Source organism: Hevea brasiliensis, chromosome 5 (assembly GCF_030052815.1).
Source record: "Hevea brasiliensis isolate MT/VB/25A 57/8 chromosome 5, ASM3005281v1, whole genome shotgun sequence".
Classification (NCBI taxonomy): domain Eukaryota; kingdom Viridiplantae; phylum Streptophyta; class Magnoliopsida; order Malpighiales; family Euphorbiaceae; genus Hevea; species Hevea brasiliensis.
Window position 1 is genome coordinate 80,028,579 of NC_079497.1, and position 72,089 is coordinate 80,100,667.

Sequence of the window (72,089 nt, forward strand, 5' to 3'; positions counted from 1 at the left end):
TCATTTTCTATTCTTTTCTTCTCTACTTATTTTTAATTTAATTTTTAGAAATATTTATTCACATTTTATGTCATAATAATTATTTACTCAACTGGACAAGTTGGCCAAAAATCATCTCTGAAGGCGAAATGACCAAAATGCCCTCCGTTCGGCTTAACGGGTCAAAATTGTTTGTACCGATTGAAAAATTTTTCTAAATATTTTCTTGGCATTCTAATGCCATAGGAACCTCAATGACCCTTCTCTGAAGTCCCAAAAATTATTTTATGAATTTTTCCCTGGGTCTAGAGCCCCTAGTTGTGAGAACCGCAACTTCCCTCTGGGTTACCCATCGCTTGGGCACCAGCTCATTTGACTTAGTTGTATTTTATTTCTAAAATTTTTACTAAATTTTTCTTATTAATATTTGAGTTAATTATGGTTCCTGACTTTAGTTTAAATATTTTTCCGGACGTTCTAGCTGTCCGGACCGACACCGGTCACCAGAATAAGAGAATGTACGGAGTTGCTACCGAGAGGGTGTTACAACTCTTCCCCTCTAATTTAAATTTCGTCCTCGAAATTTACCTGATGCAAACAATTGAGGGAACTGTTGCCTCATCGTCTCTTCACTTTCCCAAGTTGCCTCCCCGGTGTTGTGGTGCCTCCAAAGCACTTTCACCAGTGGAATCTGCTTGTTTCTCAACTCTTTTACTTCCCGAGCCAGGATCCGTAGAGATTCTTCTTCATATGTCAAATCCGGTTGTATTTCAATTTCTTCCCTGGAGATGACATGTGAAGGATCTGAGCGGTATCTTCTGAGCATGGACACGTGGAACACATTGTGGATCTTGTCCAGCTCTGTTGGTAAAGCTAGCCTATAGGCTTCTGGACCCACACGTTCAATGACTTCATATGGGCCAATGAACCTAGGGCTTAACTTACCTTTTCTTCCAAACCTCAATACCTTCTTCCACGGTGACACCTTAAGGAACACTTTGTCGCCAACCGCATATTCTATTTCTTTTCTCTTCAGGTCAGCATAAGATTTCTGTCTGTCTGAGGCAACCTTCAGATTGGCTTTGATTAGTTTTACTTTCTCCTCAGTATGTTTCACTAAGTCTGGCCCTACCGGTTTGTCTTCGCCCAATTCATGAAGGAACGAAAGCATGAAAAACACAAGTTTATACCATTGAATTCAAAAATTTTCATCTAGGGTCACATGCATCATGCAAAATTTATTTTTATCTATTTGATTTCAATGATAAACAACATATTAAAACTCTTTTAATATGTTTTTGGATCTGTATTTGCCATTTAAGATTTTAAAATTAATCAGATTAATTTTAAAATCCTAGATTAAATCAAGAACGATTACACTAACCTCTTGATGCACTGCAGCGTGTCTGCGCCTTTGAGATTCGTCTTCAGGACACCAAATGTTGTCCCTCTAGCTTGTCCACACCAAGAACACCTATGGCAGCCCTTAAACAGCCTCTAAAGCTTTTTCTATTAATTAGAAATTCAAGTTATGCCTTTTAAGAGATTAGAGATGTAAACAGGACACTTTAATTTCAATATAAATTTAACTATAAATTTAACTTATATTATACATCGAATAATCTAGATTTGGTTTCAAGTCATGCTAGGGACTTTGCAATCTAATTGCAAACTAAACCTATTTAATTAATCAATTAAACTCTTTAATTAATTAATTAAATCATATTTAAATAGGTGATAACTTGTGTATGTGTGTGACTTACTAGGCTCATCACTAATTGGCAATGAGACATGATATCAACTCTTAATATCATTAGAACTCTTTCTTACCATAAATGATTTCTCTAAATCATTTTATGAATCTCATAGACCATGGTTAACACCCAGCATAGCATGCCATGGCCACCCAATTAGTAATAAGGTTTACCTTAAATGAACCTATAATCATATGTTACCATGCACTAGAATCTCTCTGTTACAAAATCCCAACTCAAGCTGGAGTCATGGTTTATGTCAAACTCCATTTGCTATGAATATTATGTTCTCTTTTAATTCCAGTTCTTGATTAAAAGATTTTCTCATCGAAACTCTTTTATGAATAAATCTATCTGTCCTGGCCAAGAACTTGAAACATCAAGAACAATTAAATGAACATAGGATTTTATCTCTATTTACTTAGAGGAACAGATTCCATCTTGATCAACACCTACCTCCATATATAACTAGCAGGAGCCAACACATGCCCATATACCCATACACAGTACAAGTATGAAAGCGAGATCAAACTCAAACTACCTATATACAAGATAATCTGTGCTATCTCGTGTCTAAAGATTATATGCATCGATATGATTTATGACAAAACATTGACAAGAGTAAACTCCATGTGCTTGTCATAAGTGTCACCGGTTGACCTACTTATCATTTATAAGTGCCTATCATGTTTGTTATATGGCATGAGACTCACCATTCCATCTTATTTATATCTCATATAAATAACTTGGGAACAAACATGAATACAATCTTTCTGGATAAGTCATGTCCTTATTATGAAGTATCCTCGATTGTGAACCTATTTATGATACTTTGTGCTAGAAATATTGTCACTCATATTCTTAACAACTTAAGAATAATATTTCTAACAAAATATCAATGGACCTTTTCTATTACACATAAATATATTATATAAACAGAAAAGTGGAAATGCCATTTATTAATAAAATATGTACAAGATACATACTAAATGATATGCTCTAGGGCATACTACTAACAATCTCCCACTAGCACTAGAGCCATTCATTACAATATCTTAGACCTATCTTCTCAAGATGTCGGTCTAACTGAGTCTGTTACATAGGCTTAGTGAATGGATCAGCTGGATTTTCAGCTGATGCTATTTTCTGCATGGCTAAATCGCCTTGCCCAACTATATCTCTGATAATGTGGTAGTGCCTTTCTATGTGTTTGGATTTTGGGTGAGACCTTAGTTCCTTAGCCTGTATGACTACTCCATTGTTGTCACAGTGTAATGGAACTGCTGACTCAATGGAAGGAACTCTTGTAAGTTACATCACGAACTTTTTAATCCAAAGCGACTTCTTTTGCGAGATCGATGCAAGAATATACTCAGCCTCAGTAGTGGAATCTGCAGTCGTGCTCTGTTTGGAACTCTTCCAACTGATTGCACCTCCATTACAAATGAACACATATCCAGAGGTAGACTTTCTATCATCGATATCAGATTGGAAATCAGAATCAGTATAACCATCCAATTGCAAGTCTCCACCTCCATAAATCAAGAATAAATCCTTAGTTCTTCTCAAGTATTTAAGGATATTCTTGACAGCTATCCAGTGTTCTAAACCTGGATTGGATTGATACCTGCTAGTCAAACTAACAGCATATGCGATATTCGGCCTAGTACACAACATTGCATACATTAAACTTCCAATAGCCGAAGCACATGGAATCCTGGCCATCTTATCTCTTTCTTTAGGTGTCTTTGGAGACATCTCTTTAGAAAGATGGATACCATGTCTTACTGGTAACAATCCTCTCTTGGAATCAAGCATGTTAAACCTCTTTAACACCTTTTCCAAGTATAGACTTTGGGATAAACCAATTATTCGTTTTGCTCTATCTCTATAGATGCGAATCCCAAGAATATAGGTTGCCTCCCCTAAGTCTTTCATGGAGAATGTATTTGACAACCATACCTTTATAGTCGTCAACATACCTGTGTCATTACCCATCAACAGTATGTCATCCACATATAAGACAGGGAAAGTGATAGCACTGTCACTAACCTTCTTATATACACATGGCTCATCCTCATTTTTGATAAAACCAAAGGATTTAATGGTTTCATCAAAACGGATGTTCCAACTCCTCGAAGCTTGTTTCAACCCATAAATGGATCGCTTTAGCTTGCATACCTTGGAACCATCTTGGGATTCAAATCCCCTAGGTTGTTCCATGAAAATGTTTTCTTCAATGTATCCATTGAGAAAAGTCGTTTGACATCCATCTGCCAAATCTCATAATCATAGTACGCAGCTATTGCTAATAAAATCCTAATTGATTTAAGCATGGCAACAGGCGAGAAAGTCTCCTCATAGTCTATTCCTTGCCTTTGGCAAAACCCTTTCGCTACTAGCCTTGCCTTATAGGTCTCTACCTTTCCATCAGAACCAATTTTCTTCTTGAAAACCCATTTGTTCCCTATAGGTATAATACCTTCAGGTGGGTCAACAAGATCCTAAACTTGATTCTTATACATGGAATCAATCTCGGATTTCATAGCATTAATCCATTTTGAAGAGTCTATATCTGATATAGCTTCTTCATAGGTAAGTGGATCATCTCCATGATCTACTTCTTCATGAGTAGACAACTCTTGTTCTTCTTTATGAAGAAAACCATATCTCACCGTGGGTGAGATACCTCAGTTGTTCTACGAGGAACAACTGTAGATGTTTCATCAATGGGTATAGGTTGACTAGATGGATTTATATCCATCTGATCTGTTGGTTGGTCAGAATTCTCCAATTCTAACTCTATTTGCCTTCCTTTGCCTCCTTCTTGAACAAACTGTTGTTCAAGAAATGCGGCATCTCTACTTATCACAACCTTTTGTGAAGAAGGAAAAAAAAATAATATCCAAAACTATCTTTTGGATATCCAACAAATCGACCTTTTTCTGATCTGGTCTCCAATTTATCAGTGTTCAGCTTTTTGATATAAGCTGGACAACCCCAAATCTTAACATGCTTTAGACTTGGTTTTCTTCCATGCCATATCTCATAAGGTGTGGAAGAAACTGATTTTGATGGAATCCTATTCAGAATATACAAAGCTGATTCTAATGCAAATCCCCAAAAGGAGATTGGCATATCAGTATAGCTCATCATACTACGTACCATATCCAATAGGGTACGATTTCTCCTTTCAGATACATCATTCAGCTGTGGCGTTCCTGGAGGAGTCAGCTGAGAAACAATGCCATGCTCTCTCAAGTATTCATCAAATTTAGTACTCAAATATTCACCTCCACGATCTGATCGAAGAGCTTTAATACTCTTTCCTGTTTGATTTTCTACTTCAAATTTAAATTCTTTGAACTTTTCAAAAGATTCATGTTTGTATTTCATCAAATACAAATACCCAAACCTTGATTTATCATCAGTAAAGGTAATAAAATAATGAAAGCCCCCTCTAGCCATTTCTTTAAATGGACCACATACATCACTATGTATTAGCTCCAAAATATTTTCAGCTCTTAGCCCCTGTCCAACAAAGGGTGATCTAGTTATTTTGCCCTGAAGGCAAGATTCACAAGTTGGAGTAGGCTCAGAGTCCAATAAGGATAGAATCCCCATTTTCTCTAATTTTGCAATCCTATCTTCTGCAACATGACATAACCTTAAGTGCCAAATATATTTTAAACTTGAGTTGGTTTTCACCATGGCATCGCATTCATTTAGATTGCTATACTCTGGCCAGTGGAAACACTTTCTTACTGGCAATGGAAACACTTTCCTGTTGGCAGTGGAAACACTTTCCTTTGCCTTTGTCAGCTTTAGTCTTCCTTTTCTGTTTAGCTATTTTCTTGGAAGGACTAGGAATCTGAGGTTTCTTTTTCTTATTGCCCTTCTTCTTGTTGGACTTTCCAGCAGAAGAAGATGCAACCAAAGCTACCTCTTTTCCTTTATTGCATGGCATATTCTTTTGGGCAATAACCAGCATGTTGAGTAAACTAGCTAAGGTGCATTCCTATTTAGTCATATGGAAATTTGTCACAAAATTCCCAAAAGACTCAGGAAGGGACTGAAGGATCAAATCCGTTTGTAGTTGGAAATCCATGTTGAAGTCAAGATGTTCCAACTGCTCAATCAGCCGAATCATCTTGTGGACATGATCCCCAACATTCTATCTCTCAGACATCCTCATACAGAATAGCTGTCTAGATATCTCATACCTAGCATTCCTGCTGTGCTCACCATACAACTCTTGTAGGTGAAGGAGGATCTCACTCGCACTCTGCATGTTCTCATGTTGCTTCTGTAACTCATTACTCATGGAAGCAAGCATGTAACACTTAGCTCTCATATCATGCTCCTTCCACTTGTCCAAAGTTTTATGTTCCTCTTGTGTGGCCTCTGGAGGTAAGGGACCAGGAACATTTGAATCTAGAACATATCCTATATGTTCAAGGTTCAGGACAAGTTTCAAATTTCTTAGCCAATCGATGATTAGGTCCTGTCAACCTATTGTGATCAAGTATGCTTGCAAGGATATTGGATGGTGGTGGTTGTTTTGTGCTCATTTTTATCGTAAAATTAATCGCAGAAAATAATCAGATTAATTAGTAAATGTATCATGTAATTAACCAAAATGATTATGGTCTTTTAATCAAATTGGTCCTCCCACTAACTTAGCGAATCCTACACTTCCAGAGTAGAAAACGGAAATCCTAGTTGGATGGATTTCTAGTGGGTGATCGAATTCTTATAATTCTATTGATCATCCTCAGGTACATCCATTATTGGAATTACAATAAACTATAAGTGAGCAACTCCTTGCCCATCACATCTCATGTGAGGTTCAATCCTTTACCTAGCCCTTAATGCTCAAAATCTCAGGTACATCCATTATTGACTTATCTTGCATTAGTTAAGTTGATCCCATTGAGTCAGTAATTATGCAAATAATTTTAATGTCCTCAGGTACATCCAATATTGGCCACCAAACCATTAACATATTTACAACATCTCATGCTTAACAATTATTCTTAAGAAAATCTCTTAAATTAATTACATCTCATGCAACTATTTAAAATTTCTTAAAATAATTGCCCCAATGGAGGGCTTATGTTATAATTACTTTAATTATAGCATTTCCAACTTAATCATTTGTTTGGAAGATTTTATAGCCATCCTTATTACTATTAAGGTCTCACTTTGCACATTATCCATTTAGCATGCATATATCATATAATTGCATACATTCCCATACATCTCATGCATTCATGGATAAGCAGTAAATATGGTATGATCATGGACTTTCTAAGGGATTCAATTATGAGACACCAAGAATATAATCATGGCATTCCTAGTTGCATTTCATTCATTCATTTTACAAGAGTTGCTGAAGGAGTACATAATCAACACTTGATATTGAATTCCTCCCACTGGTCCCACCAATGCTCTTGACCTCCTTGAACTTCTTGCAATCCAATATTACATAGTAATCCTTGGCATACCAAGGCGAATTTAAAAGAACTTAAATAAATGAAATTACAACCCAAAAATATTACAAACTTAATAAAAATGCCCAAAATAAACTAAAATAAATTAATTAATTTACAATCCCAAAGAAACATAAAAGAAATAAATCTAATCACATTGGTCTTTTATAGTCCATGATCATCCATCATGCATATCACTATTTAACAATTAAATAAAACATACATACTTAAATTAAATTGAATATCTCATATTCAACTTAAAAATCCAGATTTGAATATGATTCAAATAAATTTAAAAATTCAGATTTGAATCTCATTCAAACAAATTTAAAAATTCAGATTTGAATCACATTCAAACAACTTCAAAAATTCAGATTTGAATCACATTCAAACATTTTTTAAAAAATCATATTTGAATCACATTCAAATATTTAAAAAAAAAAAATCAGATCTGAATTTTATTGAATCAATTTTAAAAAATCAGATTTAAATATGATTCAAACAACTTTAAAAATTCAGATTTGAATCACATTCAAACAACTTTTAAAATTCAGATTTGAATCACATTCAAACAATTTTTAAAATTCTGATTTGAATCATAATTTAATTGTGTGATTAAAACTACTAATTAAACACTTTAATTAGTCAAAGAATAGGCCTTAGATCATACAACAATTGCAGAATTAAAAGCCAAACCTTGAACCACCCATGGAACCATTGTTGCCGCCACCAATGGTGGCTTCACCATGTGTGCCGCCACACCTCTTGATCCAACCAGCAATGAATCAATCATCTCATGATCAAATCACACAATTAAATCATATAATCAACAATCTAAATGGCAAATATAGTGGCTCTGATACCAATTGAAGGAATGGAAGCGTGAAAAACACAAGTTTATACCATTGAATTCAAAAATTTTCATGTAGGGTCACATGCATAATGCAAGATTTATTTTTATCTATTTGATTTCAATGATAAACAACATATTAAAACTCTTTTAATATGTTTTTGGATCTGTATTTGCCATTTAAGATTTTAAAATTAATAAGATTAATTTTAGAACCCTAGATTAAATCAAGAACGATTACACTAACCTCTTGATGCACTGCAGCGTGTCTGCGCCTTTGAGATTCGTCTTCAGGACACCAAATGTTGTCCCTCTAGCTTGTCCACACCAAGAACACCTATGGCAGCCCTTGAACAGCCTCTAAAGCTTTTTCTATTAATTAGAAATTCAAGTTATGCCTTTTAAGAGATTAGAGATGTAAACAGGACACTAGAAACAATTTCTAGTGTTCTTAATTCAAGAGATTGATGGCTAATCTCTTTGAATTGATGAGAGATGAAGAGAAATAGCTGGAGAGGCTCAAAGTGGCGTGACAAATGAGAGGAGAGGCTGCTGGTTATTTTTTCTTTTCATAACCACACATAAATAGCTAGGTTAACACATTAAACCCTAGCCACATGTCACCTTTTGATTAGCTCTAGGTTTAAGTGACCCATTCACATTATGCCAAGTGTCAAACCTATATTTAATCTTGATTTTAATCATCTTACATGATTAAAAAACATTTGGCAAGCTTATGTGTAATCCCATGTGTCACCATCTCATGGTGCCACGTGTCACACTATGAAATGACCAAAATGCCCCTGTGTCTTAATTTTGAGTTCTTAACCCAAAATAATTATTTTCTTCTTCTAATTAATTTATATCAAATATAAATTAATTAATTAATCTCTATTAATTAATTTCTCATCAATTAAATTCATATTTAAACACTTTAAATATAAATTTAACTTATATTATACATCCAATAATCTAGATTTGGTTTCAAGTCATGCTAGGGACTTTGCATTCTAATTGCAAACCAAACCTATTTAATTAATCAATTAAACTCTTTAATTAATTAATTAAATCATATTTAAATAGGTGATAACTTGTGTATGTGTGTGACTTACTAGGCTCATCACTAATTGGCAATGAGACATGATATCAACTCTTAATATCATTAGAACTCTTTCTTACCATAAATGATTTCTCTAAATCATTTTATGAACCTCATAGACCATGGTTAACACCCAGCATAGCATGCCATGGCCACCCAATTAGTAATAAGGTTTACCTTAAATGAACCTATAATCATATGTTACCATGCACTAGAATCTCTCTGTTATAAAATCCCAACTCAAGTTGGAGTCATGGTTTATGTCAAACTCCATTTGCTATGAATATTATGTTCTCTTTTAATTCCAGTTCTTGATTAAAAAGATTTTCTCATCAGAAACTCTTTTCTGAATAAATCTATCTGTCTCCTGCCAGAACTTGAAACATCAAGAACAATTAAATGAACATAGGATTTTATCTCTATTTACTTAGAGGAACAGATTCCATCTTGATCAACACCTACCTCCATATATAACTAGCAGGAGCCAACACATGCCCATATACCCATACACAGTACAAGTATGAAAGCAGTATCAAACTCAAACTACCTATATACAAGATAACTGTGCTATCTCAGGTCTAAAGATTATATGCACTGATATGATTTATGACAAAACATTGACAAGAGTAAACTCCATGTGCTTGTCATAAGTGTCACTGGTTCGGCCTACTTATCATTTATAAGTGCCTATCATATTTCTTATATGGCATGAGACTCACCATTCCATCTTATTTATATCTCATATAAATAACTTGGGAACAAACATGAATACAATCTTTCTGGATAAGTCATGTCCTTATTATGAAGTATCCTCGATTGTGAACCTCTTTATGATACTTTGTGCTATAAATATTGTCACTCATATTCTTAACAACTTAAGAATAATATTTCTAACAAAATATCAATGGACCTTTTCTATTACACATAAATATATTATATAAATAGAAAAGTGGAAATAAATAAAATATGTACAAGATACATACTAAATGATATGCTCTAGGGCATACTACTAACAATTCAGTCTAGCACACTGGAGTTCTACATTTCCTCCCATACAGTGCTTCATGCGGGGCCATTTGGATACTAGCTTGGTAGCTATTGTTGTATGCAAATTCTGCCAGTGGGAGGTATCTATCCCAACTTCCCTCAAACTCAATGACACAACTCCTCAGCATATCCTCAAGGACCTGACATATATTTCATGTTATTGTTATCATTTTAGTTCAATAGTTGTATTAATTAAATTGATTCAATTTTTTACCTGGATTACTCTTTCTGATTGCCCATCCATCTGAGGATGGAAAGCTGTGTTGAAGTGGAGTTGTGTACCCAAGGACTCATGCAACTTCTTCCAAAATCTCGATGTAAACCTTGGGTCTCAATCAGATATGATGGAAAGTGGAATTCAATGCAGTCTAACTATCTCACTGATATACAATTCTGCTAACTTCTCTAGTGAGTAGTCAGTCCTAACTGGCAGAAAGTGTGCTGAGTTTGTCAATCTATCAACTATCACCCATACTGCATCATGTTTCTTCTGGGTGAGAGGTAAACCACTTACAAAATCCATGGTGACCCAATCCCATTTCCATTCAGGTATGCGTATAGGCTGTAGCAATCCTGATGGAACTTGATGTTCTGCCTTGACTTGTTGACATGTCAAGCATTTAGTCACATAGTCAGCTATGTCCTTCTTCATACCAGGCCACCAATACTGAAGCTTCAGATCATGATACATCTTTGTACTTCCTGGATGCATAGCATATACACTGGTGTGTGCCTCTTTTAGAATACTGGCCTTCAATTCCCCATCATCTGGTACACATACTCTTCCTTTGTAGTACAGACACCCATCTGCTTTCACCCCATAGTCAGTTGCTTTTCACTCTGAGATTTTGCTCATAATAGCCATTAGCTTCTCATCTACCTTCTGCCCATCTAAAATCTGCTGTAACAGGTTTGGCCTCACTTGCAACTCAGCCAAAATAGCTCCATCTCGAACCAAAGATAGACGGGCATTCAATGATCTCAAAGCTGTCATGGATTTTCTGCTCAAAGCATCAGCAACTACATTTGCCTTCCCAGGATGGTAGTCAATTACACAATCATAGTCCTTTAGGAACTCAATCCATCGCCTGCTTCAAGGTTGAGCTCCTTCTGAGTTGGCAAATATTTTAGACTCTTGTGGTCTGTGTAAATGTAGCACTTTTCACCATACAAGTAATGCCTCCATATCTTCAGTGCGAAGATAATTGCTGCAAGCTCTAGATCATGGGTAGGGTAATTCTGTTCATGTGGTCTTAGCTGCCTGGAAGCATAAGCGATCACCTTCCCCTCTTGCATCAATACACACCCTAACCCATTATGAGAGGCATCACTGTAGACCACAAAGTCCTTTCCCGACACCGTGTTAGCACATCGTGCCTCTATCAACATAGCCTTCAACTTCTCAAAACTAGTCTGACACTTGTCATTCCAGTCAAATCTAACATTCTTATGTAACAACTTGGTCATTGGAGCAGCTATTAAGGAAAATCCCTTAACATATCTCCTGTAATACCCAGCTAGCCCCAAGAAACTTCTGACCTCAGTTGTATTCCTGGGAGGCTTCCATTCCATCACTGCTTCTATTTTCTTGGGATCCACCCTAATCCCATCAGGTGACACTATGTGTCCAAGGAATGCAATCTCATTCAACCAAAAGTCACACTTGGACAACTTAGCATACAACTTCTTTTCTCTCAGGGTTTGCAGAACAATCCTCAAATGCTCATCATGTTCTTCCCTGGTCTTGGAATACACCAAAATATCATCAATAAAGACCACTACGAACCAATCTAAGTGTGGATGGAAGATACGGTTCATAAGGTCCATGAATGCCGCTGGTGCATTTGTTAGGCCAAAGGGCATCACTAGAAACTCATAATGCCCATATCGGGTCCTGAATGCAGTCTTTGGCACATCTGCATCCTTCACCCTCAACTGATGATACCCTGATCTGAGATCAATCTTAGAAAGTACTCCTGCTCCCTTCAACTGATTAAACAGATCATCAATTCTAGGCAACGGATATTTGTTCTTCACAGTCACTTTATTCAACTGCCGGTAATCAATGCATAGCCTCAAAGTCCCATCCTTTTTCTTTACAAACAAGACTGAGCTCCCCATGGTGACACATGGGCGTATGAACCCCTTATCAAGCAACTCTTGCAACCGAAGTTTTCAACTCTCTCAATTCAAGGTGCCATCCTATAAGGAGCAATGGAAATGGGTGTTGTACCCGCAGTTGTCTCAATAGCAAATTCAACTTCCCTTTCTCGTGGCAAACTGTGCAACTCTTCAGGAAATACCTCTGGGAAGTCTCTTACTGTGGGTATATCACTCAGGTTTGGCTTAGCCTGCCTAGTATCCACCACATGTGCTAGGTAGGCTTCACAGCCTTTTCTCATCATTCTTCTTGAAATTGTGGCTGAGATGACATTGGACAAGAAATCTGTCCTTTCCCCCACAACAGTGATCTCATTACCTTCAGAAGTTTTCAAAGAAATTCTCTTCAATTTGCAATCAACTATTGCCTGATGACGTGACAACCAGTCCATTCCCAAAATCACGCCAAACTCGTGGAAGGGCAACTCAATCAGGTCTGCAAAGAATTCATACCCCTGAATCCTTAACGGGCAACCCTTGTACACTTTGTTCACTACTACACTGTGGCCCAATGGATTAGTGACCAGAATGTCTTGGTCACTCTCCCCTACTAGTATCCCCCTTTCTACGGGTAAGTTGATGCAGATGTATGAATGAGTGGATCCTGGATCCACTAATGCATGCACAGATGTATTGTAGAGGGAGAACGTACCCCTGATGACGTCCGGGGCATCTTGCTCCTCCTGAGCTCTAATGGCATAGGCTCTGGCAGGTGGTCTGTTATCAGGCCTCTCTGCTGGCTCAGATGCAGGCCTCTGTGATGATCCCACTGCCTCAGATTTGCCAGATTTCCTACCCCTTTGTGGTGCAGGAGTAGGTCTGTCTGCTTGCGTTGGAGCAGCTATAGTAGTTCTGCATGGACAATTCTTCAACTGATGCTCTGTTGACCCACACCTTAAGCAGGCACCAGTCACTCTCCAACACTCCCCCTTATGCCATTTCAAACAGTGTGGACATGCAGAAGATGCTGGGGCTGGTCCCCTGAACCCCATCCCTGGAGAGCTGCCCACTGATGGTGTGGACTGACCTCTCCTAGGGGTAAACTATGGCCTGGGCCCCTGAGACTGACCCTGACCTTGTGGCTGACCTGAACTCTGTGCAGGTGAACCCTTGAACTTCTTCCCAAATGCTGGAGATGAACTAGACTGACCCGGGCCCCTCTTCTGCTGTCTCTCCCTTCTAGTCTGTTCACTTATTCTTACTTTTTCAACCTTTATTGCAGCTTCCACTAACTTAGTGAAGTCGGTAATTCCCAAGGCGGTGATCATGATCTTTATATTGTCATTTAGTCCCTCTTCAAATCTCTTGCACCTTTCAGCTTCATTAGGGACTATCTCCCTTCCATAGCGGCTCAATCTAACGAATTCCTTCTCATACTCGGCCACTGACAGCTGCCTCTGCCTCAGGTTAATGAACTCTCTTCTTCTCTCTTCCAGGTATACACTACCCACATATTTCTTCTTAAATTCGGAGAGGAAGAAGTCCCAAGTTACTATTTCTGACTGTACTTCACTGGACACAGTATCCCACCATTCATATGCATCATCTTGCAACAGAGATATGGCAGCTTCTAAGTTTTGCTCTGGAGTGCAGTGGAGTTGTTTTAAAACTCTGCCTGTTCTATTCAACCAATTTTCGGCTGCAACAGAATCATCTTCTCTCTTGCCAAAGAAGTCCACTGCTCCAAACTTTCTCAATTTTTCCAGGTGCGATTTTGATTGTGGAGGTGGTGGTGGTGGTGGCATTACTCCAGCCATTTGTTTGAAGAATTCGGCCATTTGTTGAAACATGGCCTGTGGAGGCCGAAAGGTGCTCGCTTGAGTCAAGCGGAGCGTGTTCTCCCATACCCACAGTCTTAGCTGCTGCAGGTGGAGCATGACTCTCCACTTCCTCCTCAACTGCTCTCTGTGATGTAGGGTCCATATTCTATTCAAAATAAGAAAGACAAACAGATCTGCATTAGTGTCACCTCGACTCTTACAAATGCAATGCATGGTATTGACTCAATCTAGGCCCAGAAATGCCTAAACCGTGCTCTGATACCACTAAATGTGACACCCCATACCCGTGTACAGTATATCCGAGTAAGCAATGTCACACGGTGTACCGGCACACTCTATTTTACCTTAATTAATTTTTATCAAGGTTTTGAATATAACTTGTGAAATATTATTTATTTAAGTCATTTATTGAAATTATAATTTATTTTAGGTTCCGAAAATTTTATAGAAAATCCGGCGGAGTACCGGCTAAAAATGGAGAAAACAGTTCTTCGGAACCTGTGAAAAACACTTTCAATATTCATATCTCATCACTCTCAAACTCCAATATCAGAATCTCAACATTTTTCAATTTCATTTCTCAATCATTCATCTCGTGTGATATCATGTATAATCACAGATAAACATTCACTTTTCCATTCACAAACAAAATTTTCATTAGTCACATGAAAATCAAAATACATTACATAAGTTTCATTTACACAAAGGAAAATAAAAATCAATTACAAAATACCAAAATGAAGCCTAGTGTCCTACCAATGCACTGTAGGTGGTGAGGTGACACGGACACTATGCAGAGCTGCAGGATGGACTCACCCAGTCTGCGGTCTACTGGGCTCACGATCAGTATCTCCAGAACCTACGCGTGGCAAAAGTAACGTTCTAAGCAATGATGCTTAGTGGTGCAATAATAAAATAAAAGAAAATAGTAGAAAATAAATATGTATTGAATGTACATGTCTTATTTGTTTTGTATTTGTATATCCATTCATTTTGTTAACTTTATCCACTTTCATTCATTTGGTTGCCCAAGTAACCTATACTGGATGACTGGACTGGATAAACGGGTAAACTGGCATTGGGTATCAAGTACCTCGGGCCGTCACACCATCGGTCACATATGTATCTCCCAGGTAAATGTAGCTAACAAGCTGTAAATAATATTAGGCACAAGGCCAAGTCTCAACACAATATCAAAATGGCTAAAAGCCATAAAATCACAGAATGGCATAATACCATGTGCAGTACTGCTAACTGAACCCTATTGGCATGCCAAACTATCCAAACCAATCTTGTTAGGTATACTAGGGCATTTGATACTTTAAAATTCTTCAATTTGTGAATTTCAAGTTTTGGTGTCACTATTCACTTCATTAGTCAACAAAAATGTTGACTTTTGGATAGAAAATAGGTGCATTGGTTTTAACACTCCCAATGTACCACATTTTGCATTTAAAACTTGTTGGAATTAATCACCAAATCCATTTCCAAGCTTAGCACTAAGGGGCAGAATTATCAGTTTTTGTACCATAAGTTTACTGTTCCATTAGGGACTGTTACATTGGAAATTTGAGGAAATGATAAACATAAAAGTTGTTCCTTATTTTGTCTAGTTGAATTTCATTTTTTGAATCACTCCATTTGGAGTTTTGTAGCTCCAGATATGGTCCAAAAACCACAGCTGGCCGGATTTCCAATCTGCATAATTTACCAAATCTATAGTACAATGAACAGTAATTTCCACTGCCTTGTTGAATAGGTTCTGGTCATAATTTGGGATAAGTTTCTTCATGAAAGTTGTTTTTCTATATCTCATCTTGTTGCTGTAAAAATTTCAGATCAAATGGACCATTCTACAGTGAGTTATGACCAAATGAACAGTTACTCTTCATTTGGTCATTCTGCAGAATTTGCTTGCAGGGTATCCGGATTGGGGCCAACTTTTGGTCCACTTGCTTTGGTCTTTTGGGCATGGTTTCTTCAGAAAAATTGTGCCATTATAAGTCTAGTTTCATGTCCAATTGGCCAAACACCAATTGAACCTACACAGCCAAAGATATGGCAGTCCAAACAGGCTGGACTCACAGCCTCCCTGCTGCTGTCACTAGGCAGCCTACCCATTTCAGTTTGCCATGCTATAGCTCACTCCAAATTATGGTCAACTTACCCCAAATGGTCACTAATTGACCATTAGAATGTACTTTAACAACTTCATAAACCAAGTCCAATTTTCACTCCCAAACCCCAGCTCAAATTCAAGGTTTACACCAATTACCTAGTTAGCACACCAATTCATTATACATGTGTATATATACCTTAAACATCATCTTTAGTCCACTCTAAGTCCATCAAAACAATCACTCTTATCCCTTCCTTAGGGCTGCCGAAATTCAAGGAGTACATATACATAAATTTCATTCATTTAATTCACAATTCCTTACTTATTTGAAGTCCTTAATATGGAATAAAAGAAGTATATATATAAATAGGCACTAACCTCTTGTAGGGCAGAATTTTCCAAGTTTAATCTTCACTTTCTTTCCTTTTCTAGGCTGCCAAACACTTCCCAAGAGGTATAGACAAGTTTTTAGTGAATAGAGTAGGAAGATTTATGGTGAAAAGAAGAGAGAAATGGAGCTTGCTTGAGGTTTTAATGGAGGTTGGGTCTAGGGCATGAATTTCGGCTGCATTTGGGGAAGAAGAAGGCAGCTGTATTTTTTTTAATTCCTTAGGTCACATTTGTCTCTTTTTGTTAGTTAATTAGTTGGTTGTTTAATTGTGATTGGAGGGAACTTCAAATGACATCATAATGATGTCATAAATGAGCCTTTTTTCTCATTTTCTATTCTTTTCTTCTCTACTTATTTTCAATTTAATTTTTAGCAATATTTATTTACATTTTATGTCATAATAATTATTTACTCAACTGGACAAGTCGGCCAAAAATCGTCTCTGAAGGCGAAATGACCAAAATGCCCTCCGTTCGGCTTAACGGGTCAAAATTGTCTGTACCAATTGAAAAATTTTTCTAAATATTTTCTTGGCATTCTAATGCCATAGGAACCTCAATGACCCTTTCCTGAAGTCCCAAAAATTATTTTATGAATTTTTTCCCGGGTCTAGAGCCCCTAGTTGTGAGAACCGCAACTTCCCTCTGGGTTACCCATCGCTTGGGCACCGGCTAATTTGACTTAGTTGTATTTTATTTCTAAAATTTTTACTAAATTTTTCTTATTAATATTTGAGTTAATTATGGTTCCTGACTTTAGTTTAAATATTTTTCCGGACGTTCTAGCTGTCCGGACCGACACTTGTCACCGGAACAGTAGAATGTACGGAGTTGCTACCGGGAGGGTGTTACACTGAGTGTTAGTAAGCTATGTAATGCCCTTACTTTAGGTAGTCCGTACATTCTACTATTTTAATAACCAATGTCTATTCAGACGACCAAAATGTTTGGAAATATATTTAAACTAGAGTGAAGAGTAATAAATAACTTAAATAATGATAAGAAAAATTAAAAACAAAATTAAGAAATGAAATGGTGAAAGGTTAAATGAGCCGGAGCTACAGCGATGGGTAACCCTAACGGGAAGCGACTGTGAAGACAGTTGTTGACCCTATACCAGTGGGGAAACCTTGTGAAATAATTTTTGGGACTCCAAAAAAGAGTTATTGAAGTTTCGATGGCAATAGAATGCCAAGAAAATGTTAAGAAAATTTTATTTATCGGTACAGACAATTTTAGTTCGATAAGTGAAACGAAGGGCATTTTGGTCATTTCACCTTCAGATATGATTTTTGACAAATTTGTCCATTGAAGTAAGTGAGCATTATGACATAAAATATGAATAAATATTGTTACAAATTTAATTCAAAATGAATAGAAAAGGAAAGAAAACAAAATAGAATTAAATTTGATTTATTACATAGATATGATGTAGTGATGATGTCATTAAAAATTTTCTAACCAATTATATGTCACACCCTACCCCTCTGTAAGGCATGGCATGATCCCGTAGTATACCTAATGAATTACCAAACTTTGCCCACTGATAACCCATTAAATACACTACAAGGGATTTTAAACATTTTCTTATTTCTTTTTACAGTGGTGAGCACTTTTGACAGGTTTTAATTTTTTTTTGTTTTTTTATACTGAAGTGAAACCAAATAATAAATTCGAGTATCAATAATTTCTATAAAAATTTTGGCAGAGTGTCATGTGTATTTTGAATAAAACAGTTCTTCAAAAACCTGTAAAAAGTACTTCCAATATATTTCAACAATCCCAAACTCCAATAAATTTGTTCAACACAATAAATTTCTCAACATTTATGAACTTAGTTCAACAATCAATTTTTCAGTGTTTCCAAAAGCTGAGATAAGAGAAATATGTCATAATATTTTTACAAGCCAAAATAATTTAAAATTTTAGTTTACAACTGCTCAAAACCAACTACAATATATATACAGTGCACATATATTATAACAAAAACTATAAAATATGGTATACTCAATACCGGTGAAATCTCAAAATGTAGCACAAGCAGCCTACTCTGCTGCTCTATCTGTCTGTCTACCTACAACAATAATGAAAAAGCTATCGCTGAGCCAATGTCTCAGTGGTGCACAACATTAAGAAAATGCAATTTAAAACCATAAACCATAAATCATATGAACTATGGATACTTAAAATTATAGTTGAATTCAAAAGACAGCGAATGTCATAAAGAATTAAACTCCATTTCACAATATCACAATAAATCTCAATAAATCACACACATAGCTTAATTATGATTCCATAGTCCAATTCATCCCAAAAGCCGATGGCTAGTGAGGAATAACATAGCTAGCTAGCAAATAAATGAGTATTCATCCTATTCATCCTCAACTGACACACACCTCAGCACTTCAGTCAGAGAGGGAATTCAATGCCAATTCATCCCACTAGACAAGCTAGCAAGGAATTCAATCAATATACATGATAGTTGTGGTTTCAAACCATTTGCAATATTTTTCAAGCAATCAGTATCCATCAAATTTCCATTGAAATAGTTTTCCACAATTTAAAATAGTAACATACAAATTGTCATAATTTATTTCAATTGAAAATTCAAAAGAAATAACTGTTGTGCACAAACCTTTGAAGTGTAACCTCTTGGCCCTAATTCTATTGTTTTCCTTAGTCAACTTATAATGTTGACCTTTGATGGACTCTAGGTGAATTATGTTTAATGTTACCAATATGTCACATTTTTCATTTCAATATGCTACCAATATAGTGCAATTTACCATTTTTATAAGTTGGCATTCATTGCCAAGTTATTTCAAGCATCATTGTACGTAAATGTCAAGTTCTCAATTTTTGTGTGCTAGATTGGCCTTGCTTAAAGTCCTATTTCTCTTGGTTTTTAGCTTCTAGTCAAAGAATAAAAATTATAGCTCTATGTCTTATTGCACTCGGGGCAAAATTTCACGTCATTCTGAGTTGTATAGACCAAGATATGGTCAATTTACTAAAGCTAGACAGATTGCACCTTTAGTGCAAAATTTGATAAATTTTAGGTTACTTTTAGTTCTAGTAGTTTTAGTACCCGAACTTGTGCAAGCTATTTGACTTGGTTCTGGCCATTTCTGGGCTTTGGTGTCTTCATAAGAATTTTATCTCTATGTCTAATCAATTCACGGTGAAAATTTCAGGTCATTTGGACCTGTTTTGAGTGAGTTATGGCAAAAAAACTAACTGCTGTCCAAATGGTCAATTTTCAGGCTTTCAAGTCACTAATCCAGATTTGGTCATTTCTCAAGTCACTTTCTGGACAGAATTTAGGTAGGCTTTCTTCATGAAAGTTGGCACATTTTGTGCCTAGTTTCACCTCCAATTGGCCTCATACCAATTGGAGTCACACACTTAGGGTTATAGGCTCATTGCACACTGCCCTCTACATGCCTTTCAAACATCAAACCAAACACACATTTACCAATTACACCTTCACTTCTCCATACCATTCTGCATTTGGCATTAACTATAACCATTCAATTCTTTACATTATAGGTTAACTTGGACGGAATATAACAACTTCAAAATACATCAAATGCAGTCACAATTCACAAAGTTTAATCCCAACAATATATACACATAATTACTTCTAATTATCACACATAATTCCATCATCAAATTACATACCTATCACTACTATTCTACACACATAGGCTGCCATTTTTTGTACAATACATCAACAACATTTCATGAATTTGAATATTATCAATTTCCACTATGAGGCTGCCAAAGTAACATGCCTACATATCAACTTCCATTTTTACTTTCCAAGCTCACCATTCAAACTTTATACATGGGAATCAACTTCAATACATATAAGCACTTAATTTAACATCCCAAACTACCACTTACATGCGAAAATAAGTTGTACATGATGAAGTTCCATGGCTACTGAAAATGGACAGTACATAACTCAACCATTTCTTCAAATTTCTTCACCCAAAATACTACCCATAACATCAACACAAGCTTTAATTAAGGAAGGGAAGAAAATAAGCACTTACCTCTTATTGGAGCTTACTAAAACCTCACCTAAACTTCTTCTTTTTGCTGCCAATGTCTTCCCCAAGCTGAGTATGCAAGGTTTAATGAAGAAACATAGTGTAAAAGAGGACTAAATGTGGAGTGCATGGAGGTAGAACGAGGTTTGGCTATGGAGGATTTTCTTTTGGGAGGATGAATTTGGCTAGTTTGTTTATGAGGTTGAAGATGACAGATTTTCTGTCGCAAAATGTTGTATTTTAATGTCCCTTAATTCCCCTTAGTGGAGCACTAACTTAGTTTTAAGATTTAATAATCCAAAGTTTCCAATTTTGCAATTTTGTCACCATTCTTCCACTATTTACATTATGTACCATAATTTAATTTTTTTTTATGACATTTTCAAAGTTTAATATCTTTTATTTTTAATGGAAATTTAGGTCAAAAGGCAACTCAGGGTGTCAATTGACCATAATGCCCCTATTTGGGTTGTATTCCCGATTTTTCGATAACACCGATTTTTATCGGTTTCTTGATTTTTCATTTTTCTTTGTACTAATTGCTTAATTTTTCTTTGACATTTCTAATGTCATTTATACTTCAATAGATGTTTATTTAAGTCTTAAAAATATTTCCATGGTCCAGGGTTAGCCAACGGTCCACGCCGCAACTTCCCGGTGCGGTCACCCATCGCTACAGTTTTTAGCTCGTTTAACTTAGTTACATTTCATTGCTATTATTTTTCCTTTGTTTTTTTTTTTTGTATTTTCCTCTATTGTATTTTCATTATTTCATGTCTCCTCACCAACATCTAAGTGTAGTTCTAGGCATCCTAAGTGTCCGGACAGACACTGGTCACCGGAACAATAGAACGCGCTACCGAACATAAGGGTGTTACATTATAATTCAACAAGTCCACTTAAATTCATTAAAAAGAGAAAAATAAGTCAAAAAAACCATCTTCTTCATTTTGGTCAAGCTTGGCCAAACTCCATGGATATACCTCCTCCATGTTTTCAAGCTTTCTAGCTTGAAATTCTTGCTTATCTCACACCAAAAGCCCTAGGTCCCTTCACTAAAAATTACACTCACACCTTATAGAAGTGTTTGGTTGCCAAGAATTGAAGAGAAAGTGAAGTTTAAAGCTTGGAAAAATCCTACTCACAAGGTTAGTGCACTAAACAAGTTCTTTTCCTTCATTAATCTTTGTAAGCATTCTAAATCAAGTAGAAATTGCATGAAATCAAAAGAAAACCATGAGTAAATAGAACCTCTAAATTTTGGCAGCCATGAGAAAGTATGAGAATTGTTGGTTTTTGATGAAATTAAGTGGTTTATTTATGTTATTGATGAGTATTGATGATGGATAAAGTGATTAGTATGAGTTTGGTATGTGTATGCCATGAATTAGAAATTTGAAATTAGGTTTTTAGTGAAAATTTGGGAATTTTGTGTATGGCTTGAAATTGATGATGTTGAGATGAATTGTTGACTATTAGAAGTGCTATGAATGTGAAATGAAGTTTGCAAGTTGGGAGGATTTGAAATTGGGAGTGCTGATTTTTCTGTGCAGGAAATTGAACCTTAAGTCTAGTGTGGTTTTTAAGCCATAAGTTGAATTGTGTTGCTCCAATTGATGTGGGCCAATTAGAGATGAAACCTAGGACAATTTACCATATTTTTCATGCGGAGACCATGCCCAAATTCTGTCCAAAACTTGACCAAATTTTTGTTTCAATCCGGTTGAATATACCTAAACCTAGAAAAATGACCACCCTGTTCATTTGCTATAACTCCCTCTAAGTAGGTCCAAATGACCTGAATTTTATACCACTGGAAAGCTTAGACATACGACTACAATTTTATGAAAAACACAGAACCCAGAAATGCCTCTAACCAAACTAAATTGCTAGCACAATTTAGGTTAACAAAACTATCCATAACCAAATTGTCTAGAAATTCTAGACTTAGGAATACCCGACCAATTTTGGAAAAAAGGCCATAACTTGGTCTAAAAAAATTCAAAAGTAGTCAAACCAGTAGAAAAATTTCCACAAGACATAGATCTACAATATTGGTATTTTGACCAAAACCCAAAAATCAAGGGAACTAGGTCAATTGGCTAGGTAAATTTAGCACACAAATTAGGGAAATTATCTAAGTGACCACTTGACCCCAGAACAGTCTTTAAATCATATCTCCAGCTAGGAAATCCCAAATGGGATGAGCCAAACTATTCTGAAAATCTAAGAGATAGGGCTTCAACTTTGATGTAGAAACTTTTTTCAAAATTTGAGTGTAAGAAAATGGGAGTTAAGGCCACTAACCAGAACCTGGAATCCTGTAGACACAAGGCACTTGAGTCGAGGCCAGCTAATTGGTTATAACTGAAAGGGCAACAACTTCTATGAAGAACACTAAACTAAAAAAATGGCTGTAACATGTCTAAATAATTAGGAAAAGATTGACTCCAGAATCTGCCTAGTTCTCGAACTTGAGTGAGTTAAGGAACCAGTTTTGGTTATTTGACCATAACTTAAGTTTTAAAACTCCAAATGACATGATTCAAAAAGGAAAACAAAGATAACATATAGAGGAACAATTCCCATGAAGGATGTATGGCCAAACAGTGGCCACATCTTAACTAATTTTTTAGGCGAAGTTAAGACATCAAATCTGGACCTTGAGAAAGGTTCATAAAATGACTTGTTGTATGATATAAAGTTGATTAAAATGAAGTGTTAAACATAAAAGTGATATGAATATCCATGGGGGACTTGTGTTTCCCATCATAAGAAATATGAAAATGTTCATAAATACTTAATAATATTTGTCACACCCTACCCTCCTGTAAGGCATAACATGATCCCGTAGAATACCTAATGAACTACCGAACTTCACCTATCAATAACTCATTATGTACCCTACAAGGGATTTTAAAACAATTTTCTTACTTTTATAAGTGGGGAGCATTTTCTAATAGGTGTTAAAACATTTAATTAAAGTTGAAAACTAGTTAAAATTTTTAGCCCATTTTATTTTTCCGCAAATTTTATAGAAATTTCGGCAGAGTACCGTCTGTATTTTGAGAAAACAGTTCTTCAAATACCTGTAAAAAGCACTTTCAAAACTTTATCTCAGTAACTTCATCAATTTCCATAACCATCCCAACCAAATTCAACATCATTTCTCAATTTCCAAAATTCAATAATCATCAAAATACTATTAATCAATTTCATTCAAATTAAAATAAAATACTTCCATTCATATTTCATTAAAGATAAAACAATTTATATACATCATTACAAAAATTTACACTAAGAGAAATTTAAACTAAAATTTATTACAAACTTTATACAAACTGCTCAAGACCAGTTTTACATGTCCACACCTTTACATACATTACATACATCAAAATAAATTTTTACAGTCAGGGTATAAAATATACCTGATAGACTTCCGAGTAGGTAGCTCCTCTGTCCTCAGCAGCTCAATCTGCTGCTCCTCTAGTCTCTATATCTGCGACAACAATAACAGCTATCGATAAGCACTAGGACTCAGTGGTGTATAACATACTAAAATAATTTTTATACAGAATTTAAATCACATTTATTCAAAAATTAGACTGAACATGAGAATTAAATACAAAACATGAATTATGAGATTTTAATCCAAACAATTTCATTTCGAAGTGTCAAAACCAATTTCATAAAACCCACAGTTATATCATGCCATTCAAAACAAATATAATCTCAATAGCCAAAGGCTAAGGAGAAGTTACATCACAAGGCTAGCTAGCTCAAATATATAGATATCCATTCAATTTCTTCTTCTACTGGCACACACCTCAACACTTCAACCAAAGAAGGAATCAAAATTCGAAACTGATTACCACCACTAGTCATGCTAGTGAGGTGTTCAAATATATGATCATGACACTGTGGTTTCAAAACTTATCTTAACAATTTACTAAACATTTATGCCATCTCAAATATACACAAATAACTTTCAACAATTTACATCAAAAGCATAATAAATATTTCATCACAATGGTGTCACAATTCAATATTTCAAATTATTCAAAATAACATGCAGAAGAAATTTTACAGAAATTCTACGTTGTGCACAAACCTTATACGAGTCGCCTCTTAGCCTTGACTCGACACCTCGGGTTCTTTCCCGGTATTCTTTTCTACTGAAACATACAGTTTCACAGTGTTTTAGTATCATAACTTATCATAAATCCAAAAATAAATTCAAATTTACTTATACCTAGCTTTAATATGCTAAACTTGGTGTTCTTTAAAATTTGTATTTCGGAGTTACTATTCACTACACTATTCAAGTCAATTTGTTGACTTTCTAATGCTTAATAGGTATGGAAATTCCAATTTCACCCACATACCACATTTTGGTTACTAAATTTGTTAGTTTTGATTGTTTACTCAGAATCTAAGTCTTTTAGGCAAATTTGCAATTTTTTAGTTTTGGTGTCCTATGTTGCACTATTCCATTGGTCATTTTCCTATTAGAATTTGGTAAAACTTTCTCCATAGAAAGTGTTCCCTATTGTCTTAAATTTATTCTCCTTTTTGAATCTCTCCAATTCGAGTTTTGTAACTCAAGTTATAGCTATTTGAATCATGGCTGCCGAATTGGACTTAACCCAGATTTCTAGGCACCAAACTGGTTCTGGCAGTTTTAGGTCACCAAATTTGGGTGGCCAAATGACTTGGTTAAGGGAATAATTTGGGTTTATATTCTTCATAAAAGTTTTAGGTATATATCTCAGCTGTCCACTGGTAAAATTTCAAGTCATTTAGACCTACCTGGCCCAAGTTATGGCCAAATGAACAAATACTATTTATTTGGTCATTTTGTATAGGTCAGACTACATAAATCCGGATTTGGTCAATTTGTTCACTAGGTTTTGGTCACTTTTTGGGCATGATTCCTGAATGAAAAATGTGTCATTTTGTGTCTATTTTCATTCTCAATTGGCCTCACACCAATTGGACTTGTAAATTTTTAGTTTTGGTCCCTTAAAGGGACCTTGGTCTTACTGCCTATAGCATGGCCATTTTCAATCCGAATTTAAAATCACTTCTAACACTTCCAACACATCTCACTTGGTCACAAATGACCATTTTTCATCTCAAACAAGGTCAAACACACCATTTGACTAATTTTCAAATTTTTTCCTTCCAAGACTTAAGTGCCATAAACCCTAATTTCCAATTTATCAAAATTCATCAAATCAAAGTGTGCCAATCACATCTACATGCTCAATTAGGCTTGCATACACATTTACTTGAACTAAAACATATCAACACTTCACAATCCCATGGCTGGCTGAAATTTACACCTTTTTTCTCATACATAATTTTCTCAATTTTTCATGTTATTCCATCCATTTCTATTATAATTCAAACATTTTTACTTAAAGAAAAGGTTGGATCAACTTACTTTAATTGAAGTTTTTTTTTTCCAAAAGCTCCAATTCTTCTAATTTCTTCTTTCTTTTTATTCTCAATAAGCTTGCGAAGATCCAACAATAAGATTTACACAAGAAATTTGTGGGATTTATGTGATTGATTCAAACTTTAAAAGCTTGAATTTTCATGGCTATGGAGGAACTAAGGAGAAAAGAGAGAGAGAAAGAGTGTGGACGGGAAAGTGGGAAGATGACCATTTTTTTTTTCTTTTCTTTTCTTTTTCTTTTTATGTATTTAGGAAGACCAGAAATTTAAATTAAATAAATTTTAATTTTAATAATTATTGCATCATGCATGAGGTCATGCATGATGTCATCACTTTTTTTCACTTTTTTTTTCCATTAGTTATTTAATTTAATTTCTGACTCCAAAATTTTATTTTCTCTGATTTTATTTGATAGTTAGGTCAAGAGTCAGCTCTTGGGGTCAATTGACCAAATTGCCCCTCTCCGGTTCAACCCGGTTTGCAAATAATTTAATATTTCTTCTGGCTCCCTAACCTAATTATTTGACTGGCTTAACAATTATTTTTGTGATTTTCTCTTTTCCACTGTGTTTGAAATAGTCCTAAGGACTGCAATGTCACATTTTACAGTTTGAAATTTGAGTTTAAATCGACTTTGCAATCCTTCCCGAGAAGGTCATCCATCGCTGTGACTCTCGGCTCATTTAACTTCTTATGTTCTATTTTTCTTATTTATACTTAACTAATTGGCAATTACTAATTATTTGTGTTCAGGGCTTATCTAGTTGTCTTAAGTATGATTCTAATCCCCTTAATTGTTCGGACCGACTCCGGTCACTAGAACAGTGAAATATACCAGGCTATACAAATAGGGGTGTTACAATTCTCCCCCTCTTAAAATAAATTTTGTCTCGAAATTTTACCTGGTATCAATCTCTGAACAGCTGTGGGTGTTGTCTCCTCATGTCTTCCTCTCGTTCCCAAGTAGCCTCCTCGCCTGAATGATGGTTCCACAACACTTTCACTAATGGTATTTGCTTGTTCCGTAGCTGCTTCACCTCATAAACTAGAATCTCTATGGGTTCTTCCTCATATGTGAGGTCTGGATTCACTTCAATCTCTTCCACTGGTAGTACATGAGATGGGTCTGATCGATACCTCCTCAACATAGACACATGGAAGACATTATGCATCTTCTCCAACTCTAGAGGTAGTGCTAAATGATATGCCAAAGGACTCACTCTTTCCAGCACCTCATATGGCCCAATGAAACGAGGACTCAGTTTTCCCTTTCTGCCGAATCTCATAATTCCCTTCTAAGGAGAAACCTTGAGGAATACTTTCTCACCCACTGCATACTCAATATCTCTTCTCTTCAAATCAATATAGGACTTCTGACGGTCTGATGCAGTCTTAAGTCGATCTTTGACCACCCAGATCTTCTCCTCAGTCTGCTGAGCAATTTCGAGCCCAATCATCTTCCTTTCACCCATGTCATCCCCACACAATAGGGTTATACATTTTCTGCCATACAAAGCTTCATATGGAGGCATCCCAATGCTTGATTGGCAGTTGTTGTTGTAAGCAAACTCAATCAAAGGCAAGTGTGTGTCCCAACTGCCCTCAAACTCAATAACACAAGCCCGTAGCATGTCCTTCAAGATCTAAATTACCCTTTCAAACTGGCCATCTGTCTGTGGGTGGAATGCCACACTGAAGTTCAATCTAGTTCCTAGGGCTCTCTGAAGACTATCCCAAAATCTAGAAGTGAACCTAGGATCTTTGTCAGATATGATGGATACTGGCACTCCATGTAGTTTTACTATCTCATCAATGTACAACTTGGCCAATCTTTCCAAACTGTAGTCCATTCGGACAGGCAGAAAATGAGCAGACTTGGTTAGCCTGTCAACAATGATCCATACTACATCATGATTATTCTGTGTCCTCGGAAGTCCCATCACAAAATCCATGGTTATTCTCTCCCATTTCCATTCTGGTACTGGTAGTGGATGTAACAACCCAGCAGGTACTTGATGCTCTACCTTTACTTACTGACAAGTTAGGCATTTGGAAACAAATTCTACCAAATCTCTTTTCATACCCATCCACCAGTAATGCTCCTTTAGTCCTCTATACATTTTTGTGCCACCAGGGTGCATGGCAAAAGGAAACTCATGTGCTTCCTTCAAAATGATCTTTCTCAAATCAACATCATTAGGAACACACATTCTGCCCCGGTGTAGCAGTAGACCGCCATCTCTTATTGAGAATTCTGGTTTCTTGCCCTGTCTGACTTCTTCCAATAGCTTTTGATACCTTTCATCATTCTGAGCAGCCATTCTGATCTGATCAATCAACACTGGCTGTACATGCCATGCAACTGCTGTCTGTCCCTCATCATTAATCTCTAAGCTGGCATATAATGATTTCAGCTCATGTACCATAGACAAAGGAGTAGCCCGTAGACTTGCCATTCTTGTGACTTAAGGTGTCAACCACAACATTAGCTTTTTCTGGCTAATAGTCTATCAGACAATCATAGTCTTTTATTAACTCTAACCATCTCCTCTGTCTCAAATTCAGCTCTTTCTAGGTGCCCAAATACTTCAAACTCTTATGATCTATGTAGATGTAGCACTTCTCCCCATACAAATAGTGTCTCCAGATCTTAAGAGCAAACACAATAGCTGTAAGCTCTAAATCATGTGTTGGATAATTCCTCTCATGCGGTTTCAGCTGGCGTGATGCATGGGCAATGACATTTCGATCTTGCATCAATACACAGCCTAACCCATTGTGAGAAGCATCATTGTAAACAATATACTCTTTACCTGGGATAGGTAAAGTCAGGACTGGAGCTTCAGTTAAATATTTCTTCAATTCATCAAAACTCTATTGGCATTTATCCATCCACTGAAATTTCACATCTTTTTCGAAGTAGCTTAGTCAATGGAGATGCCAACATGGAGAATCCCTTCACAAATCGACGGTAGTATCTAGCTAAACCCAGAAAACTATGAATCTCTGTGATATTTCTGGGTGGCCTCCAATTAAGGACAGCTTCTATCTTACTTGGATCTACCTTGATGCCCTCTACTGATACTGAATGCCTCAAGAAAGATATTTCCTTCAGCCAAAATTCACATTTCGACAATTTGGCATATAGCTATTTGTCCCTCAAAGTCTATAGTACAATCCCCAGATGTCTATCATGCTCTTCTGCACTCCTCGAATAGACCAATATATCATCTATGAACACCACAACAAACTGATCGAGGTATGGTCTGAAGATAGTGTTCATCAAATCTATAAAAGTAGTCGGATCATTAGTTAATCCGAATGGCATGACCAAGAACTCATAATGGCCATAACGGGTTCTGAAGGCAGTTTTAGAAATACTCTGCTCTTGTACTTTCAGCTGATAATAACCTGATCTCAAGTCAATTTTGGAGAACACAGCTGCACCCCTCAATTGATCAAACAAGTCATCAATGCGGGGCAATGGATATCTATTCTTTATTGTCACCTTATTCAACTGCTGATAATCAATACATAAGTGGAGAGTGCCATCCTTCTTCTTAATAAACAACACTGGCACTCCCCAAGGTGACACACAAGGGTGGATAAAGCCCTTGTCAAACAGCTCTTGCAACTGCACTTTCAACTGTTTCAATTCTGCAGGTGCTATTCTATATGACATTATAGAGATTGGGTCCACACCAGGCATAACATCAATCTCAAACTACACTTCTCTTTCTGGAGGTAATCCTGGCAATTCATCAGGAAACACATTCGGAAAGTCACATACCATAGGGATGTCCCTCAGTGCTGGACTCCCCACTTCACATGTGCTAAGTATGCTTCACACCCCTTTTTGATCATTTTTCTGGCAAGTGCAGCCAAAATGTTGTTTGATGGCAGTAAATGCCTCTCCCCATGTATTACCACATCACCGTACAGAGGGAGACCAAAAGTGATTGTCTTCAGACTACAGTCAATCATGGTGTGATGCCTGGCTAACCAATCCATGCCCAAGATAATATCATAATCTCGGAAGGGCATTTCAATCAAATCTGACAAAAAAACATGTCCTTGGATTACCAAAGGACAGTTTCTATAGATTCTGTTAACCCGAACCTCTTGTCCTAACAGACTAGTTACTAGCACTTCAAAATCCATTTTAGCACATGGAATAGTAAGTGAACTGACTATGCTAGCACTAATATATGAGTGGGCTAAAACCGGATCAAGCAACACAAATACATCTTGATCAGAGATAGAGAATGTACCAGCTACCACATCAGAAGTCTTAGCCTCATCTCGTTGTCTCATCGTGTAAACTCTGGCTGAAGCACTTCCTTGTGCTGACTAACCAACAATACCTTGACTGCCAGAAGCAGTGCCTCTACCTCTGCCTCTTCCTCTGCCAACTAATTGTGAACCTCTGGGAGCGGGACTTTGAATAGATCCTTCTGCAGTGGTAGGAGCTGGACCGTATATAGGAGCACTAGTGCAATCTTTAGCCAAATGGCCCTTGCCTCCATAGTTAAAATAGGCTCCTGTGGCCCAACGGCATTCTCTCCCATGAATCTTGCCACAAGTCTCACAGAGGCGGGCAGGATATGAACCCCTACTCGACTGCTGACCAGACCTAAGGGGTCTCTGTCCAGAAAATCTGCCCCTTCCAAACCTTCCACCTCGACCTCTGTTAGGACCCCCAAATTTCTTCTTTTTTCCAGAGGTACCACCAGAACTTGGCTCTACTGACTTTTCCCCTTTATCTTTTTCTGATTTCTCAGCTTTCTCTGATTTTTCTTTTATTGGGGTCACTTCTGTTTCAATTCTCTCTAACTCAAGTGCTTGATAAATGAGTTCTGAAAAATTGCTATGTCTGAATCCCACTACTTGCATCCTCAAACTAGGCTTTAGACCCGTCTCAAATCTCTTGCACCTTTCCTTGCTGGTAGAAAGGAGACTCCCAGCATAGTGGCTTAAGCGGAAGAACTCCATCTCATATTCTGCCACTGTTCTGTTACCTTGCTTTAAACTCAGAAATTCTTATAGTTTTTGATCCACATATGCATTTGGGACGTATTTCTGTCTGAATTCTCTGATGAAATCTTCCTAGGTCAGTACTGGTGGTTCAGCCAAGCTGTGAGGGATGGTCTTCCACCAATCATACGCATCCCCTTGCAATAGTGACACAGAATATTCAAACTTCAACTTATCTGGGGCAGTGCAGCTTTTTAAACACTCTATCCATCCTTTCAAGCCATTGCTCTGCCTCTAAAGGGTCCACTGTACCCTTAAATTCTATAGCTCCATACTTTAATAACTTGTCATACTGTCTGGCTGGAGGCAGTGGTTGTACCACAGGTGCTTGGGGTGGAGCTTGAGCAGGCATACCCCTAACTATTTGTTAAAACATCGCAGCCATCTGATGTGCGAACTATGCAGGAAACTGCAGCATTTGTGGGGCTAGTGCTACTAATCCACTGACATTTTGTAGAGCTGGGGCTTCCCCTTGTGCCTCAGGTTCAACAGATTACTCGACTGAGTGATCCCCTTCTTCCATTTTAGTCTAAAGTTAGGGTATCTCCTGAACAAATAACACAAGGAGATTTCCCTCCGTTAGTTCATATTTATGATGTAATGCACTGTATGTAAAAAATAAGGACATTGAGCAGTAGCACTTAACAAAGAAAAGACACAAATTCATAAGTTAAAACGTACTTCAAAACTTTTGCTCTGATACCACTAAAACATGTCACACCCTACCCCTCTGTAAAGCATAACATAATCCCATAGAATACCTAATAAACTATCGAACTTTACCTACCGATAACTCATTAAGTACCCTACAAGGGATTTTTAAACAATTTTCTTACTTTTATAAGTGGTGAGCATTTTCTAATAGGTATTAAAACATTTAATTAAAGTTGAAAACTAGTTAAAATTTTTGGCCCATTTTATTTTTCTGCAAATTTTATAGAAATTTTGGCAGAGTGCCGTCTGTATTTTGAGAAACAGTTCTTCAAATACCTATAAAAAGCACTTTTAAAAATTTATCTCAATAACATCATCAATTTCCACAACCATCCCAACCAAATTCAACATCATTTATCAATTTCCAAAATTCAACAATCATCAAAATACTATTAATCAATTTCATTCAAATTAAAATAAAATACTTCCATTCATATTTTATTAAACATAAAACAATTTCATTCAAATTAAAACAAAATACTTCCATTCATATTTCATTAAAGGTAAAACAATTTATATACATCATTACAAAAATTTACACTAAGAGAAATTCAAACTAAAATTTATTACAAACTTTATACAAACTTTATACAAACTACTCAAGACCAGTTTTACATGTCCACACCTTTACATACATTACATACATCAAAATAAATTTTTACAGTCAGGGTATAAAATATACCCGATAGACTTCCGAGTAGGTAGCACCTCTGTCCTCGGCAGCTCAATCTGCTGCTCCTCTAGTCTCTATATCTGCGATAGCAATAACAGCTATCGCTGAGTACTAGGACTCAATGGTGCACAACATACTAAAATAATCTTTATGCAAAATTTAAATCACATTATTCAAAAATTGGACTGAACATGAGAATTAAATACAAAACATGAATCATGAGATTTTAATCCAAACAATTCATTTCGAAGTGTCAAAACCAATTTTATAAACCCCACAGTTATATCATGCCATTCTAAATAAATATAATCTCAATAGCCAGAGGCTAAGGAGAAGTCACATCACAAGGCTAGCTAGCTCAAATATATGGATATCCATTCAATTTCTTCTTCTACTGGCACACACCTCAACACTTCAGCTAGAGAAGGAATCAAAATTCGAAACTGATTACCCCCACTAGTCATGCTAGTGAGGTGTTCAAATATATAGTCATGACACTGTGGTTTCAAAACTTATCTTAAAAATTTACTAAACATTTATGCCATCTCAAATATACACAAATAACTTTCAATAATTTACATCAAAAGCGTAATAAATATTTCATCACAATGGTGTCACAATTCAATATTTCAAATTATTAAAAACAATACGCAGAAGAAATTTTACAGAAATTCTATGTTGTGCACAAACCTTATACGAGTCGTTTCTTGGCCTTGACTCGACACCTCGGGTTCTTTCCCTGTATTTTTTTCTACTGAAACACACAATTTCACAGTGATTCTGTATCATAACTTATCATAAATCCAAAAATAAATTCAAATTTACTTATACCTAGCTTTAATATGCTAAACTTGGCATTCTTTAAAATTTGTATTTCGGAGTTACTATTCACTATACTATTCAAGTCAATTTGTTGACTTTCTAATGCTTAATAGGTATGGGAATTCCAATTTCACCCACATGCCACATTTTGGTTACTAAATTTTTTGGTTTTGATTGTTTACTCAAAATCTACGTCTTTTAGGCAAATTTGTAATTTTTCAATTTTGGTGTCTTATATTGCACTGTTCCATTGGTCATTTTTTTGTTAGAATTTGGCAAAACTTTCATCATAGAAAATGTTTTCTATTGTCTTAACTTTATTCTCCTTTTTGAATCTCTCCAATTGGAGTTTTGTAGCTCAAGTTATAGCCATTTGAATCATGGCTGCCGGATTGGACTTAACCTAGATTTCTGGGCACCAAACTGGTTCTGGTAGTTTTAGGTCACCAAATTTGGGTGGCCAAATGACTTGGTTAAGGGCAAAATTTGGGTTTGTGTTCTTCATGAAAGTTTTAGGTATATATCTCAGCTATCCACTGGTAAAATTTCAGGTCATTTAGACCTACCTAGCCCAAGTTATGGCCAAATGAACAAACACTGTTCGTTTGGTCATTTTTGTACAGGTCAGACTACATAAATCCGGATTCGGTCAATTTGTTCACTAGGTTTTGGTCACTTTTTGGGCATGATTCCTAAATAAAAAATGTGTCATTTTGTGTCTATTTTCATTCCCAATTGGCCTCACACCAATTGGACTTGTAAATTTTTAGTTTTAGTCCCTCAAAGGGACCTTGGTTCTGCTGCCTGCAACATGGCCATTTTCAATCCGAATTTAAACTCACTTCTAATACTTCCAACACATCTCACTTGGTCACAAATGACCATTTTTCATCTCAAACAAGGTCAAACACACCATTTGACCAATTCTCACATTTTTGCCTTCCAAGACCTAAGTGCCATAAACCCTAATTTCCAATTTATCAAAATTCATCAAATCAAAGTGTGCCAATCACATCTACATGCTCAATTAGGCTTGCATACACATTTACTTGAACTAAAACATATCAACACTTCACAATCCCATGGCTAGCTGAAATTTACACCTTTGTTCTCATACATAATTTTCTCAATTTTTCATGTTATTCCATCCATTTCTATTCTAATTCAAACATTTTTACTTAAAGAAAAAGTTGGATCAACTTACTTCAATTGAAGTTTTTTTCCAAAAGCTCCAATTCTTCTAATTTCTTCTTTCTTTTTATTCTCAATAAGCTTGCCAAGATCCAACAATAAGATTTACACAAGAAATTTGTGGGATTTATTGGATTGATTCAAGCTTTAAAAGCTTGAATTTTCATGGCTATGAAGGAACTAAGGAGAAAAGAGAGAGAGAAAGAGTGTGGACAGGAAAGAGGGAAGATGATCATTTTTTTTCTTTTCTTTCTTTTACTTTTTATGTCTTTAGGAAAACCACAAATTTAAATTAAATAAATTTTAATTATGTCACACCCTACCGCTCTGTAAGGCATAACATGATCCCGTAGTATACCTAATGAATTACCAAACTTCGTCTACTGATAATGTAATAGCCCGATCCTTCTCCAGTTAGTATTGTCCGCTTTGGCTATAAGCCTCACGGTTTTGTCCCATAGGTGGAATGGAGAACTTCCCAGGAGGTCACCCATCCTAGGATTTCTCTCAAGCGAGCACGCTTAACTCTGGAGTTCTTCCAACTCTCCAGGCCATTCCACCAAAAGGCGCCTCTAGTGATTAGTTCCCCTATTTTATATATCATTACTTTTTGAACCCAAGACCATCTCCGTGTTTTGTCGATGTGGGATTTTCCTAGGGTGTTACAATCCACCCCCCTTATGGGACTCAGCGTCCTCGCTGAGGTTTGCCCCACCATCATTCAAGGTTGCACGCGGAGCGGCTCTGATACCACAAATGTAATGGCCCGGCCCACTAGTGATATTGTCCGCTCTAGGCAGAAACCCTCACAGTTTTAAAACGCGTCACTAGAGGTTACGAACCACCAACTTATAAACCCAGCATCTCTCCCGTGTTTTGTCGATGTGGGATTTGCCTAGGGTGTTACAGATAACCCATTAAATACACTACAAGGGATTTTAAAACTTTTATTACTTCTTTTTATAGTGGTGAGCACTATTTATAGGTGTTAAAATTTTTTTTAACTGAAGTGAAACCAGATAATACATTTGAAGTATTAATAATTTCTGTAAAAATTTTGACAGAGTGCCACTATATTTTGAATAAAACAGTTCTTCAAAAACCTGTAAAAAAAACACTTCCAATATTTTGTTCAATCCCCAAACTCCAATATCCAATCATCACAACAAGTTTCTCAACATTTGCCAACTCAAATCCATAATAATTTTCCAGTGTTTTCAAAATTGAGATAAAAAAATATATCACAATATTTACAAGTCAAAATAATTCACAAATTTAATTTATAACTTTAATGTACAATTTTAATTTACAATTGCTCAAAACTAAGAACACTATATACATACAGTGAACATACATTACAATACAAAATGCAAAATATGGTATACTCAATATACCCGATGAACTCTCAATGAAGCACTAGTAACCTAGTCTGCTGCCCTGTCAGTGTATCTACCTGCGACAGCAATGAAAAGCTATCACTGAGCCAATGTCTCAGTGGTACACAACATTAACAAAATACAACTTTAAATCATAAATCATAAGTCATATAAATAATGGATACTTAAAACCATAGTTAAATTCAAAAGACAGTGAATGTCAATAAGAATTTAAACTCCATTTCACAATATCACAATGAATATCAATAAATCACACACACAGCTTAATCATGTTCCGAAGTCCAATTCATCCCAAGAGCCGATGGCTAATGAGGAATAACATAGGTAGCTAGCAATAATATGAGTACTCATTCTATTCATCCTCAACAGGCACACACCTCAACACTTTAGCCAGAGAGGAAATTCAAAGTCAATTCAACCCACTAGATAAGCTAGTGAGGAATTCAATCAATATACATCATAGCTGTGGTTTCAAACCATTTTCAATGCTTTTCAATCAATACGTATCCATCAAATATCATTCAAACAAATTTTCACAATTTAAAACAATAATATACAAATAATCATAATTTATTTCAATTGAAAAATTTAAAAGAAATAACTATTGTGCACAAACCTCTAATAAATGTCTCTTTGCCCTGACTCAGTGTTTCCTTCCCCTTCCCTGAGTCTTTGCTAACTGACACACACAATTTGAAGTGTTTCAGTACTCATTTATACCGTCTCTAACAATAAGGCTTAATAAATAATTTATTGAATTCTATTATTTTCCTTAGTCAACCTAAAATATTGACCCTCGATGACCTCTAAGTGAATTAGGTTTAATGTTACCAATATGTCACATTTAATAGCCTTTTAGTGTTGGTACATGTTACCAAATTCATTTTCATATATATTGCATTTTATTGCAATTTGCTATATTTCAGTATACTAATTTGACCTAGCCGGATGACCTAGTTCACTCGGATTTTGGGTTCCGGTCCAAACTACAAACTTGTAGGTCTATGTCTTATTGCTCGAGGGGTAAAATTTCAGGTCATTCTGAGTTTTGTAGACCAAGTTATGGTCAATTTACCAATGCTGGACAGAATGTACCAAAATGGTAACTTTAGGTCATTTTTAGGTCACTTTTGGTTTGGCCAGTTTTTGGACCTGAACTTGTGCAAGCTATTTGGCTTGGTTCTAGCCATTTCTAGGCTTTGGTGTCTTCATAAGAATTGTAGATATATGCCTTAAATATTCATGGTAAAAATTTTAGGTCAATTAGACCTGTTTTGAGTAAGTTATGGTCAAAACACTAATTACTGCCCAAATAGTCAATTTTCAGGCTTTCAAGTCAGTAATCCGGATTTGGTCATTTTTCAAGTTACCTTTTGGGTAGAATTTTGGTAAGCTTCCTTCATGAAAGTTGGCACATTTTGTGCCTAGTTTCACCTCCAATTGGTTTCATACCAATTGGAGCCACACACTTAAGGTTCTAAGCTAAAACATACACTGCCCTATTACACATTGTTCATCCTTACCAATTACACATCCAACACTTCCCAAGTTACTTCCTTCATGCCAATTCTGGTTTGTACCATACCATTAAGACATTTTACTTTACATTTTTGGTCATTTTGGCAGCTTGTAACCACACTCAACATACACACTATAATACAGAATTTTCCAAAGTCCCATTTACAACAATTCAACCATATGTACATTACTCATTTCCATGTCCAAATTCAAACAATTATTTATATATACATGCTGCCATCAATGACAACATAATTCAACAATATTTGATGAACTCAAACACTTCAATATTCTTCATGAGGCTGCCACAAGTTTACACATACCCATCAACCTCCATTTGAAATTTTCAAGCTTATAAATCAACCCGTACTCATGGAATTCAACTACAATACAATCAAACATTTAAATCATCATTCAAACCACTATTTACATGCAAGAACAAACTGTTCATAGTGAAGTTCCATGGCTGTCAAAATGTACATCTCTATTAAAATATCAAACTTCAAAAATTCTTCCACAAATTAACTACCCACAACTTCCACTCAAAGTTTAATGAAGCTAGATTGAAAAATACTCACTTACCTCTTATGGACTTTCCTCAAAAATCCACCAAAACTTCCCTTTCTTGCTCCCAAAAGCTTCCTCAAGTTGAGTGTGCTAGCTTTAATGAAGAAAGTATGGTGAAATGAGGCTTAAATCATGGGTGCATGGTAGTGTTTCCAAGCTTGGCCACGGAGTTTCCATGGAGATTCATTTTCGGCTGGTTATGAGGAGGTTGAAGATGAGCTCAATTCTGTCCACTAAACCCTTATATAGGTCCCTTAAAATATAATTAGTGGAGCACTAACCTTAGTTTAGGCTTAATTAAGTACCAAGTTTCACAATTTGTAATTTATGCCCCAAACTTCCACTATTTATATTATGTACCATGTTTCTTATTTTTCATGAGATTTTCAAAGTTTAATATCACTTATTTTTAATGGAAATTGAGGTCAAAAGTCAACTCTAGGTTTCAATTGACCAAAATGCCCCTTCCCAGGTTATATTTCCAATTTTTCGATAACACCGAGTTTTGTCATTTTCTCGATATCTCATTTTTCTTTGTACTAATTAATTAATTTTTCTTTAATATTTCTAATGACATTTATACTTCAATAGATGTTTATTTAAGTCTTAAAAATATTTTCCAGAGTTCCCAGTTGTCTAGGGCTAGTCAATAGTCTACACCGTAACTTCTCGGTGTGGTCACCCATCGCTATGGTTCTCGGCTCGTTTAACTTGGTTACATTTCATTGCTATTATTTTTCCTTTATTTTTCTTGCATTTTCTTTTCTTGTATTTCATTATTTTATGTCTCCTCATCCATATCTAAGTGTAGTTCTAGGCATCCTAGCTGTCCGGATAACACTAGTCACCAGAATAGTAGAACGCACTACCGAACATAGGGGTGTTACAATTCTCCCCCTCTTAAAATAAATTTTGTCTCAAAATTTTACCTGGCATCAGATTCTTAATAGCGGTGGGTGCTGTCTCCTCATGTCCTCTTCACGTTCCCAAGTAGCTTCCTAGCCTAAATGATGGTTCCACAGCACTTTAACTAGGTGTATCTGTTTGTTCCTCAGCTGCATCACCTCATATGCCAGAATTTCTATGGGTTCTTCCTCATATGAGAGGTCTGGGTTTATTTCAATCTCTTCAACTGATAATACATGAGATTGTTAGTAGTATGCCCTAGAGCATATCATTTAGTATGTATCTTGTACATGTTTTTATTAATAAAAGGCATTTCCAGTTTTTCGTTTACATAAGATATTTATGTGTAATAGAAAAGGTCCATTGATATTTTGTTAGAAATTCTATTCTTAAGTTGTTAAGAATATGAGTGACAGTATTTCTAGTACAAAGTATCATAAATAGGTTCACAATTGAGGATACTTCATAATAAGGACATGACTTATCCAGAAAGATTGTATTCATGTTTATTCCCAAGTTATTTATATGAGATATAAATAAGATGGAATGGTGAGTCTCATGCCATATAACAAACATGATAGGCACTTATAAATGATAAGTAGGCCGAATCAGTGACACTTATTATAAGCACATGGAGTTTACTCTTGTCAATGTTTTGTCATAAATCATATCAGTGCATATAATCTTTAGACCTGAGATAGCATAGTTATCTTATATATAGGTAGTTTGAGTTTGATACTGCTTTCATACTTATACTTTGCATGGGTATATGGGCATGTGTTAGCTTCTACTAGTTATATATGGAGGTAGGTGTTGATCAAGATGGAATCTGTTTCTCTAAGTAAATAGATATAAAATCCTATGTTCATTTAATTGTTCTTGATGTTTCAAGTTCCTAGCCAAGACAGATAGATTTAATCAGAAAAGAGTATCAGATGAGAAAATCTTTTTAATCAAGAATTGGAATTAAAAGAGAACATAATATTCATAGCAAATGGAGTTTGACATAAACCATGACTCCAAATTGAGTTGGGATTTTGTAACAGAGAGATTCCAGTGCATGATAACATATGATTATAAGTTCATTTAAGGTAAACCTTATTACTAATTGGGTGGCCATGGCATGCTATGCTAGGTGTTAACCATGGTCTATGAGGTGCATAAAATGATTTAGAGAAATCATTTATAGTAAGAAAGAGTTCTGATGATATTAAGAGTTGATATCATATCTCATTGCCAATTAGTGATGAGCCTAGTAAGTCACACACATACACAAGTTATCACCTAATTAAATATGATTTAATTAATTAATTAAAGAGTTTAATTGATTAATTAAATAGGTTTGATTTGCAATTAGATTGTAAAGTCCCTAGCATGACTTGAAGCCAAATCTAGATTATTGGATGTATAGTATAAGTTAAATTTATATTTAAAGTGTTTAAATATGAATTTAATTAATGAAAAATTAATTAATAGAGATTAATTAATTGATGTATATTTGATATAAATTGATTAGAAGAAGAAAAGTAATTATTTTGGGTTGTGAACTCAAAATTAAGACACGGGAGCATTTTGGTCGTTTCACAGGGTGACATGTGGCACTATAAGATGGTGACATGTGGCAAGCTTGTCAAATGTCTTTTAATCATGTAAGATGATTAAAATTAAGATTAAATATAGGTTTGAGACTTGGCACAATGTGATTGGGTCAATTAAACCTAGAACCAATTACAGGGTGACATGTAGCAAGGATTTAATGTGTTAACCTAGCTATATAAGTGTTGTTATGAAGAGAAAAAATACAACCAGTAGCTACTCCTCCTTTATCACGCCATTTTGAGGCTCTTCATCTATTCTTCTTCATCTCTCATCAATTCAAAGAGATTAGCCATCAATCTCTTGAATAAAAAATACTAGAAATTGTTTCTAGTGTCCTGTTTACATCTTTAATCTCTTAAAAGGCAGAACTTGATTTTCTAATTAATAGAAAAAGCTTTAGAAGCTGTTTAAGGGCTGCCATAGGTGTTCTTAGTGTGGAAAAACTAGAGGGACAACATCTGGTGTCTTAAAGATGCATGTCAAAGGCGCAAATACACTACAGTGCATCAAGAGGTTAGTGTGTTTGTTCTTGATTTAATCTAGGGTTCTAAAATTAATCTGATTAATTTAAAAATCTTCAATGGAAAATACAGATCCAAAAACATATTAAAAGAGTTTTAATATGTTGTTTATCATCGAAATCAAATAGATAAAAATAAATATTGCATAATGCATGTGACCTTAGGTGAAAATTTTTGAATTCAATGATATAAACTTCTGTTTTTCTCACTTCCGCTCCTTCAGAGATGGGTCAGATCTGTACCTCCTTAACATGGATACATGGAAGACACTGTGTATCCTTTCTAGCTCTGGAGGTAATGCCAACCGATATGCCAAAGGACCCACTCTTTCCAGAACCTCATATGGTCCAATGAAACGAGGACTCAGTTTCCCCTTTCTGCCAAATCTCATAATCCTCTTCCAAGGAGAAACTTTAAGGAATACCTTATCACCCACTGCATATTCAATGTCTCTTATATTCAGATCAACATAGGACTTCTTATGGTCTGATGCAGCCTTGAGTCGATATCTGATCAATCTGATCTTTTCCTCTGTCTGCTGAATAATTTCTGGCCCAATCATCTTTCTTTCACCTACTTCATCCCAACATTGGGGAGTTCTGCACTTCCTGCCATACAAAACTTCATATGGAGGCATCCCAATGCTTGATTGGTAGTTGTTGTTATAAGCAAACTCAATCAAAGGCAAGTGTGTATCCCAACTACCTTCAAACTCAATCACACAAGCCCGTAGCATATCCTCCAATATCTAAATTACCTGTAACATCCTCCCGGTAGCAACTCTGTACATTCTACTGTTCCGGTGACCAGTGTCGGTCCGGACAGCTAGAACGTCCGAAAAAAATATTTAAACTAAAGTGAGGGACCATAATTAACTCAAATATTAATAAGAAAAATTTAGTAAAAATTTTAGAAATAAAATACAACTGAGATAAACGAGCCGGTGCCCAAGCGATGGGTAACCAGAGGGAAGTTGCGGTTCTCGCAACGAGGAGCCCTAGACCCGGGGGAAAAATTGTAAAATAAATTTTGGGACTCCAGAGGAGGGTCATTGAGGTTCCCATGGCATTAGAATGCCAAGAAAATATTTAGAAAAATTTTTCAATCGGTACAGACAATTTTGACCCGTTAAGCCAAACGGAGGGCATTTTGGTCATTTCGCCTTCAGAGGTGATTTTTGGCCGACTTGTCCAGTTAAGTAAATAATTAATATGACATAAAATATGAAGAAATATTGCTAAAAATTAAATTGAAATGTGGTAGAAAAGAAAAGCAAAGAAAAAATCAAAATAATGCAAATAATGACATCACATGATGTCATTTATAAATTACCAACCAATGACAAGCTAATAAGCTTTCTTAAATACTTAAAAGAGACAAATTAAAGACCAAAGGAAAGGAAAAAAACGTGAGCAGCCAGCTTCATCCTCCCAACCAGCCGAAAATGTCTTTCTCTCCTCCATAAACATTTTCTTTCATCTCTCTTTCATTCCCATGAATTCTCACCATTAAAACCTAAATTGCCTTCATTAAAAATTGTCTACCTCTTTTGGGGAAGTGTTTGGTTACTAAGAAAAGTTAAGGAAATGAAGGATTGTGAAGGGACAAAAAGCTCATGCAAAGGTTAGTGCTTACTTATGCTAATATTCCTTTATTTCCATGTTAAGGACTTGAATTTAGTATGAAATTGTAAGTTAAATGGACTAAATTCATGTGTATACATACCATGGATTTCAGCTGCCCTAAGGAAGGAATAGGATTGAGTGTTGATGATAGACTTAGAATGAATTAGAGCTTATGTTTAAAGTGTATAAACACATATATAATGAATGGAAGTGTAACTAAGGTGTATGGGTGAATTACAATGAGAAATTAGGGTTTTAAGGGTGAAAATTAGACTTGGCATTTGAATTGAGTAATGGACATTTTAGTGGTCAATTAGTGACCATTTTAGGTATGTTGACCATGAATTGGACTGAAAAATAGGATTGCAAAGTGAAGATGTAGGCTGCCCTAGGACAGCAGCAGAGGGACTGAAAATTCAGTCCAATTACACAGCCATAACTTGGGCTGTGTTGGTCCAATTGGTGTTTGGCCAATTGGACATGAAACTAGGCTTATAATGACACAGTTTTGCTGAAGAAACCATGCCCAAAAGACCAAAGCAAGAGGACCAAAACTTGGCCCCAATCCGGATACCCTGCAACAGCACCTGCAGAAATGACCAAATGAACAGTAACTGTTCATTTGGCCATAACTCACTGTAGATTTGGTCAATTGACCTGAAATTTTTACAGCAACAATTTAAGACATAGACAAACAACTTTCATGAAGAAACATACCCCAAATTATGACCAGAACCTAACCCAAATGGCAGTCACAGTTACTGTTCAAACCTGCAACTCTGCAGATTTTCATTTGAGCAGTAATGTTTGGATGGCTATAACTCTCTCTAGAAAACTCGGATTTAGGCGATTCTTGAACCGATGGAAACCTAAGGCATGGTAGAACATTTCATATGAAGAAAGTTAGACCAAATTATGAACTTAACTTGATCAAATTACTGACCAAAGTTGGACCAAAATCTGCCAAAACCCAAAAGTGCAGCATGAACAGTGCACGTGAACAGTAGACTTATTTTGGCCATAACTTGAGCTACAAAACTCCAAATGGAGTGATTCAAAAAAGGAAATTCAACTAGAAAAAATAAGGAACAACTTTCATGTTTACCATTTCCTCAAATTCCTACTGCAATAGTGCCCAATGGAATAGTAAAGTTGAGTTAGCAAAATTAAAGATTTTGCTTCTCTTGGTTTAAGCTTAGAAATGGTATTAATGCTTAATGCCAACAAGTTTTAAATGAAAAATGTGGTATGTTTGAAGTGCCAAAGTCAATGTACATATTTTCTATGCAAAAGTCAACATTTTTGTTGACCAATAAGGTGAATAGTGTCACCAAAACCAAAAATTGGCAATTTTGCCAAAATGACCTAAGCTTTGAGAAAGTGACCAAAACCAACAAGTTTTGAATACAAAATGTGGTATGTTGGGAGTATTAAAACCAATGTACCTATTGTTTATGCAAAAGTCAACATTTTAGTTGACTAATGAAATGAATAGGACACCAAAACTTGAAATTCAAAATTTGAAATTAGAAATGCATCTAGGGGACTTTAAATTGCAATTGGCAATTAATACTAGCAAATGTAAAACTCAACATGTGGGATCTTGGTGTAATAAGAATTAATATATTCATTAAGTATAAAATGGTCAACATTTTGGTTGACTAGTAAGGTGAATAGTAATCAAAATGATTAGTAAATTAAGATGAAGACCTAGAACCAATTCTAAGCTTAAATGCTTAGAATTGTATGACAAATATGGACTATGCATCCTAGTCAAAATTGTTAAAAAGAAATTTAGGCCATAAATTTGAAATCCATGAAATATTCATGGATTACTTGAAACATGAAAAATAAGTCACCTAATTGATGTGAATAGATATTTAGAGCACATATGCTCATCACAAATGGAATTCATAAAATATTAGAAACTCAACTTGAAATATAAAATTTGTAATTACATAAGTAGATTCTTGAATGTATAAATGAGAAAGGAAAAATGTTTTGAATACAATGGTACATGTGAACCATTGTTTAGAATTGTGATCAATATGAATAACATAATGAATGGACAAATAAACCGTATTAATGTATGAATGAGACATTAGTTCTCATTATTGTAAAGAGGAGAAGTATTTTGAATACAATGGTATAAAAGGATAATTGATGTGAATTGTGATCATATAAATGATCAAATGAATGTATGAATTATGATTGAAATTTATCATGAAATAATGAAGTCATAAAGCACAATATATTAATATTTTAAAATATTAAATGCCCTAGTATACCTAACAAGATTGGTTTGGATAGTTTGGCATGCCAATAGGGTATTGTTTAGCAGTACTGCGAAAGGAAAGGCTTTATGCCTGTATTCATGGCTTTATGCCCGTATTCATGGCTTTTATGCCCGTATGCATGGCTTTTATGCCCGATTATGTGATATCATAGCTTTTTAGCCATACTGACTGCATACATGGTTGACGTTCTGCGTCCCATGGTATGACGGCCCGAGACACCGCGGTGTCCAGTGCCAACGACCCGTTATCCAGTCCAGTCGTCCAGTATAGGTTACTTGGGCATGGAAAAGTATAACTGTAATTGAACTGATTGTTAAAGAAAATACGAAAATTAAATATCAGGAATGATTACGATAGAATACAAAGAAACTCAAGATCATGAAGAAAATAATTAACAAAATGCATGAAGAAGTTAATATCATAAAATGTAATTAGACCTCGACTAAACATTAAGTTGGTAATTATTCATTTCTTATGAACACAATCGCAAGGAAATTATTATTTTTATTTGCATATTATATTTTCTTGTATTATTGGCACCACTAAGCTTTATGCTTAGCGCGTCGCTTTTGCAACGCGTAGGTACTGAAGATTTGGACAGAGGCCCGTGAGACCACGGATTCGGTAAGGCGCTTCACGCTCGCATAGTGTCTGTGTCACCTCACTGTCTGCAGTGCATTGGTAGGACGCTAGATGTCATTTTGGTATTTTGTAATTGATTTTATTTTCTCATATGTATTTGAAACTTATGTAATGTATTTTGATATTCATGTAAATAATGAAAAGTGTGGTTGTAAATGGAAAAGTGAATGTTTATCTATGATTTATGCATGGTATCATATGAGATGGATGAATGAGAACTGAGATTGAACATTGTTGAGAATTTGATAAATGGAGTTGAGATGATGGAAAATGAATATAGGAAGTGTTTTTCACAGGTCCCGAAGAACTGTTTTCTCCATTTTTAGCCGGTACTCCGCCGGATTTTCTTTAAAATTTTCGGAACCTCAAATAAATAGTAATTTCGATAAATGGCTTAAATTGAATTATATTTCCCAAGTTATATTCAAAACTATGATAAAAATGAATTAAGATAAAAATAGAGTGCTCCGGCACATTGAGTGGCATAACTTGCTCGGCTACACTGTAGTCGGGTAAGGGGTGTCACATTTAGTGGTATCAGAGCGCGGTTTAGGCGTTTCTGGACCTAGATAGATTGCATATCATGCATTGCATTCATATGAGTCGAGGTGACACTATTGCAGATCTGTATTTCCTGTTTATTTTAGGTTAGGGTATGGAATAAGAGAGTGAAGAGACAATGAGATAGCGAATGAAAATGAGAAGGACACTATATTTAAGATGAAAAAGAATGAGTACAGAACTGTTTGAGGATAGGATTGAGACTAAGGAGAAAGCGAAGTAGGATAATACGGAAAGGTGAAGAAATAAAGAGGTAGTAGCTCCTTGGCTATTTACATTGGGTAAATTTCGAGGACGAAATTTAAATAAGAGGGGAAGAGTTGTAACATCCTCCCGGTAGCAACTCTGTACATTCTACTGTTCCGGTGACCAGTGTCGATCCGGACAACTAGAACGTCCGAAAAAAATATTTAAACTAAAGTGAGGGACCATAATTAACTCAAATATTAATAAGAAAAATTTAGTAAAAATTTTAGAAATAAAATACAACTGAGATAAACGAGCCGGTGCCCAAGCGATGGGTAACCAGAGGGAAGTTGCGGTTCTCGCAACGAGGAGCCCTAGACCTGGGGGAAAAATTGTAAAATAATTTTTGGGACTCCAGAGGAGGGTCATTGAGGTTCCCATGGAATTAGAATGCCAAGAAAATATTTAGAAAAATTTTTCAATTGGTACAGACAATTTTGACCCGTTAAGCCAAACGGAGGGCATTTTGGTCATTTCGCCTTCAGAGGTGATTTTTGGTCGACTTGTCCAGTTAAGTAAATAATTAATATGACATAAAATATGAAGAAATATTGCTAAAAATTAAATTGAAATGTGGTAGAAAAGAAAAGCAAAGAAAAAATCAAAATAATGCAAATAATGACATCACATGATATCATTTATAAATTACCAACCAATGACAAGCTAATAAGCTTTCTTAAATACTTAAAAGAGACAAATTAAAGACCAAAGGAAAGGAAAAAATGTGAGCAGCCAGCTTCATCCTCCCAACCAGCCGAAAATGTCTTTCTCTCCTCCATAAACATTTTCTTTCATCTCTCTTTCATTCCCATGAATTCTCACCATTAAAACCTAAATTGCCTTCATTAAAAATTGTCTACCACTTTTGGGGAAGTGTTTGGTTACTAAGAAAAGTTAAGGAAATGAAGGATTGTGAAGGGACAAAAAGCTCATGCAAAGGTTAGTGCTTACTTATGCTAATATTCCTTTATTTCCATGTTAAGGACTTGAATTTAGTATGAAATTGTAAGTTAAATGGACTAAATTCATGTGTATACATACCATGGATTTCAGCTGCCCTAAGGAAGGAATAGGATTGAGTGTTGATGATGGACTTAGAATGAATTAGAGCTTATGTTTAAAGTGTATAAACACATATATAATGAATGGAAGTGTGTAACTAAGGTGTATGGGTGAATTACAATGAGAAATTAGGGTTTTAAGGGTGAAAATTGGACTTGGCATTTGAATTGAGTAATGGACATTTTAGTGGTCAATTAGTGACCATTTTAGGTATGTTGACCATGAATTGGACTGAAAAATAGGATTGCAAAGTGAAGATGTAGGCTACCCTAGGACAGCAGCAGAGGGACTGAAAATTCAGTCCAATTATACAGCCATAACTTGGGTTGTGTTGGTCCAATTGGTGTTTGGCCAATTGGACATGAAACTAGGCTTATAATGACACAGTTTTGCTGAAGAAACCATGCCCAAAAGACCAAAGAAAGAGGACCAAAACTTGGCCCCAATCCGGATACCCTGCAACAGCACCTGCAGAAATGACCAAATGAACAGTAACTGTTCATTTGGCCATAACTCACTGTAGATTTGGTCAATTGACCTGAAATTTTTACAGCAACAATTTAAGACATAGACAAACAACTTTCATGAAGAAACCTACCCCAAATTATGACCAGAACCTAACCCAAATGGCAGTCACAATTACTGTTAAAACCTGCAACTCTGCAGATTTTCATTTGAGCAGTAATGTTTGGATGGCTATAACTCTCTCTAGAAAACTCGGATTTAGGCGATTCTTGAACCGATGGAAACCTAAGGCATGGTAGAACATTTCATATGAAGAAAGTTAGACCAAATTATGAACTTAACTTGATCAAATTACTGACCAAAGTTGGACCAAAATCTGCCAAAACCCAAAAGTGCAGCATGAACAGTGCACGTGAACAGTAGACTTATTTTGGCCATAACTTGAGCTACAAAACTCCAAATGGAGTGATTCAAAAAAGGAAATTCAACTAGAAAAAATAAGGAACAACTTTCATGTTTACCATTTCCTCAAATTCCTACTGCAATAGTGCCCAATGGAATAGTAAAGTTGAGTTAGCAAAATTAAAGATTTTGCTTCTCTTGGTTTAAGCTTAGAAATGGTATTAATGCTTAATGCCAACAAGTTTTAAATGAAAAATGTGGTATGTTTGAAGTGCCAAAGTCAATGTACATATTTTCTATGCAAAAGTCAACATTTTTGTTGACCAATAAGGTGAATAGTGTCACCAAAACCAAAAATTGGCAATTTTGCCAAAATGACCTAAGCTTTGAGAAAGTGACCAAAACCAATAAGTTTTGAATACAAAATGTGGTATGTTGGGAGTATTAAAACCAATGTACCTATTGTTTATGCAAAAGTCAACATTTTAGTTGACTAATGAAATGAATAGGACACCAAAACTTGAAATTCAAAATTTGAAATTAGAAATGCATCTAGGGGACTTTAAATTGCAATTGGCAATTAATACTAGCAAATGTAAAACTCAACATGTGGGATCTTGGTGTAATAAGAATTAATATATTCATTAAGTATAAAATGGTCAACATTTTGGTTGACTAGTAAGGTGAATAGTAATCAAAATGATTAGTAAATTAAGATGAAGATTTAGAACCAATTCTAAGCTTAAATGCTTAGAATTGTATGACAAATATGGACTATGCATCCTAGTCAAAATTGTTAAAAAGAAATTTAGGCCATAAATTTGAAATCCATGAAATATTCATGGATTACTTGAAACATGAAAAATAAGTCACCTAATTGATGTGAATAGATATTTAGAGCACATATGCTCATCACAAATGGAATTCATAAAATATTAGAAACTCAACTTGAAATATAAAATTTGTAATTACATAAGTAGATTCTTGAATGTATAAATGAGAAAGGAAAAATGTTTTGAATACAATGGTACATGTGAACCATTGTTTAGAATTGTGATCAATATGAATAACATAATGAATGGACAAATAAACCGTATTAATGTATGAATGAGACATTAGTTCTCATTATTGTAAAGAGGAGAAGTATTTTGAATACAATGGTATAAAAGGATAATTGATGTGAATTGTGATCATATAAATGATCAAATGAATGTATGAATTATGATTGAAATTTATCATGAAATAATGAAGTCATAAAGCACAATATATTAATATTTTAAAATATTAAATGCCCTAGTATACCTAACAAGATTGGTTTGGATAGTTTGGCATGCCAATAGGGTATTGTTTAGCAGTACTGCGAAAGGAAAGGCTTTATGCCTATATTAATGGCTTTATGCCCGTATTCATGGCTTTTATGCCCGTATGCATGGCTTTTATGCCCGATTATGTGATATCATGGCTTTTTAGCCATACTGACTGCATACATGGTTAACGCTCAAGGCCCCATGGTATGACGGCCCGAGACACCGCGTGTCCAAGGCCAACGACTTCGTTATCCATCCGATCGGCCCAAAGATAGGTTACTTGGGCATGGAAAAGTATAACTGTAATTGAACTGATTGTTAAAGAAAATACGAAAATTAAATATTAGGAATGATTACGATAGAATACAAAGAAACTCAAGATCATGAAGAAAATAATTAACAAAATGCATGAAGAAGTTAATATCATAAAATGTAATTAGCCCTCGACTAAACATTAAGTTGGTAATTATTCATTTCTTATGAACACAATCGCAAGGAAATTATTATTTTTATTTGCATATTATATTTTCTTGTATTATTGGCACCACGAAGCTTTATGCTTAGCGCGTCGCTTTTGCAACGCATAGGTACTGAAGATTTGGACAGAGGCCCAGAGACCACTTGATTCGGTAAGGCGCTTCACGCTCTGCATAGTGTCTGTGTCACCTCACTGTCTGCAGTGCATTGGTAGGACGCTAGATGTCATTTTGGTATTTTGTAATTGATTTTATTTTCTCATATGTATTTGAAACTTATGTAATGTATTTTGATATTCATGTAAATAATGAAAAGTGAGGTTATAAATGGAAAAGTGAATGTTTATCTATGATTTATGCATGGTATCATATGAGATGGATGAATGAGAACTGAGATTGAACATTGTTGAGAATTTGATAAATGGAGTTGAGATGATGGAAAATGAATATAGGAAGTGTTTTTCACAGATCCCGAAGAACAGTTTTCTCCATTTTTAGCCGGTACTCCGCCGGATTTTCTTTAAAATTTTCGGAACCTCAAATAAATAGTAATTTCGATAAATGGCTTAAAATGAATTATATTTCCCAAGTTATATTCAAAACTATGATAAAAATGAATTAAGATAAAAATAGAGTGCTCCGGCACACTGAGTGGCATAACTTGCTCGGCTACGCTGTAGTCGGGTAAGGGGTGTCACATTACCCTCTCAGATTGGCCATCTGTCTGTGGGTAGAATGTTGTGCTGATGCTCAATCTAGTTCCTAGGGCTCTCTGAAGACTACCCCAGAATCTAGACGTGAACCTAGGATCTCTGTCAGATATAATCAATACTGGCACTCCATGCAGTCTTACAATTTCATATATGTATAATCTGGCCAATCTTTCCAAGCTATAGTCCATCCGAACTGGCAAAAAGTGAGCAGACTTGGTCAGTCTGTCAACTATAACCCATACTGCATCATGACTATTATGTGTCCTCGGAAGTCCCGTAACAAAATCCATAGTTATCCATTCCCATTTCCACTCTGGTACTAGCAATGGATGTAACAAACCAGCTGGAACTTAATGTTCTGCCTTTACTTGCTGACAAGTTAGGCATTTAGAAACAAATTTAGCTATATCCCTCTTCATACCCATCCACCAGTAATGCTCTTTCAGCCCTCTGTACATATTAGTTTCACCAGGGTGCATAGTAAAAGGAGACTCATGTACTTTCTTCATAATGATCTGTCTCAATTCCACATCACTAGGAACACACATTCTACCCTGATATAGTAGTAAACCATAATCTCTTATAGAAAATTCAGGTTTCTTGCCCTGCTGGATTTCTTTCAGTAGCTTCTGATATTTTTAATCATTCTGAGCAGCCATTCTGATCTGATCAATCAACATTGGCTATCATGCCATGCAACTACCGTCTGTCCCTCATCATCAATTTCTAAACTGGCATGCTGTGTTTTCGACTCATATACCATGGACAAAGGAGAAACTCTGAGACTTGCCATAGTCTTGTGACTTAAGGTGTCAGCCACCACATTTGCTTTCCCTGGCTGATAGTCTATTAAGCAATCATAGTCTTTAATTAGTTATAACCATCTCCTCTGCCTCAAGTTCAATTCCTTCTGGGTGCCCAAATACTTCAAGCTCTTGTGATATGTGTAAATGTAACATTTCTCCCTATACAAATAGTGTCTCCAAATCTTCAGAGCAAAAACAATAGCTGCTAACTCCAAATCATGTGTTGGGTAGTTCCTCTCATGCGATTTCAGCTGGCGTGATGTATAAGCAATGACATTCCGATCTTGCATCAGTACACAACCTAACCCATTATGAGAAGCATCTCTATAAACTGTATACTCTTTACCCAGAGTAGGTAAAGTAAGGATTGGAGCTTCAGTCAGAAACCTCTTTAACTCATCAAAACTTTGCTGGCATTTATCAGTCCACTGAAATTTTACATCTTTTCGAAGCAGCTTGGTCAGTGGAGAAGTATCCAGCTAAACCCAGAAAACTACGAATTTCTGTGATATTCCTGGGCGGCTTCCAATTAAGGATAGCTTCTACCTTGCTGGAAACTACCTTGATCCCTTCAGCTGACACAACATGTCCCAAGAAGGAGATTTCTTTCAGCCAAAATTTACATTTCGATAATTTGGCATATAGCTGTTTCTCCCTTAAGGTCTGCAGTACAATCCGCAGATGTCTGTCATGCTCCTCTGCATTCCTCGAATATATCAAAATATCATCAATAAACTCCACCACAAATTAGTCGAGATATGGTCTGAAGATAGTGTTCATCAGATCCTTAAAAGCAGCTGGAGCATTAGTTAACCCGAATGGCATTACCAGAAACTCATAGTGGCCATATCGAGTTCTGAAAGCAGTTTTTGGAATACTCTACTCTTGCACTTTCAACTGATAATAACCAGATCGCAAATCAATTTTGGAGAATACAGCTGCACCCTTCAATTGATCAAACAGATTATCAATGCGAGGCAATGGATATCTGTTCTTTATTGTCACCTTATTCAACTGTCAGTAGTCAATACATAAGCGGAGAGTGCCATCTTTCTTCTTAACAAACAATACTGGCGCTCCCCAAGGTGACACACTAAGGCGGATGAAGCCCTTTCCAAGTAGTTCTTGCAACTGTACCTTCAACTCCTTCAACTCTGCTGGTGCCATTCTGTATGGTGTTATGGAGATTGGATCCACACCAGGCATAACATTAATCTCAAACTGCACCTCTCTTTCTGGAGGTAATCCTGGCAATTCATTAGGAAACACATCTGAAAAGTCATATACTGTAGGGATGTCCCTCAATGCTGGACTCCCCACATGGGTGTCTACCACATGTGCCAAGTAGGCTTCACACCCCTTTCTGATCATTTTTCTGGCTAGTGCAGCCGACATGATGTTTGATGGGAATAGCTACCTCTCCCCATGTATTACCACATCACTGTACTAAGGGAGACTAAAAGTGACTGTCTTCAGTCTATAATCAATCATGGCGTGATGCCTGGCTAACCAATCCATGCCCAAGATGATATCATAATCTCTGAAGTGCATTTCAATGACATCAGATAGAAAAGTGTGTCCTTGGATCACCAAAGGACAATCTCTATACATTCTATTGACCTTGACCTCCTGTCCTAGCGGACTTGTTACTAGTACCTCAAAGTCCATTTTTGTATATGGAACAGCAATGCAATCAATGATGCTAGGACTCACATAAGAATAGGTAGAACCCGGATCAAATAACAAAAGTACATCTTGATTAAAAGTTGAAAAGGTACCAGCCACAATATCAGATGTCTAGGCCTCTTCTCTCTGTCTTATTGCGTAGACTCTCACTGGAGCACTACCTTGGTCTGATTGATTCACAGTGCCTTGGCTGCCTGCTGGACTACGTCTACCCCTGCCTCTACCTCTGCTAGGTGGTTGTGAACCTCTAGTGACAGGATTTTGAACTGACCCCTCAGCAGTAATAGGAGGTGACCCAACTCTGCGAGTACTAGTGTAGTCTTTGGCAAAGTGCCCTGTGCCTCCATAGTTATAACAGGCTCCTATGCCCTTGTAGCACACCCCACCATGATTTCTTCCATAAGTTTCATATTGGCAGGGAGGGTAGGAACTTCTGGTACTCTGCTGACCAGATAGAGGAGGTTTTTGTCCTGAATATCTTCCCCTATCGAACTTCTTACTACCTCTGTTGTGTCCCCAAATTTTTTCCTCTTCCCAGTAGGACCACTGGAACTCTGTTCTACTGAATTTCCCTCTTTTCTGTCTTCTCTGATTTCTTTTTCTCAGGGGCTGCTTTAGATTCAATTCTTTCTAATTCTAGTGCTTGAGAAATAAGCTTAGAGAGGTTATTATGTTTGAATCTGACCACTTGTAATCTGATACTAGGCTTCAAGCCGGTTTCAAACCTCTTACATCTCTCCCTACTAGTAGAAAGTAGACTTACTGCATAATGACTCAGGCGGGAAAATTCCCTTTCATATTCAGCCACTGATCTACTCCCCTATTTCAGACTTAGGAACTCTTGTAGCTTTTGGTCCACATAAGCATCAGGGACATATTTTTGCCTGAACTCCCACAGAAAATCATTCCATGTTAGCACTGAAGGTTCTACTAGACTATGGGGAATAGTTTTCCACCAGTCATATGCATCTCCCTATAGCAGAGACACTGAATATTCAAATATGAGCTCCTCTGTACAATGTAGCTTCTTGAACACCCTATCCATTCTTTCTAACCACTGTTCTGTCTCTAGAGGATCTACTATCCCCTTGAACTCAGTAGCCCCATATTTCATCAGCTTGTTATACTGCCTAGCTGAAGACTGTGGTTGTACCACTGGTTTTATAGTGGGACTTGAGTAGGCATGTTACCAACCATCTGTTGGAACATTGCAGCCATCTGCTGAGCGAACTGAGCAGGAAACTGCAGTACTGAGGGGGCTAGTGCTGCTGATCCACTAACATTGTGTAGGGCTAGGGCATCCCCTTGTACCTTAGCCTCTATAGATTGATCGATTGAACGATCACCCTCTTCCATAGTCAATTCAAGGATCTTAGACCTCCTGAACAAATAACACAAGGGGATTTCCTCCGTTAGTGCATATTTATAATGTAATGTACTGTATGTATCAAACAATGACATTGAGCAGTTGTACTAGGAAGAAAGAATATTCAAATTACAGGTGAAAACTGAATTTAAAAACTAGCTCTGATACCACCAAAACATGTCACATCCTAACCCTCTGTAAGGTATAACATGATCTCGTAGTATACCTAATGAATTACCAAACTTCGTCTACTGATAACCCATTAAATACACTACAAGAGATTTTAAAACTTTTCTTACTTCTTTTTATAGTGGTGAGCACTATATACAAGTGTTAAAATTTTTTTAACTAAAGTAAAACCAGATAACACATTTGAAGTATTAATAATTTCTGTAAAAATTTTGGTAGAGTGCCATATGTATTTTGAATAAAACAGTTCTTCAAAAACCTGTAAAAAAAAACACTTCCAATATTTTGTTCAATCCCCAAACTCCAATATCCAATCAACACAACAAGTTTCTCAACATTTGCTAACTCAAATCCACAATAATTTTCCAATGTTTTCAAAACTGAGATAAAAGAAATATATCACAATATTTACAAGTCAAAATAATTTACAAATTTAATTTACAACTTCAATGTACAATTTTAATTTACAACAGCTCAAAACCAAGAACACTATATACATATAGTGAACATACATTACAATACAAAACGCAAAATATGGTATACTCAATATACTCAATATACCCGATGAACTCTCAATGAAGTACTAGCAGCCTAGTCTGCTGCCCTGTTAGTCTGTTTACCTGCGACAATAATGAAAAGCTATCGCTGAGCCAATGTCTCAGTGGTGCACAACATTAACAAAATACAACTTTAAATCATAAATCATAAGTCATATAAATAGTGGATACTTAAAACCATAGTTAAATTCAAAAGATAGTGAATGTCAATAAGAACTTAAACTCCATTTCACAATATCACAATGAATATTAGTAAATCACACACACAGCTTAATTATGCTCCAAAGTCCAATTCATCCCAAGAGCTGATGGCTAATGAGGAATAACATAGCTAGCTAGCAATAATATGAGTACTCATTCTATTCGTCCTCAACAGGCACACACCTCAACACTTCAGCCAGAAAGGGAATTCAAAGTCAATTCATCCCACTAGACAAGCTAGCGAGGAATTAAATCAATATACATGATAGCTGTGGTTTCAAACTATTTTCAATGCTTTTCAATCAATAAGTATCCATCAAATATCATTCAAACAATTTTTCACAATTTAAAACAATAATATACAAATAGTCATATTTTATTTCAATTGAAAAATTCAAAAGAAATAACTGTTGTGCACAAACCTCTGATAAATGTCTCTTAGCCCTGACTCAGTGTTTCCTTCCCTTTCCCTAAGTCTTTGCTAACTGAAACACATAATTTGAAGTGTTTCAGTACTCATTTGTACCATATCTAATAATAAGGCTTAATAAATAATTTATTAAATTCTATTATTTTCCTTAGTCAACCTAAAATGTTGACCCTTGATGCACTCTAAGTGAATTAGGTTTAATGTTACCAATACGTCACATTTAATAGCCTTTTAGTGTTGGTACATGTTACTAAATTCATTTTCATGTATATTGCATTTTATTGCAATTTGTTAGATTTCGGTATACTAATTTGACCTAGCCGGATGACCTAGCTCCCTCGATTTTCGGGTTCTGGTCCAAACTACAAACTTGTAGGTCTATGTCTTATTGCATGCAGAGCAAAATTTTAGGTCATTCTGAGTTGTGTAGAGCAAGTTATGGTCAATTTACCCATGCCGGATAGAATGTACTAAAATGGTAACTTTAGGTCATTTTTAGGTCATTTTTTATTCGGCCAGTTTTTGGACCTGAACTTGTGCAAGCTATTTGGCTTGGTTTTAGCCATTTTTGGGCTTTGTTGTCTTCATAAGAATTGTAGACATATGTCTCAACTATTCATAGTAAAAATTTTAGGTCAATTGGACCTGTTTTGGGTAAGTTATGGTTGAAAAACTAACTACTACCCAAATGGTCAATTTTCAGGCTTTCAAGTCACTAATCCAGATTTTGTCATTTTTCAAGTCACCTTCTAGGCAGAATTTGGTAAGCTTCCTTCATGAAAGTTGGCACATTTTATGCCTAGTTTCACCTCCAATTGGTCTCATACCAATTGGAGCCACACACTTAAGGTTCTAAGCCAAAAAATACACTGCCCTATTACACATTGTTCATCCTTACCAATTACACATCCAACACTTACCAAGTTACTTCCTTCATGCCAATTCTGGCTTGTACCATACTATTGACACATTTTACTTCATATTTTTTGTCATTTTGGCAGCTTGTAACACTCAACATACACACTATAATATAGAATTTTCCAAAGTCCCATTTACAACAATTAAAGTCCCATTTATAGCAATTCAACCACATGAACATACCTCATTTCCATGTCCAAATTCAAACAATTATTTATATACACATGCTGCTATCAATGACAACATAATTCAACAATATTTCATGAACTCAAACACTTCACTCTTCTTCATGAGGCTGCCACAAGTTTACACATACCCATCAACCTCCATTTGAAATTTTCAAGCTTACAAATCAAACCTTACTCATGGAATTCAACTACAATACAATCAAACATTTAAATCATCATTCAAACCACTATTTACATGCAAGAACAAACTGTTCATAGTGAAGTTCCATGGCTGCCAAAATGTACATCTCCATTAAAACATCAAACTTCAAAAATTCTTCCACAAATCAACTACCCACAATATCCACTCAAAGTTTAATGAAGCAAGATTGAAAAATACTCACTTACCTCTTATGGACTTTCCTCAAAACTCCACCAAAACCTCCCTTTCTTGCTCCCAAAAGCTTCATCAAGTTGAGTGTGCAAGCTTTAATGAAGAAAGTACGGTGAAATGAGGCTTAAATCATGGGTGCATGGTGGTGTTTCCAAGCTTGGCCATGGAGTTTCCATGGAGATTCATTTTCGGCTGGTTATGAGGAGGTTGAAGATGAGCTCAATTCTTTCCACTAAACCCTTATATAGGTCCCTTAAAATATAATTAGTGGAGCACTAACCTTAGTTTAGGATTAATTAATTCCCAAGTTTCACAATTTGTAATTTATGCCCCAAACTTTCACTATTTGTATTATGTACCATATTTCTTATTTTTCATGACATTTTCAAAGTTCAATATCACTTATCTTTAATGGACATTGAGGTCAAAAGTCAACTCTAGGTGTCAATTGACCAAAATGCCCCTTCCCAGGTTATATTTCTGATTTTTCAGTAACACTGAGTTTTGTCGTTTTCTCGATTTCTTTTTTTTCTTTGTACTAATTAATTAATTTTTCTTTAATATTTCTAATAACATTTCTACTTCAATAAATGTTTATTTAAGTCTTAAAAATATTTTTCAAGGTTTCCTGCGGTCCAGGGATAGTCAACGGTCTACACCACAACTTCCCGGTGTAGTCACCCATCGCTATGGTTCTCGGCTCATTTAACTTGGTTACATTTCATTGCTATTATTTTTTCTTTATTTTTCTTGTATTTTCTTTTCTTGTATTTCATTATTTTATGTCTTCTTGTCCATATCTAAGTGTAATTCTAGGCATCCTAGCTATCTGGACAACACCAGTCACTGGAACAGTAGAACGCACTACCGAATATAGGGGTGTTACAAATTATAATAATTATTGCATCATGCATGAGGCCATGCATGATGTCATAACTTTTTTTCACTTTTTTTTATTTATTTTTCATTAGTTCTTTAATTTAATTTCCGACTCTGAAATTTTCTTTTCTCAGATTTTATTTGACAGTTAGGTTAGGAGTCAGCTCTCGAGGTCAATTAACCAAATTGCCCCTCGCCGGTTTAACCCGGTTTGCAAATAATTCAATATTTCTTCTGGCTTTCTGACTTAATTATTTGACTGGCTTAACAATTCTTTTTTGTGATTTTCTCTTTTCCACTGTGTTCGAAATAGTCTTAAGGACCACAGCATCACATTTTACGGTTCGAAATTTAAGTTTAAATTGACTTCGCAATCCTTCCCGAGAAGGTCACCCATCACTGTGACTCTCGGCTCATTTAACTTCTTATGTTCTGTTTTTCTTATTTATACTTAACTAATTGACAATTACTAATTATTTGTGTTCAAGGCTTATCTAGTTGTCTTAAGTATGGTTCTAATCCCTTTAATTGTCCGGACCGACTCCGATCACCGAAACAGTGAAATATACCAGGCTCTACAAATAGGGGTATTACAATATTAATTTGCCCAAAGTGTACCTAGACTTACTTATATAGTATGGATAGATTGGTATACCAATTAGGGACTACAGATTGCAGTACTGCCCATAGGAATAATCATTGATATGTCTAAGATGATTGTTCTACTGGCTTTATGCCTGCCCGTTGGCCTTGTGCCTGACATGACAGATGTATACATGTTAGATATACGGATGTTTAACCAGTATACTCTCATGTATCCAATCTTTATAGTTTGTTATAGGTTACTTGGGCACAGATATGAATAATAAGTCTTAAATTTAAATAATTACACGAAGACATCACAGAGATGAGCAATGAGATTGAAAATGACATAAATGACAAAAGAAGATCATAATAATTTACTTGCTCCCAAAATTTCATAAAATATGTAAATAACTTAGAAACTTATGAAATTAGACATAGAATAATTATTTTAAACGGTTTAGTTATTTTTCCTTTATTTTATGCACCACTAAGTATTATGCTTAGCGCGTTGGTTTTTTTATTGCGTAGGTACAGGAGAGCAGCAGCAGTAGTAGCATCAGTAGTAGTAGTGCTAGATAGGATTCTGATCAGATCTGCTACAGAGTGGTTGTCACCTTAAACTATTTTTTTGGTAGGGCTCATGTATAGTTAAATTTTACATTTTTGTTATTGCATGCAAGTAAACAGTGTAAGTCATTTTGTGATTGTAAATAAAATTGTAAAATATTTTACTTGAGTTTATATGAATGCAATAAAGTATTTTATTTACTTGAAATGATTATAAGTATTGTGATGATATGACATGGTTTAAGGAAAATGAAATGAATATAATTTGTTTTTAACAGGTTAACAGTGGCACCCACCATGCATTAATAAAAGTAGAGCAGACTCTGTCTGGGTCTCCACAAAAAAAAAATTAGATGTGATAAAAAAAATTTACGACATGTAAGATAATATAAATAAATGAATTTAGTATAAGACAGGATAAGATAGGGTGCTCCGGCACCGAATGTAGCACACCTTACTCGGCTACACTGTAGACGAGTGAAAGGTGTTACAAGCTATCATTGATATGATCTCATCTAAGCGAAGCTCATAAATTGTTAATAATTATCTTCTAATTATATTTAATTTATGAGAATAAAAAATTCTCAAAAATCTTACTGATTGATTTAGGCTATTAGATGATTGCCTTTTCTAAACGGTGTTAAATCGGACTGGGGTTGGTCCCAACTCAAAAGTTTTAGCGCGTTGAGTTCAATGGTGGCCTCATATCATAGATTTGATGGTTGGATTGGATGGAATATGATAGGAAACATGTTGCCTTCTTTATACTCCCTTCACCAAAAACCACCACTTACATGAGTTTCATCAGTCTAAAAAGAAATCTGATGCTGCCAGAAGTCATTTTCTATTGGTCCCATCAGGGTTGGCCTCTAGACAATGCTGAAAATAGCCAGAGAAGTTCTAGCGTCACTTTCTCTCCCCTTGCAGCACAACAGACGATGCTGAAAATAGCCAGAGAAGTTCAAGCCTTTGGTCACTGTTTGATCTAGGTACTTTGCATTGACTTCCTTTCGACAAAGAAGAAAGGGTTAGTCGAGCAAAGGGAAATTTAGAGAGAGAAAAGGAGGGGGGCGGGGGGTTCTCTCATTTTTTATTGGCCCAATATGTATGTATATATATATATATATATATATATATATATATATATATATATATATAAGTTTGTAGACTTTTTCAATTGGGTCCAAAAACTATTTTCAATTAGGTCCCAAAACCATTATAATATATTTATATTAAGTTTAAATAAAACTATAGCAATAACAATAATAACAATAATTCTAGTAAAATAAATCACTACATACATAAAATATTAACATAATAAAATTTCAATACATTCTTAATTTACCTTCCAATCATATAAAAATAATCATCACTAAATCTATAATTGATTGAAATATAACATAAAATAATAAAATGATCTTTATTTAATATTAAAGCAAATCTTAATTTAATATAATAGTGATATTTTTGAATGAGGTCTTTAAATTATAATAATATTAGAATATTAATAAAATAATATTTTTATTTTTTTTAAAAAATTTAAGTTGTTACAATCTGTTGTAGAATTCATTTGGAACCTTAAATTCTATAATATTTGTGGTAACCAAGAAAGCATTTGCCTCTTCCATCTTATTTTATGTTGCATGAAAAAAAAAAAAAAAAAAAAACTCAGTCGCTAACAAGTAGGAATAAATAGTCTTATAGTCCATTATCATAAGCCAAAGTTTACCCAGAAATTGCCAACTACCGATCTTTAAGTATTACAGTTTACGTAATACTCAACTAACCCATGCAATTTATCCTATTAAGTTATAGTTGCCATGAATATGAATTTCTACAATACAGCTGGACACAATTTACAATAGTGTTTGTCGACACCATATTTTGGCCGATCCCCAAAATCAACAAGACTTTGAAACCGATCCCCAGCACTAGGTCTCCCTGGGCCAGCCAATGACGTTTCCGACTTCTCTTCATTTTTCTTTACCAGATGACCATATTTCCGAACTCTCCTTAAAAGGAATTGAATCAATGCTAAGTCCTAACCTTCGTTAAAGCCCTGCCGATCTCTCAAATCATTTACCGATCTCTCGGGTATATCCCTGATCTCTGTTGATAAATGAAGTGAACTAGCATTAGATCTTTTCTTACCAGTTTTAGTGCCGATCTCCTTTTCGGAAGATTAAGAGCTAAGGTTTTGGGTCGGTTTAATGAGGGTTCCGATCTTAAGTTTTCAAGTTAAATTTTCAATTTTAATCAAGTCCCGTTCAGCATTTCTTCCCCACCGATCTCATGCTTATTTTGCTTTCCGATCTCTTATACTTAGATTAATAATTGCATTTAGTTCTTGTTTCTCTATGCTCATACAATCAAATACTCAGACAAACAATGGTTTAAAATTTTCCGATCACAACCCTTCATTGAACAAAGAGGCATTCCATTTCATTTCATAATTTGTACAAGTTATTCGGCTGGGGGATCACCCCCAGCCTGATTTACATTCTGCTCACTCTCTCTCTCACCTTCGGCTTCCTCCCCACTGTCCTCATCGTCGCCCTCAGGAGCCAGGTCCGCCATCCAGGAGAAGTCCTCTTCAGGGTAGCGCTTCTGGAGTTCGGCCAAGAGGTCCTTGTGAGCATTCACATAGGCTCCGGCTATCCCTGTCACCATCTCTTCATCCTTCTCTTTAAGCTCCTCATCCTTCGCCTTAAGCTCCTCGTCTTTCTCCTTAAGCTCCTCGATGAGTTGGGCGACCTGAGCAGCTTCGTTGGCGTGAAGCACCTGGACTTCCCCAAGAGCTCGGTCCCTCTCAGCCAAAATCTGATTCTGTTCGGCCAGCCTGTCTTCATGGAACTTCGCCCGTCCCTCGACTTGAGATATATAATCCCGAGCGGATGAGAGTTGGGATCGGAGGGAAGCCAATTCCTGATTTTTCTTCCCGATCTCCTTACCCAGACGCTGGACCTTTTCCCAAACCATGGTCCGATTCACTGTGCACTCCACATTCTGCACTCATGGAGTGAGTCAAGATGTCATCAAGGTCGCTCAAGGATAGCCGTCCGATCCTCTCGAAGAAAGATGGAAGACCCCAAGACTTGGGCAAAACCGGGGTTCTCCCGTACAGTCCGGTTATTCTTCAAAGACTCCATTAACTTCTGGGCGCCACGAGAGGAGGTCCTCCCAGAAGATTGAGAAGGCCCCTTCCGTGCTTGGGACAACCGAAAGAGTCGGAGGTCGCTCTTCCGTTCTAGGAGGAGATCGGACAGCTTCTGAGGTCGGCGGACCCGAAGGTTGAGGCGGGTCTCTTTGTATCTCCCCAGGCTCATGACCGGGTGTTTGAAGTCGTTCCGAACGCTTCATCTCCTTTATCTTCCGGGAGATCTCTCTTTCCTTCTTCCGCTTCCTAGAACCCTCACCACCCGCCATACCTGCACAAAGAAAAGGTTAGTGAGATCGCTAAGGTCGTGAGAACCGAGATATAGAAAATACCAATGCCGAGGTCAGAGAGCGGAAGTTCGCGGTCTTGGCCAGTGAGCAATTGAATAGTCCAATGGTGCAATTTCTAGCCACCGCATCCAAACAAGAATACTTTTGAGTGGCGGCCTGACTCTTCAGATCCATCACTATTAAACTTTCCTCCTGACTCAGGGTAATGTGCCTCGGAAGCAAGGGCCCCTGGTACCACCAGCTACGAGGGAAGTCCTCAAAGCAGCTCGGATCTTTGCTCCTCAGAATGAAGAAACGGTTCTTCCAATTCTTAAGGGATGAGGGCAAATCGGAAAAGAGCCCGCAATTAGGCTTCGCCTGAAAGAACCAGTGTTCGTCATCCTTTCGGCGAGTTAGTCTGTGCAGCTCGGCGAACACCTTAGCCGTAGGACTGATTCCCTTAGCACGGCATAGACCTCGGAAGGCTACCAAGATCCGCCACGAGTTGGGATGAATTTGAACAATGCATGCTCGGTGAAGTTTTAAGACCTCCTTGTAGAAATCGTCTAGAGGGAACCTCAGACCGGCCTTTAACTGTTCCTCGTACACCATAACCATGTCATTCTCTTCAAAGGAGTGATCGACACGAAGATCGCCGTGGCACTTGATTAGCTCGTACGAATCAGGCCGAATATTATATTCTTGGCTGAACGATTGCAGATCGGATTCTCGAAGAACCGACGGTAGCTCGTCTATAGGGAGAGTCTCTCTCCCTGAAGAAGGTGCGAGCCTCGATGGTATGACCCGCCCCCGAGTTGGAGCGGAGGCCCTGGGAGGTTCTTGTTGAACGCTTAGCCCGACTGCCTCTTCTTCATCAGACGATGACCACGAGAACTGAATCGAAAGAGGGCTCGCCGCTCTCTGACCTTCGGCACCGTTCATTTTCAAAAGAAACAAGGAATTTAAATTAAAAAGAGGATCAAAGCCCTTACCGAAGTCTGATCGGCGTCGGAAGAACTTGAGAAAACGAGAGAACTTTGAAGTTGTGAGCAGGGGATTGAAAATGGAATGAGAGAACAACTGGCTAACCCTGCCACCCCTATTTATACTAGTCCGAGCATTTAATGCTCGCGAGGTTCTAGGCAGCGCATCGATTGGTGGAACTCGACAGCTGTTCTGACACTTCTCTCAAATATCCGAATGTTCAGGGATGGGTTAATTGGAGATCGGCATAATAAGTTAAATATTTTGAATAAAGGATCAGTTGAGTATCATTCAGGTAAAGAACCAGATCGGATAACCACATTAGAGATCGGAAAAATAGTCAATAAGATGATAACCGATAAAATAAAGTCTTTATTTTCAAAAGATCGGATTACATCATTTGGGCGATCTCTAGGGATCGGATTACACTAACATTGGATCACATCATTTCTGTGATCTCTAGAGATCGGATTGCATTGAAAATAAAATACATCATTTGGGCGATCTCTAGGGATCGGACTACAATAAAGGTCTAACTACATCATTTGGGCGATCTCTAGAGACCGGTGGAACATCCTATCTAAAAGGCCTATGTCAAAGCCTAGTCTTGTGGCTGAATCAAAAGATGTGTTTGACCAGGAGACCGGCTGTTGGCATCGGATAGATGTGCAATCGGATGGGGTGACTATGACTCCCATGAAGATGAGAGACATCGCCACCGATGTTACCACCAAACCGACCATTCGGAACACCCAATGTGGAGGAAAACCGTTTGAACACTCAATGTGATGAGAAACCGAATGAACTCAGTTGAGCGACTCGAGATCGCTACAACCAAGGTCCGCAATACAGATCGGTCAAATCCAGTCCTCTCACCATCGTCAGTTAAGGTCATTCGATCACCGGGATCGTAAATTTTCAGTCGGTGAGTGAAGAAGTCCATCGGAAAAAGATCAAAGCCACAGTTATAGCCAGAACTTCCACCGGAGCAGCTAGAACAGGGAAAGTAAGAAAGGAAGAGAGGAAAATCAGATGAAGGAAATGTCTCCGTCGACAGGGGTATATATAGGGGAAAATGAGCATTTATTGCTGAGCAGAAAACGAAGCGAACGCTTCGGGAATCGAGGGACAATTAATACTTTGACCAGACCGGACCTGAAGAAGGGAAAAGATCGGAATAATAGATCGGAAGGTGGGAGACCAGCATGAAAGGTCGGAAAGAACATGTGAAGGAGATCAGAAAGAGGAGGGATCGGTAGGCAAAAAGAATAAGACAAATTCCAATAACCGTCGTCAGAATCAGAGCCGAGGTAGTTAAGGCGTTGCAGACGAGATCTCCACCGCACGCCTAAGAATCGCCCGCAATGCTGACAGGTGCCAGGGTATGTCATGACAGTCCTGTACATCCCAATCTCCACCGTTGATCCCACTTGTAAGGACAAACCCGGAACCCTTAGATCAAGAGAGAAGACGACAATACCAGCGTCTTTCGCTCTTAGCCCTCGGATCGTTCCGGACAAGGAAATTTGGGACCATCAGATGGAAAGAAGAAAAGGACAAATATTATGAAGAGTGATCTCAACCATTCATTTTGATTCTCTTTAATTCCTGAACCTCCGATCATGTCCTTCGGAATCTCGACCCTCCATCTCCCTCAAATAAATCCTGACCCTTCACGAAGAGCACCCGATTCCTATAAATACCTGCATAAAAACTGTTCAAGGGACGGGCAAGAAAAATAGACAAGAGGCTGTTATTATAGCAGAGGAACTCTGGAATTTCATTTAGTTTACTACTCTGCTACTTAGAAGTGTCAATCAAAAAGACTTTTGAAACAAGTTTTCTGAAGTGTTTTTCTTGAAAAGATTCTGAATACTGGAACTCTACATTTCCAGTTTGTTCATTATCTGGTCACACTCTCACTTTCTGCCTTTTATCATTTCTGTCCAAGCTCAACTTCATTCCATTCGGTTCTTTTCATCTTGATCTGATCGCATTTTAGCTAATCACCCTCCAGTTCACGAGGAACACCACCCCTCAGGCCAATCAATCCTTGCCTTATCACTATTTAGCATCCCATAGTTATTTTAGTAGCTTTGGCTCCTCACAGGTAAGAGCTCATACTACTGTTTTATTAAATGCTTACTTTTACTTTCTGCATTTTCTTTGTTCTTCTCACATCTGTGACTTTCTACTTTTGCACAAACGATCCCCAAAGAATGTTACTGTAAGAGCTCATATCACTGTTTTATCGAGTGTCTACATTTACTTTCTGCATTTTCTTTGTTCTTCTCACATCTGTGACTTTCTACGTTTGCACAAACAATCCCCAAAGAATGACACTCTCAAATCATCTATTTAGTGATTAGTTCATTTTTATTAATCTTCATTTTTTTTGAAAGCAAATTTTCTAACTCCTAGTAGTATGTAAGTGGTTGGGTAAACGTAGGTAACTGCAACTTAGGGGTCTCTTTTAAAAGAGAGAACATGAATAACACGTCAGGAAGATAGCCAAACTATTAGGCTGACGTAAACAGCAATTCGGCAAGATGTCATAAAGCGAAATAGAACCAAAGTAAACATAACAGAATAGATCGGATGTTAATAGATATTGGTAAAATGACTACATGAAAAGGTCGAATCAAGTCTAGTGATCCCCGCTCAGCCACGTGGTATCCGAAACCTTATCCCCAGCATTTTTGAATGCCAGAATTCTTAGTTTTAGGTTCTTAGGACCCGTAGCTGTGGTTAAATTTTTAAAGGTCGGAAAAGTCTTTGTCCGAGTCCCGTCAAAATAGAAGAGGTCGGAAGAGTCCTTATCCTATCCTTGCCTAAAAGTTTTAAATCAACTCTTAAAGGAGATCGGAGGAGGGTTCTTATCCGGTCTCCCTTCAAATTTTAATAAACATTAAATAGGGATCGGAGGAGAGTTCTTATCCGGTCTCAACTCAAAACATTAATAAATAACTCTAAAAGAGATCGGAGGAGGGTTCTTATCCGGTCTCCCTTCAAAATTTTAATAAACATTAAATAGGGATCGGAGGAGAGTTCTTATCCGGTCTCAACTCAAAACATTAATAAATAACTCTAAAAGAGATCGGAGGAGGGTTCTTATCCGGTCTCCCCTCAAAATTTTAATAAATAACTTAAAAGAGATCGGAGGAGAGTTCTTATCCGATTCTCACACCTGTTCACTGAGGTTGTCTCATTTACTTATGTATCTGGGTAATCCAAATTTAGTGAAAAATCAAATATTCCTTCTACCAAAAGGATTAACATTGCCGCCTAAGCCCTCCTAACTAATTTATAAAGGACGCAGAATTAAATCTACTTACCCTTATTAAGGGACGAGGTGGGGTGCCTAACACCTTCCCCACCCGTTTACGGACCCCGAACTTAGAATCTCTGTTTTGAAGTGGTTTCATTTTTAATTTAACTTCTCAAATGGTTTTCTTTAGTTTCCCTCAAAACTAAGGTGGCGACTCCTCACTTTTTCCCACTTCGGTGAGTGATCGTCCAGGCAACCACAAAATCTATTGCGACAGCTTGGCGACTCCACTGGGGACGATACCCGGTCTAGTGGTCCAAAAGTAGATTTAATCTTGTCTGATCAAATTATAGTTAGATGGGTTCACTCGGCGATGTCTTATATGTTAATTATTATTACTGCTAACTATTTTGTTTTGCCTGTTCTATCTCTTACAGTGCTCTTCATTTCAAAAAGGAAAAATGGAAAAAAATGGAAAAATAAAATCCCCCTAAATTGGGAAGAGGTAAAGGTGTCCTTTCACACACCGAACACTCACACAATGTCCTCACACACTATGGTCCTAACCCGGGCTTTCTTACCCTTTTAGGAAAAGTAGGAGGGAGTCATGTAGCGGTACCCGTGGGTTTTACCCCGTTAGTATCCGTGAAGGCTTCTGCTCAAATTGAAACTCGCTCTATCCACTGTGATACTCGTGGAATTTTCCCAATAACATCATGGGGGTAGAATGGGGCTCTACTGTTTACAGTAGAGGCAATTTGGGAACCTGTGGCTTTTAGAAAATTAGTTCCTGAGCTAAACTATCACAATAGTTGAAGGCCGTAGTAAACTACCTCATAAGATAAAACTATCCAGGTAGGTAGCACTCACCCGGTGTTAGGAGTCTCCCTACTATAGGACAAAAGGGGCATACTTTCTCTTACCCTATTCTGCTTTAATTTACTTTTGTTCATTTCTTTTGAGGGTAATCTTGAATCCTACTAGAACACCTATACATTTTCCTACTTTGATAAATGTGTACGTGTCACAATGAGATGATTCAAAATTACCCTAATTTGTCTTACTAACGAATTTTCTCACAGGCATTACCAAACCAAGAGTCTGTAAAAGGATAGGCATCATTTTTATCATGGCATCCTCGAGTCAGTCGGCAGAAAAGGTTCAGAATGCTGAACTTTGGTCCAAATCAGCTCATAGTCCGGGACCCTCGCAAAATGATGCTTCCGAGGCACCTGCTAGCTCGCTACCTTCGCTAAATCTGAATAAAATAGAGGTCAGAATGAACAGCCTAGAGGGTCTGTCTAACGGATGGAGGTTGCTTCCCGATCAGGCCAAGGTACGTTTTGAAGAGAAGTACGGGAAGATTGCAACCTTAATGCAAGTTAAGGTCCAAATCCCGGCATTAAAAGCCTTGTTGTCGGTTTGGAATCCTAAATATGGGGTATTCTCTTTCAATGACATTGATACGGTCCCCACTATGGAAGAATATCAGGAATTGCTGGGGATCCCATACTCATTGCGTAACCGATCTACTTACACCTCGAGCATAGGTAAACTCGAAACGGTTGGCACATACGTTGGGTTCTCCCCAGGAAGTAAAGTCCAAAGAAACCGCCAAGGAAAAACACATGGTTGGTATTGGACATATCTCCGTAAATGTTTAGATCAATGCCTCCAAGAGAAACAGTGGGACCGGCTTGAGCTCTCGCTTGGGAATCTACGGTCCGATTCTGCCTCTGACCATTGGGAATCATAACTTGCAACGCGGTGGAAGTGTTCTGGACGGTGGAAAGGCAGCAGATTAATCCAATACCTGCAATCCTTGCGGAGACTTTATTAACCCTTACCTCATCGCATAACAGGCGGAGGATCCCTAAGTGTTGTTCTCAATCATATACCTCTGGACTATCAGTCACATGTGTCCTGTGGAGACAAAAGGATTGACTTGGTACCTTGACCAGCCTCCCATTGAGAAGATGATCCGTTAGTGATCAGCCCGAAGAATGAAAAACAGTGGTGGGAACGGATTTTGAGTTTCAATAGCCATGATTACTGTTGGAGGAAGCTGTGGACGTCAAGCCAACCCGTTTTGATCGGTACAGGGGGTATTCAGTCGGTTTCCCTGATCGGAGTAACCGAATACACAAGTTACACTCCTGCATTGGTAATGAGGCAGTTCGGCTCAACACAGTCTGTGATCAACATTGAAGAATACCACCAAGGTCGCTTCTACCACGAGCTCAAAGGAGAAGAAGGGTTGAAAAAGGCTCGCAAATCTTGGGAAAACGTCACTCTGATGGAGAAATCGCCTAAGGGCCCAAGCACCTCGGGCGATTATCTTAAATGGAGAGCTGACAGGGACCGAGAACATTCAACTGTGAAATTCGAAGACAGTAACCCGCTCCGAGATGTCCTATTAGAAGAAACGAATGGCCATCTGGATGACTCACTACGAGAGGCTAATACTGAGAACTCACAACTGCAGGAACAAATAAAACAGCTGAAGGACCAACAGCAGAAACTTAAAAGGAGAGTAAGAAGACTTAAGGAAGAGGTAAGGGCTGAAAGGATGGGGTTCGAGGAGCAAGAGGTACAGTGGGAAAGGGAGAGAGACTCTCTCCAAGCTGAGGTAAAAGAAGCGAAAGTCTGAGAATAGCAAGTTTCAGGAAAAGATGAAATACCAAGAGGTACTCGCCGAAGAATATAAGCAAGAAAGTAAGAAGAAGAAGCTCGAATTGAAAGAATAAGCACTACTCATCAACGATATCTTGAAAGAGTGTGCTAAAGAAAGGAAAGAGAAAGAAAAACAAGCTGCTCTCTATCAAGGACTGAAAAAGAATGTTGACCAGCTGGAGAGAACAATAGCACAGGGAAAACGAGAACTATTACCTGAATCCGAGTACGCTCTGAAAGCATTCGACCCCGCCAAGCAAGAAGAAAGGTTATATGAATATCTCAGAAAATGTCATCTTATTATAAAGAACCTTCCAGAGCTTAGGCCAATGTAAAAGATACGATGTACAAATTACTCAGTTAATGAAGTGATTTTTGGACCATTGTTTAGCAAAATTTGTGAATGAATAGTATGACTCGTAGGAACTTCCTCGCTAGGGTTATGTGAAAAATTGAAATGCGCCATATGAATGTATCATAAATGCGCATTCAATCTCGTCATTCACAAATGACTATCGAACGATACCATGATAAAGCCGAGGCGATTATCCTTTTACTGATTTCAACTGGCTCTCAAATGCCATCAGTATCCTTCAGATGCACAGACTTTTAGTTTCTTTGCAAAATTCAAGTTTATTTAAAATATTCTTTTTACTCCTCACAGAAATCAATATTGCTTCTAACAACGCAAGTCCGACCAAGCACAGTTCAACCTCAAATGAGTGTACTTAACAAGATCTCGAACAAGAAAACTAATGGAAGACCAGGAAAAAGTACAGAACATAAAGGGGCAAGTGTATGAACTAAAATACCAGGTTTCATAACTTATGAAGATGATGAGGGAGATGTCCCAAAATAGGCCCACTTGCACCCTAACCTACCATTACCTCCCCACCTCCTACAACGGTTGATTCTCACTACGCTCAACCTCCTTCACTTTCCACCATCAATCCGGACCGACCGTCACTGTCAATCCGGTGACCATAAATAATGACCTACCTTTTTCCTATTACCCGGCTATCTCAAATGCCGAACCTCACCCTTCAATCCCGATCCCTCCAGTTTACTCCACCCCTCAGCTCCCAGTTGGAGGAGCGCATCATACGGTGGAAGGAGAACATAGGGCGAAAGAAAACGAAAAACTATCTGCTCTAGAAGAAAGACTGAGGGCAATAGAGGGGCTGAACATGTATGGTTCAGTCGATGTGTCGTCACTGAGATTGGTGCCAGATGTGGTGGTACCACCCAAATTCAAGGTTCCGGATTTCGACAAGTACACCGGAAACTCAGATCCCCGCATCCACTTGGCAACCTACATTGCCAAAATGTCTGCCTTAACAGAAGACGATAGACTTCTCATTCACTTCTTTCACGAGAGCCTCTCCGGAGCAGCTCTGAGATGGTGTATACAATTGGACAGGAGCAAGCTGCACTCCTGGAAGGATTTAGCCGATACCTTTCTAAAGCAGTACAAATTCAATTGTGATGCGGCACCCACAAGGAGGGACCTCCAGAACCTGGTACAGAAAGACCGGGAAGGTTTCAAGCAGTATGCCCAACGATGGAGGGAGAAGGTCGCAGTATATCCTCCGGTGACTGACAATGAACTCTGCTCCCTATTCATCGAAACATTGAAGGCTCCCTACTTCAACCTGATGATTGGAAATACCTCCAACAGCTTCTCAGATATCATCCAAGCTAGTGAGAGAATTGAAGCTAATCTGAGAATAGGAAGACTACAGGAGTTGGCTGAGAACCCTGTAAAGAAGACTGCCAGCTTTGGCAAGAAGAAGGAGGGTGATGTACACTCTATCACCCGTCAGAATAATTACCCCCAATTTCCCCAAAATAACTACCGGCCATATCCTCCCTCTCATGGCCAGACCATCGCAAACATTCCACCTTCTTTCCCTAATTATCCACAACCACGCCCACAATACGCCCCACCTACAAATTTCCAACCAAGACCACCTCCTCCTCCAGCTCAACCTAGACCACCACAAAACAACCCGAGACCTCCAAGGAACCCTGATCCACCTCTTCCCCTCCCTCTCAGTGAAATATACCG